Source organism: Hypanus sabinus, chromosome 15, assembly GCF_030144855.1.
Source record: "Hypanus sabinus isolate sHypSab1 chromosome 15, sHypSab1.hap1, whole genome shotgun sequence".
NCBI lineage: Eukaryota > Metazoa > Chordata > Chondrichthyes > Myliobatiformes > Dasyatidae > Hypanus > Hypanus sabinus.
This window is the reverse complement of record NC_082720.1, coordinates 87,732,845-87,804,933: the sequence shown is the minus strand read 5'-3', so window position 1 is coordinate 87,804,933 and position 72,089 is coordinate 87,732,845. Positions and strand designations below refer to the sequence as shown.

General features: G+C 46.8%; 1 protein-coding gene across 1 annotated transcript; it reads right to left on the bottom strand.

Annotated features, from left to right (window-relative positions):
* Positions 1-12,720: 12,720 nt before the first annotated feature.
* LOC132405677 (arylsulfatase I-like) lies at positions 12,721-42,787 on the bottom strand. The gene is made up of 2 exons (XM_059990684.1): positions 42,187-42,787; positions 12,721-14,370 (listed from the first exon to the last, which is right to left on the bottom strand). The coding sequence occupies exons 1-2, from the start codon at positions 42,486-42,488 to the stop codon at positions 12,969-12,971; spliced, it is 1,704 nt and encodes a 567-aa protein (XP_059846667.1). The 5' UTR covers positions 42,489-42,787; the 3' UTR covers positions 12,721-12,968.
* Positions 42,788-72,089: the final 29,302 nt, after the last annotated feature.

Below are 72,089 nucleotides of genomic sequence, written 5' to 3'. Positions count from 1 at the left end.
TGAAGTTAGACACTGGAGGTGATAGGTGAGACCGGGTGGGGGGGAAGTCAGGTGTGTGGGGGAGGGGATGAAGTGAGACACTGGGAGGTGATAGGTGAGACCAGTTGAGGGGGAAGGTGGGTGGGTGGGGAGGGGGATGAAATGAGACACTGGGAGGTGATAGGTGAGACCAGGTGAGGGGGAAGTTGGGTGGGTGGGGAGGGGGATGAAGTGAGACACTGGAGGTGAGGGTTGAGACCAGGTGAGGGGGAAGGTGGGTGGGTGGGGAGGGGGATGAAGTGAGACACTGGGAGGTGAGGGGTGAGACCAGGTGAGGGGAAGGTGGGTGGGATGAAGTGAGACACTGGGAGGTGATAGGTGAGACCAGGTGAGGGGGAAGGTGGGTGGGTGGGGAGGGGGATGAAGTGAGACACTGGGAGGTGATAGGTGAGACCAGGTGAGGGGGAAGGTGGGTGGGTGGGGAGGAGGATGATGAAGTGAGACACTGGGAGGTGATAGATGAGACCAGGTGAGGGGGAAGGTGGGTGGGTGAGGGAGGAGGATGAAGTGAGACACTGGGAGGTGATAGATGAGACCAGGTGAGGGGGAAGGTGGGTGGGTGAGGGAAGAGGATGAAGTGAGACACTGGGAGGTGATAGGTGAGACCAGGTGGGGGGGAAGGTGGGTGGGTGGGGGATGGGATGAAGTTAGACACTGGGAGGTGATAGGTGAGACCGGGTGGGGGGGAAGTCAGGTGTGTGGGGGAGGGGATGAAGTGAGACACTGGGAGGTGATAGGTGAGACCAGTTGAGGGGGAAGGTGGGTGGGTGGGGAGGGGGATGAAATGAGACACTGGGAGGTGATAGGTGAGACCAGGTGAGGGGGAAGGTGGGTGGGTTGGGGAGGGGTATGAAGTGAGACACTGGGAGGTGATAGGTGAGACCAGGTGAGGGGGAAGGTGGGTGGGTTGGGGAGGGGGATGAAGTGAGACACTGGGAGGTGATAGGTGAGACCAGGTGAGGGGAAAAGTGGGTGGGTGGGGAGGGGGATGAAGTGAGACACTGGGAGGTGATAGGTGAGACCAGGTGAGGGGAAAAGTGGGTGGGTGGGGAGGGGAATGAAGTGAGACACTGAGAGGAGATAGGTGAGACCAGGTGAGGGGGAAGGTGGGTAGGTGAGGGAGGGGATGAAGTGAGACACTGGAAGTGATAGGTGAGACCAGTTGAGGGGGAAGGTGGGTGGGTGGGGAGGGGATGAAGTGAGACACTGGGAGGTGATAGGTGAGACCAGGTGAGGGGGAAGGTGGGTGGGTGGGGAGGGGGATGAAGTGAGACACTGGGAGGTGATAGGTGAGTCCAGGTGAGGGGGGAAGGTGGGTGGGGAGGGGATGAAGTGAGACACTGGGAGGTGATAGGTGAGACCAGGTGAGGGGGAAGGTGGGTGGGTGAGGGAGGAGGAGGATGAAGTGAGACACTGGGAGGTGACAGGTGAGACCAGGTGAGGGGGAAGGTGGGTGGGTGGGGAGGGGGATGAAGTGAGACACTGGGAGGTGATAGGTGAGACCAGGTGAGGGGGAAGGTGGGTGGGTGAGGGAGGAGGAGGATGAAGTGAGACACTGGGAGGTGACAGGTGAGACCAGGTGAGGGGGAAGGTGGGTGGGTGGGGAGGGGGATGAAGTGAGACACTGGGAGGTGATAGATGAGACCAGGTGAGGGGGAAGGTGGTGTGGGTGAGGGAGGAGGATGAAGTGAGACACTGGGAGGTGATAGGTGAGACCGGGTGGGGGGGGAAGTCGGGTGTGTGGGGGAGGGGATGAAGTTAGACACTGGGAGGTGATAGGTGAGACCGGGTGGGGGGGAAGTCAGGTGTGTGGGGGAGGGGATGAAGTGAGACACTGGGAGGTGATAGGTGAGACCAGGTGAGGGGGAAGGTGGGTGCGTGGGGGAGGGGATGAAGTGAGACACTGGGAGGTGATAGGTGAGACCAGGTGTGGGAAGGTGGGTGGGTGGGGGCGGGGATGAAGAGAGACAGTGGGAGGTGATAGGTGAGACCACGTGAAGGAGAAGGTGGGTGGGTGGGGAGGGGGATGAAGTGAGACACTGGGAGGTGAGGGGTGAGACCAGGTGAGGGGAAGGTGGGTGGGATGAAGTGAGACACTGGGAGGTGATAGGTGAGACCAGGTGAGGGGGAAGGTGGGTGGGTGGGGAGGGGGATGAAGTGAGACACTGGGAGGTGATAGGTGAGACCAGGTGAGGGGGAAGGTGGGTGGGTGGGGAGGAGGATGATGAAGTGAGACACTGGGAGGTGATAGATGAGACCAGGTGAGGGGGAAGGTGGGTGGGTGAGGGAGGAGGATGAAGTGAGACACTGGGAGGTGATAGATGAGACCAGGTGAGGGGGAAGGTGGGTGGGTGAGGGAAGAGGATGAAGTGAGACACTGGGAGGTGATAGGTGAGACCAGGTGGGGGGGAAGGTGGGTGGGTGGGGGATGGGATGAAGTTAGACACTGGGAGGTGATAGGTGAGACCGGGTGGGGGGGAAGTCAGGTGTGTGGGGGAGGGGATGAAGTGAGACACTGGGAGGTGATAGGTGAGACCAGTTGAGGGGGAAGGTGGGTGGGTGGGGAGGGGGATGAAATGAGACACTGGGAGGTGATAGGTGAGACCAGGTGAGGGGGAAGTTGGGTGGGTGGGGAGGGGGATGAAGTGAGACACTGGGAGGTGAGGGTTGAGACCAGGTGAGGGGGAAGGTGGGTGGGTGGGGAGGGGGATGAAGTGAGACACTGGGAGGTGAGAGGTGAGACCAGGTGAGGGGGAAGGTGGGTGGGAGGGGAGGGGGATGAAGTGAGACACTGGGAGGTGAGAGGTGAGACCAGGTGAGGGGGAAGGTGGGTGGGTGGGGAGGAGGATGATGAAGTGAGACACTGGGAGTTGATAGATGAGACCAGGTGAGGGGGAAGGTGGGTGGGTGAGGGAGGAGGATGAAGTGAGACACTGGGAGGTGATAGGTGAGACCGGGTGGGGGGAAGTCAGGTGTGTGGGGGAGGGGATGAAGTGAGACACTGGGAGGTGATAGGTGAGACCAGGTGAGGGGGAAGGTGGGTGGGTGGGGAGGAGGATGATGAAGTGAGACACTGGGAGGTGATAGATGAGACCAGGTGAGGGGGAAGGTGGGTGGGTGAGGGAAGAGGATGAAGTGAGACACTGGGAGGTGATAGGTGAGACCAGGTGAGGGGGAAGTTGGGTGGGTGGGGAGGGGGATGAAGTGAGACACTGGGAGGTGAGGGGTGAGACCAGGTGAGGGGTAAGGTGGGTGGGTGGGGAGGGGGATGAAGTGAGACACTGGGAGGTGAGAGGTGAGACCAGGTGAGGGGGAAGGTGGGTGGGAGGGGAGGGGGATGAAGTGAGACACTGGGAGGTGAGAGGTGAGACCAGGTGAGGGGGAAGGTGGGCGGGTGGGGAGGGGGATGAAGTGAGACACTGGGAGATGATAGATGAGACCAGGTGAGGGGGAAGGTGGGTGTGATGAAGTGAGACACTGGGAGGTGATAGGTGAGATCAGGTGAGGGGGAAGGTGGGTGGGTGGGTGAGGGGATGAAGTGAGACACTGGGAGGTGATAGGTGAGACCAGGTGAGGGGGAAGGTGGGTGGGTGGGGAGGAGGATGATGAAGTGAGACACTGGGAGTTGATAGATGAGACCAGGTGAGGGGGAAGGTGGGTGGGTGAGGGAGGAGGATGAAGTGAGACACTGGGAGGTGATAGGTGAGACCGGGTGGGGGGAAGTCAGGTGTGTGGGGGAGGGGATGAAGTGAGACACTGGGAGGTGATAGGTGAGACCAGGTGAGGGGGAAGGTGGGTGGGTGAGGGAGGAGGAGGATGAAGTGAGACACTGGGAGGTGACAGGTGAGACCAGGTGAGGGGGAAGGTGGGTGGGTGGGGAGGAGGATGATGAAGTGAGACACTGGGAGGTGATAGATGAGACCAGGTGAGGGGGAAGGTGGGTGGGTGAGGGAGGAGGATGAAGTGAGACACTGGGAGGTGATAGATGAGACCAGGTGAGGGGGAAGGTGGGTGGGTGAGGGAGGAGGATGAAGTGAGACACTGGGAGGTGATAGGTGAGACCGGGTGGGGGGGAAGTCGGGTGTGTGGGGGAGGGGATGAAGTTAGACACTGGGAGGTGATAGGTGAGACCGGGTGGGGGGGAAGTCGGGTGTGTGGGGGAGTGGATGAAGTTAGACACTGGGAGGTGATAGGTGAGACCAGGTGAGGGGGAAGGTGGGTGGGTGGGGAGGGGGATGAAGTGAGACACTGGGAGGTGAGGGGTGAGACCAGGTGAGGGGGAAGGTGGGTGGGTGGGGAGGGGGATGAAGTGAGACACTGGGAGGTGACAGGTGAGACCAGGTGAGGGGGAAGGTGGGTGGGTGAGGGAGGAGGATGAAGTGAGACACTGGGAGGTGATAGGTGAGACCAGGTGAGGGGGATGGTGGACAGGAATGGGGATGAAGTGAGACACTGGGAGGTGAGAGGTGAGACCAGGTGAGGGGGAAGGTGGGTGGGTGGGGGAGGGGATGAAGTGAGACACTGGGAGGTGATAGGTGAGACCAGGTGAGGGGGAAGGTGGGTGGGGAGGGGGATGAAGTGAGACACTGGGAGGTGATAGGTGAGACCAGGTGAGGGGGAAGGTGGGTGGGGAGGGGGATGAAGTGAGACACTGGGAGGTGATAGGTGAGACCAGGTGAGGGGGAAGCTGGGTGAGTGGGGGAGGGCATTGAAATACGAAGCTGGGATGTGACAGGGAGAAAAGGTAAAGAACTGAAGAGGGAATCTGATAGGAAATGAGGTTGTACCATGGGAGAAATGGAACAAGGAGGGGAACTGGGGGAGGTGCAGAGACCAGTTAAGAGGCCAGAGTGGGGAATTGGAGAGGGGAGGTGGGGGGGGGGGGGGGGGGAGAGGAATAAATTCCCACCAAACTTGGAGAAATCATTATTTATGCCATCAGGTTGGAGGCTACGCAGACAGAATATGAGGCATTGCTGAGAGTGGCCTCATCATGGCAGAAGAGGAGGCCATAAGCCAATGTTCGAACAGGAATGAAGATAACAAACTTCCATGTTTCTTTAACGTCTTAACCTTTGGAATAATTAAGTTTCAGATTGGGATCCTGATGCCTTGAATAAACTAGTCTAATCTACAGAGGTGCCAGTTGGATTGAAGGTCACTTCCACCCAATAAATCCCTGGACATCAGGATAGGGATGCTGGGGACAACTATGTGAAGATAGCACAAAGATGGTGTTGTGGTTAGTGTAGGAATTCGTCATAGGTTGCAATGGGACATTAAAGGTGAAAAGGAGATGATAAGAGCGTACAACCAAAGACTTTCTCCCTATGTGGAATTGACTAATACCAGTGGACTCCATGAAAGGTTGTTGTAGGCTGCAATGGGACATTGATAGCGGGAAGAGCTGGGCAGAGGAGTGGCATATGCAGTTCAATTGGAAAGCTTCGGCATGATTCACTTTGGAAGGTTGAATCTGAAGGCAGAGTACAGGGTTACTGGCAAGACCCCTAGCAGTATGGTATCCTGGGGTCCACAACCACTACCCCTCAATTTACCACACAACTTAATAGAATACTTAACAAGATGCGTGGTATTTTGTACTTCATTAGTGAGGGGACTGAGTTCATTAGCCGCAAAGTAATGTTGCAGTTCTATAACACCCTGGTCAGACCACACTTGGAATATTGTGTTCATTTCTGGTTGCCTCCTTATAGGAAGGATGAGGAAGGTTTCGAAAGGGTGCAGAGGAGATTCACCAGGATGCTGCTGGGATTAGAGAGGGGGCAGAGGAGATTCACCAGGATGCTGCCTGGATTAGAGAGGGGGCAGAGGAGATTTACCAGGATGCTGCCTGGATTAGAGAGGGTGCAGAGGAGATTTACCAGGATGCTGCCGGGATTAGAGAGGGTGCAGTGGAGATTTACCAGGATGCTGTCTGGATTAGAGAGGGTGCAGAGGAGATTCACCAGGATGCTGCCGGGATTAGAGAGGGAGCAGAGGAGATTCACCAGGATGCTGTTTGGATTAGAGAGGGTGCAGAGGAGATTCACCAGGATGCTGCCTGGATTAGAGAGGGGGCAGAGGAGATTCACCAGGATGCTGCCTGGATTAGAGAGGGTGCAAAGGAGATTCACCAGGATGCTGCCTGGACTAGAGAGGGTGCAGAGGAGATTCACCAGGATGCTGCCTGGATTAGAGAGGGTGCAGAGGAGATTTACCAGGATGCTTCCTGGATTAGAGAGGGTGCAGAGGAGATTCACCAGGATGCTGCCTGGATTAGAGAGGGTGCAGACGAGATTCACCAGGATGCTGCCTGGACTAGAGAGGGTGCAGAGGAGATTCACCAGGATGCTGCCTGGATTAGAGAGGGTGCAGAGGAGATTTACCAGGATGCTGCCTGGATTAGAGAGGGTGCAGAGGAGATTCACCAGGATGCTGCCTGGATTAGAGAGGGTGCAGACGAGATTCACCAGGATGCTGCCTGGATTAGAGAGGGTGCAGAGGGGATTCACCAGGATGCTGCCTGGATTAGAGAGGGTGCAGACGAGATTCACCAGGATGCTGCCTGGATTAGAGAGTGTGCAGAGGGGATTCACCAGGATGCTGCCTGGATTAGAGAGGGTGCAGAGGGGATTCACCAGGATGCTGCCTGGATTAGAGAGGGTGCAGAGGGGATTCACCAGGATGCTGCCTGGATTAGAGAGGGTGCAGAGGAGATTTACCAGGATGCTGCCTGGATTAGAGAGGGTGCAGAGGAGATTTACCAGGATGCTGCCTGGATTAGAGAGGGTGCAGAGGGGATTCACCAGGATGCTGCCTGGATTAGAGAGGGTGCAGACGAGATTCACCAGGATGCTGCCTGGATTAGAGAGGGTGCAGAGGGGATTCACCAGGATGCTGCCTGGATTAGAGAGGGTGCAGACGAGATTCACCAGGATGCTGCCTGGATTAGAGAGGGTGCAGAGGGGATTCACCAGGATGCTGCCTGGATTAGAGAGGGTGCAGAGGGGATTCACCAGGATGCTGTCTGGATTAGAGAGGGTGCAGAGGAGATTCACCAGGATGCTGTCTGGATTAGAGAGGGTGCAGAGGGGATTCACCAGGATGCTGTCTGGATTAGAGAGGGTGCAGAGGAGATTCACCAGGATGCTGTCTGGATTAGAGAGGGTGCAGAGGAGATTTACCAGGATGCTGCCTGGATTAGAGAGGGTGCAGAGGGGATTCACCAGGATGCTGCCTGGATTAGAGAGGGTGCAGAGGGGATTCACCAGGATGCTGTCTGGATTAGAGAGGGTGCAGAGGAGATTCACCAGGATGCTGCCTGGATTAGAGACCATGTCTTATGAGGATAGGTTGAGTGATCTAGGGTTCTCTCTGGAGTGGAGGAGGATTAGAGGTGACTTGATAGAGGAGTACAAGATGATATGACAGGATGATTGGAGGAAGGTACAGGGGGATTTGAGAGGAAGGTTTTTTTTTTACAGTCATGGGTGTGTGAAACATATTGCTGGGGTGGTGCTAGAGGCCGATACGTCAGAGGCATTAAGAAACTCTTTGTTAGGCACATGGAGGGCTGTGTGGGAGGGAAGTGTTAGATTTATCTTAGAGTAGATTAAAAGGTTAGCATAACATTGTGGGCTGAAGGGCCTGTACTGCGCTATTGACTAACTAGGTGCCTTGTTTGAGTGACTTTTGTTGAGGGTGTATTACTGTGGCACAGGACAGGAGTCACATATAGGGAGAGAACAGTGAACTAGCTGGGCACATCAGAGGAGATACTTCCAAAGCCATGGTCCCCTGCCATCACTCCCAACTACGTTACTGAGAAGTATCCGCCTCTTCCATTCTGCTGACATTTCACTGAAACAAAGATTTAACAGGAAAACAGTGAACACAATCATTTTCCCTCCTGCTTCCCATTCTCACACATCTGTCCATGGCCATCTCTACTGCCACAATAAGACCAAACATAGATTGGAAAAGCAACCCCATATTCTCTCTGGGTAGCCTCCAACCTGATGGCATAAACATTGATTTCTCCAGCTTCTGGTAGTTTCTTCCCACTTCCCATTCTCTCTTTTTCCATTCCCTATCCTGGCTCCCATTTGACCTCTTCTCTCCTCGTCTGCCCATCACTTTCCCCTGGTGCCCTCCTCCTTCCCTTTCTCCCATGTTCCACTCTCCTTTATCAGATTCCTCCTCCTTCAGCTCCTTTCCTCTTTCACCTATCACCTGCCAGCTTGTACTTTTTCCCCTCCCTCCCTCCCTCCCACCAATCTCCCACCTCACCTGGTTTCACCTATCACCTGCCAGCTTGTACTTTTTCCCTTCCTGCCACCTTCTTATTCTGGCATCTGCCCCTTCCTTTCCAGTCCTGAAGGAGGGTCTCGGCCCAAAATATTGACTGTTAATTCCCCTGCATAGCTGCCACCTGACCTGCTGAGTTCCTCCAGCATTCTGTGTGTTGTTCTGGATTTCCAGCATCTGCAGAATCTCGTGTGTTTACGAATGCAGTCCCAGTTCACCAGGGTCAGGGAATCATGAACTAGAGGGCATCAGTTACGGTGAGAGGGAAAAGATTTAGCAGAAACCTGAGTGGTTGTGTCTACATAGAATGACTGCCAGAGGAAGTGGTCGAGGCAGGTACTTTAACAACATTAAACCTATAAAATTTTATGTTATTGGCCAAGGCCAAGAACACTCACCAACACCTCTACTTCCTCAGGAGGCTAGAGAAACTTGGCTTGCCTCCATCAACCCTGGCCAACTTTGATGAAAGTAACACCCATACTAATCAAGGACTTTTCAAAGTCCACTTTAAACACGCCAAACAATCTGGCCATCAAAGCAGTTTGTGGCAATGAATTCCACAGATTCACCACCCTCTGGCTAAAGAAATACCTCCTCATCTGTTCTAAATGGACATCCCGCTATTCTGAGGCTGTGCCCTCTGGTCCTAGACACCCCACTATAGGAAACGTCCTCTGCACATCTACTCTGTCTAGACCTTTCAGTATTTGATAGGTTTCAATTCTTTTAAACTCCAGTACAGTGTTCTTCCTACATTAACCCTTTCAGTCCCAGAATCATTCCCATGAACCTCCCCGGACCCTCTCCAAGGTATTGGAGATAAGGGCCCAAAACTGCTCACAATATTCCTGATGCTCTGACTAATGCTTTATAAAGACTCAGCAACTGCGCAGGTCATATTTGACAGCTTTATCTATCACATGTACATCAAAACATACAGTGAAATGCGCCATTTGCGTGAATAGCCAACATACCCAAGGATGAGCTGGGGGAGGCCCACAAGTGCGGCCACAACGTTCAGCAGAACAACACTGAACACAAGCAGCAACAAAGCAAGCCCTGTTCCTCCCTCCCATCCACGCACACAGGCCTCTAACCCTGGGACAGGCCTGCAGGGGGTTCACAGTGATTCGCAGACCCAGCTTCCAGCCATCGGACCTCACACAACCTCAGCATTGGGAAAAGACCTTACACTTTGTGACCCTCTTACTACAGTGCCCAGAAAAGTAATCACCCCACCCCCTTGCAAGTTCTCATGTTTTATCATTTTACAACACAATCACAGTGGATTTAATTTGGCTTTTTTGACACCAATCAACAGAAAAAAGATTTTTGTGTCAATGTGAAAACAGATCTCCACAAAATGATCGAAATTAATTACAAATGTAAAACACAAAATAATTGCATAAGTATTCACCCCCTTTAATAAGTCACACCAAATCATCACTGGTGCAGCAAACTGGTTTCAGAATTCACATAATAAGTTGAATTCAGATCACCGTGTGCAGTTGAGGTGTTTCAATTGATTGCAGTAAAAATACTCCTGTACCTGGAAGGTCCAACTGTTGGTGAGTCAGTATCCTGGCAAAAACTACACCATGAAGACAAAGGAACACCCCAAGAAACTCTGAAAATGTTATTCAAAAGCACAGGTCAGGATACAAGAAAATTTCCAAGTCGCTGAATATCACTTGGAGCACATTTAAATCAATCATTGAGAAATGGAGAGAATATGGCACAGCTGTAGATCTGCCTGGAGCAGGCCATCCTCAAAAACTGAGTGACCGTGCAAGAAGGGGATTAGTGAGGGAGGCCACCAAGAGACCTATGACAATTCTGAAGGAGTTACAAGCTTCAGTGGCTGAGATGGGAGAGACTGCGCATACAACAACTGTTACCCGGGAGCTTCACCAGTCACAGCTTTATGGAGGAGTGGCAAAGAGAAAGCCACTGTTGAAATAAACTCTCATGAAATCTCAGCTAAAGTTTGCTAGAAGGCATGTGGGAGACTCTGAAGCCAGCTGGAAGAAGATTCTACGGTCTGCTGAAACCAAAATTGAGCTTTTTGGCCATTAGACTAAACGCCATAGCGTTTATCATTGCGTCATCAAAAACACACCATCCCTACCGTGAAGCACGGTGATGGCTGCATCATGCTGTGGGGATGCTTCACTGCAGCAGGCCCTGGAAGGCTTGTGAAGGCAGAGGGTAAAATGAATGCAGCAAAATACAGGGAAATCCTGGAGGAAAACCTGATGAACCCCAGGCATAAAGCCAAAGCTACCCAGGAATGGCTTAAAAAAAACAAAGTTAATGTCCTGGAGTGGCCAAGTCAGAGTCCAGACCTCAATCCAATTGAGAATTTGTGGCTGGACTTGAAAAGGGCTGTTCACTCACAATCCCCGTGCAATCTGACAGAGCTTGAGCAGTTTTGCAAAGAATGGGGAAAAACTGCAGTGTCCAGATGTGCAAAGCTGATAGAGACCTATCCACAGACTCAAGCCTCTAATTGTTGCCGAAGGTGCATCGACTAAATACTGAAAACAGATCTCTACAAAGTGATCTCAATTAATTACAAATATAAAACACAAAATAATTGATGGTATAATTACTCAACCTCTTCAAGAGATCTGTTTTCACTTTGACACAACAGTCTTTTTCTGTTGATAAGTATCAAAAAAGCCAAATTAAATCCACTGTGATTCAATGTTGTAAAACAATAAAACATGAAAACTCCTAAGGGGGTGAATATTTTTTATAGGCACTGTAGGTATAGGAGTGGAACCTGGTGTGCTTTTCTGCTGCTGTAGCCCAGCCACTTCAAGGTCTAACCTAGTGGTCGCCAACCTGTCGATCGTGATCGACTGGTCGATCTTTGAGATTTTCCCAGTCGATCCCGAAAAAAAAAGAAAAATAAATACACAAATACTGTTGAGAGATTCTTTCCGGGTGCAGTGTTTTCGTTCCATTCTTTCTGTGCAGTGTGCATGCGTGAGGCTCCCCCGCACTACACAGTGTACTTCAGTGGTCCCCAACCACCGGGCCGTGAGGAAACAATAGGAGTCAATTGCACCCTTCCTCATTCCCTGTCATGGCCACTGTTGAACTTGAACCCACGTGAGGTCATCAGTCGCCTAAATGCAGTGACACACCCTCGCGCCAGTGTTCACCTCGCGCAGCTGGCGAGAACCGCCGTTGCTACTGGACGGAGCGCGGCTGGTGAGAACCGCCGATGCTGCTGGCCTGGAGCGCGGACAGATGGGCACCGCCTCTAAACCTGTTTAGCACACCGAATGTTTGTGGGGAACCCGGTGCTAAAATATTCGCAGATGACCTAATTCGGGCTCAAGGTTTCATAAGTATCAGAGCAGCTACCTCACTGCGAGCTGCTGAAACAAACTTTTGTCGGCTGATAGATCCTACGGGGGGGGGGGGGGGTGCGTCCTGTCGCTCTCCTCGCTCGGTCGGTTGCTCTCTCCGGACTGCGACCACCGCGGCCCTGACTTTGTCCTCTCACCCCACCCATGACCAGCCAGACCTGGCCAAGACGTCTGGTGGGCGAGCGGGAGGCAGGCGTTCAGGCCAGGAGGCTGTCTAATGAGGCAATGAAGCCCTCAAAACTGCTTCCGTACCGAGTCCAAGCACCCTGCACTTAAAGACGGACCCGTTGAGTTTTTTCAGCGGAAAAAAACGTGAGCGGCGCGGGACAGCAGCTAAGTGCCGAGTGCTGCGAAAACTAAATTGCGGAATAGACTGGACATAAGGAACCTGCTTCAAGTTTCACCGTATTCACCCCCCTCACCCCGTCGGCCAGTCCGCAAGAATATTGTCAATATTAAACTAGTCCGCAGTGCAAAAAACGGTGGGCACCCCTGGTGTTTATGCAATATTTCTACTTCCAGGTTGCGGGGTTTTACTTCCTGTCTTTTCTGCCCGGTGCGCATGCGTGTGACTAACCAGTTTAGGGTTGATCTTGCCTTTCACTAAGCCCGAGGTAGGGGACCTTGGGCTTAAAAAAGTTGGTGAACACTAGTCTAACATGTGCATTCAGAGATGCTCTTCTGCACACCACCACTGTAACATGTGGTTTTTGAGTTACTGTCACCGTCCTGTCAGCTTGAACCAGTCTGGCCATTCTCCTCCGACCTCTCTCATTAACAACGCTCACTGGATTTTTGTTTGTATTTTTCACCCTGTTCTCTGTAAACTCTAGTGACTGTTGTGCGTGAAAATCCCAGGAGATCAGCAGTTTCTGAGATACTCAAACCACCCCATCTGGCACCAACAATCATTCCACGGTCAAAGTCACTTAAATCACATTTCCTCCCCATTCTGATGTTTGGTCTGAACAACAATTGAACCTCTTGACCATGTCTGCATGCTTTTATGCATTCAGTTTCTGCCACAAGATTGGCCAATTACAGATTTATGTTAACCAGCAGTATACCTAGTAAAATGGTCTCTGAGTGCATAAGGGACTCAGATTTAGAAGGGGCTTCAGAGGGTCTCAGGAGTAGGGGAGGCAGATGTTGCTAATGTCTGTGTGCTGGTACATCCAGGCATGGTTCACAGTTCATGCTGCCTCTGGGCCCATGGTCTACAGACCACAGCCCTCCCTAGATCCGATTCGACATTATCCTCCTGTTGAGCTTCTTGAAGAAAGACTTCAGCTTGCAAATCTTGCACGACTTCCGCTTCTTCTTTCCCGCTCTGCTGACCGCGTCTCCCTGCGGCTCCCCCTCGTCCTCCCCAGCCCAGGGCATCCAGGCACCGCCGTGGAGCTCAGGGTTAGCCCGGGGGTCGTCGGCTGGGTAGCGCACAGGGAGCGAAGTCCTGTGGTAGTGGGCCAGGCGAGCCAGCAACCTGCGGACCACGGCGGGGTGGCGGGCAGACACTTCCTCCCTCTCGTAGGGGTCGGCCGTGATGTTGAAGAGCCAGACGGTCTGCCGGTGCCCCATCCTCTGCCGCTCCAGGTTCCACCAAGTGCCGGGCAGGCTGGGGTGAGTCTGAGGGGGTATCCAGTCCCCGTAGCCAGGGTCTCCTGTCAGCAGCTTCCAGTCTCCTTGCCGGATGGCAGCCTGGATTGCAGTATTCCAGAGGCCCTGCCCCTCTTCCCAGGAGCCGGACCTAGCCGGGGTGTGCAGGGGGTCGATGTTGTGCAATATCTCTCTCCGAGGAGACTTCTTGCCCCTGCTAATGGTGGGCCAGAGGTTGTGCCCGTCCAGGGGAGGACTCACCCCACTCAGATTACCGCCCGCCAACGAGACCAGGGTGGGGTACCAGTCGGTGATGTGGGCCAGCGACCTGCTCACCCTCCCTTTCTTCTCGATCAGGGGGCTGTGGACGAAGCCTACCCCTCGGATGCCCCCCTCCCAGTACGTCCCCTTACGGCCCCGCAGCGGCCAGTTGCTGCCCCCTGTGAAGGGCTGGGCCCCGTTGTCCGTCGAGTAGATGAGTATGCTGTTGTCATAGTAACCGTACCGCTTGAGGGCCAGGGTGATGTTTCTGACAGCCTCGTCCAAGCAGGTGACCATGGCGGCATACTTGCGGCGTGCCACGTTGCCGTAGGAACGGTACTGGTAGATGTACTCCTTGGGCGACTGCAGGGGCGTGTGGACGGCCTGAAAGGCCACGTAGATGAAGATGGGCTCGGCAGGGCTCCGCGACGCCAGGATCTTGGCCACCTTCTGGGCGTAGAGGGTGGTGGAGTACTTGCCACTGTACTCCCAGGCCACGTTCTCACCATCGTGCAGGTCAAAGCCGCACACCCCGGGGCCGTCGCAGTTGTCATACGTGTAGTAGTCCGTGCTGCCCGTCAGAGTGCCAAAGAACGTGTCAAAGCCCCTCCTGGTGGGCAGGCATTCCTTCTTATAGAAGCCTAGGTGCCACTTGCCGACCATGTGCGTGGAGTAGCCCACCTCCTGCAGTTTCTGGGGCAGCGTTACCTGGTCCAGGGGCAGGCAGTTCGGCTGTCTAGGCCGAATGATGGAGTGCTGGAGGCCCGTGTGTATCTGGTACCTGAAAGAGACACACAAAACATTACTCACAGGGGTAACGTACAACAAACCACCCAAAGACTTTGCGGCGCAAGGGGCCTTTGAAAGGGGCGCCTAACGCAACATCTTACAGCGCCAGCCATCGCGGTTCAATTCCCACCACTGCCCGTAAGGAGTTTGCACGTTCTCCCCGTAACTGAACGGGTTTCCTCCAAGCGCACTGGGTTCCTCGCACGGTCCAAAGTCGTACGGATTAGGTGCTGGTAGATTGTGGACATGTTACGTTGGTGATTGACACTTGCGGGTTGCCCCCAGTGGGTTTGCTTGGTAGCACAAAACCTTACACCATCCACTGTAAGAATATCTGCCACTGCCCATAAGGTGTCTGCACATCTTACCGATGACCACGTGGGTTTCTTCCAGGTGCTCTGCTTCCAAAGACATGCGGGTTAGGGTTAACAAGTTGCTATGTTTGAACCAGAATCATGGCAACATTTACAGACCGACCCAGTAAATCCCTGGACTGTGCCAGTCATTGATGCAAAGGATGCATTTCACTGCAGGTTTCGATGCACACCTGACAAATAATGCACAGCTTTCTTTAGCAAACACGAGGAAATCTGCAGATGCTGGGAATTCATGCAACACACACAAAATGCTGGTGGAACGCAGCAGGCCAGGCAGCGTCGATAGGGAGAAGCGCTGTCGACGTTTCGGGCCGAGACCCTTCATCAGGACTAACTGAAAGGAAAGATAGTTACTTCTCTTACTAGCTTTCCTTTCAGTTAGTCCTGAAGGATCTCGGCCCGAAACGTCGACAGTGCTTCTCCCTATCGATGCTGCCTGGTCTGCTGCGTTCCACCAGCATTTTGTGTGTGTTGTTTGAATTTCCAGCATCTGTGGATTTCCTCTTTTTCAATTCCCACCGTTGTCTGTAAGAAGTCTGTTCGTTCCTCCCTATGACCACATGGGTTTCCTCCCATATTCTAAAGACATGGGTTGATTGTCCTGTGATTAGACTAGGATTAAATCGGGGCATTACTGTGTGGCACGGTCGAAGGCCGGAAGCCTGTTCTGCTGTGTATTGCATTATCCCTTGCTGCACCCCATCACAAGCTCATCAGCTCTGACCGTGACACTAGAGGAAGGACGTTGAACCTTTGGGGAGGGTGCGGTTGAGGTTTGCTGCACTCCATCACAAGCTCATCAGAGGAAAGTGTTTAAGAATTGTGTGGGGCAAGTTTTTTGGAAACACACACACAATTTGGTGGGTGCCTGGAAAGCACTGCCAGGGGAGGTGGGGGGGGGGGCAAACATGAATGAAATATTTAATAGGCTCTTTGACAGAGTCCTACAACACAGAAAAGGACCTTCAGCCCATCTAGTCCATGCTGTACCATCCCAGTCCCATTGACCTGCACCTGGCCCAAAGCCCCCCATACCCCTCTCATCCATGTACCTGTCAAACCTGTGCCTACCACTTGTTCCTCACTCTCACCATCCTCTGAGTGAAGATCCCTCTGTTTCCCTAAATATTTCATCTTTCACCCTTAACCCATGACTTCTATCTAGTCTCACTCAAACTCAGTAGAAAAACAAACACCATATCTAATGAGATGTCCTCCTTCTTCAAGAAAAGGACATCTTCCTCCACCATCAACACTGCCCTCACCCTCACCTCTTCCATTCCACGCACATCTGCCCTCACCCCATCTTCCCGCCACCCCACCAGTGATAGGGCTCCTATTGTCCTCACCTACCATACCACTGGCCTCCATGTCCAACACATAATTTTCCTAGACCCACTCTCCAATGGGTTCTCACCACAAACCACCTTTCCCTCCCCCCCCCCCCCACTTTCTGCTTTCCATAGGGATCGCTCCCTACGCGACTCCCTTGTCCATTCATAACTTTCACTGATCTCCTTCCTGGCACCCATCCTTGCGACTGTCCCTACACCCCCCTCACTACCATTCAGGGCCACAAACAGTCCTTCCAGGTGAAGTGACACTTCAACCCGTCGGTCTGTAGTGCTCTCCAACCTTTGTAAGCCCAAAATCCCCTACCTCGGCCTTAGTGAAAGGCAAGATCGACCCCACATCAATTAGTCACATGCATGCGCACCAGGGCAGAAAAGCCCGGAAGTAAAACCCCGCAACCCAGAAGTAGAAATAATATATAAACACCGGGGGTACCCATCGTTTTGTTTTTGCACCGCGGACCAGTTTAATATTGATAATATTCTTGCGGACCGGCCAACGGGGGTGCGGGGTGGGGGGAGGGGGGGGGGTGTTAAACACGACCGGAATACAACGATGTCCAGTCTATTCTAGTTTTCGTGGCTCTCGGTTTCTCTCCCGCTTGCTCACGTTTTCCACTGAGAAATCTCAGCGGGTTCGTTTTTAAGTGCTGGGTGCTTGGATTCTGGGTACTGAAGCAGTTTTGAGACATTGCCTCATTAGACAGCCTCCCGCCCCCCCCCCCCCCTGCCGCCAGGTGCAGCTGGTCGTGGGTGGGGTGAGAGGACAAGGTCAGGGCCGAGGTTCCCGTGCCGGGGCCGCGGCGGTCACAGCGACCCACCGAGCGAGGAGTGCGATAGAGCGCCCGCCCGCCCGCCTCCCGTAGGATCTATTAGCCGACAAACGTTTGTTTCAGTAGATCACAGCGAGGTAGCTGCTCTGATACTTACGAAACGCTGAATCTGAATTAGGTCATCAGCGAATATTTTAGCACCGGGTTCCCCACGAACATCTGGTGTGGTGAACAGGTTCAGAGGCAGCTCTCCAGCCCAATAGCAATGGCACTTCCCACCGGCCGCCAGAGGCCAACCGGTGATCCCTGGCGCGAGGGTATCACTGCGTTTAGTCACCTGATGATCTCGTGTGGGTTCAAGTTCAACAGTCGGCTGACAGGGAATGAGGAAGGGTGCAGCTGACTGACATTGTTTCCTCCCGGCCCGGTGGTTGGGGACCACTGAAGTACACTGTGTAGTGCGGGGGAGCCTCACGCATGCGCACTGGGCAGAAAGAACGGAACTAAAACCCCGCAACCCGGAAACAATCTCTCAACAGTATTTGTGTATTTATTTTTCTTTTTTTTTTCAAGATCAACTGGGAAAGTCTCAAAGATCGACCAGTCGATCGCGATCGAGGGGTTGGCAACCACTAATCTACTGTATCCTATGCTCCCAGTGGTCTCCTGAATGTCAGTGAGACCCAACATAGATTGGGAGAATGCTTCACCGAGCACCTACGCTCTGTCCGCCAGAAAAAAGAATGGGATCTCCTGATGGTTACTCATTTCAATTCTACTTCCCATTCCTGTTCTGACATGCCAGTCCATGGCCTCCTCTACCGGCACGATGAGGCCACTCTCAGGTCGGAAGATCAATACCTTACGTTCTGTCCAATGGCATGAACGTCCCTTTCTTGAACTTCCGGTAATTGCCCCCACCCCCCATCTTCACAATTCCCCCATTCCCCTCTCTCACCTCATCTCCCTACCTGCCCATCAGCTCCCTGTGGTGCTCCTCCCCTTTCCCTTTCGTCCATGGTCTTCTACCCTCTGTTAGAGACCCCCTTCTCCAGCCCTGTATCTCTTTCACCAATCAAGTTCCCAGCTCTTTACTTCACCCCTCCCCCTTCCGATTTCACCCATCACCCACCACTTCCTCCTCCCCCACCCCACCCGCTTACTCTGACTTCTCATCCTATTTTCAGTCCTGCCGAAGGGTCTCGGCCTGAAACTTCGACTGTTTACTCTTTTCCATCGACGCAGCCTAACCCGCTGAGTTTCTCCAGCACTGCGTGTGTGGGTCACTCAGTGGAAAGAGCCCTGCTGTACCCCTCCATAGTGTAGGCACAGGAATGTGCAGAGAACCGAGGGATGTGCACTGGTAGGCAGAAGGAATTCGTTTAGTTCAGCATTTAATTACTAATTTAATCAGTTTGGTGAGCTGTGGGCTGAGGTGCCTGTCCCTGCTCCATGTTTAATGCTTTATGTATATTTCTCTTTGGGATAGGTGATTAGAACTGCACTGACCCGGCTGTGAAAGGAGGCCAAGCAACCCCATCCTGTAAAAACCCAGCAACAGAAACTCCAAAAACTTCATCCCTGGGAGAGGAAGGACCATCAATGGCGTACACCCTGAAGAACTGAGAGACGGACCCAGGGCAGAGGACTGCTGGTGGCCTGTGACCCAGGAGGGGTGATGGCTTAAGGAGGAGAAAATGTGATCAGACCTGTTCACAGTTCTCCAGACGTGGTTTCACAAGAACCCGACATTGTTGTAGCAAGACTTGTTTACCGAAACCCTTTCTCACTGAAGGCTACTCTACTGTCTTAGAGAGGTGGTCTTATGAGGAGATGCTGAGCTAGTCAGAGCTTTTCTCTTTGGAGTGAAGGAGGACGAGAGGTGCACAAGATGATACATAGCATGGATCAAGTGTCAGACAGGCACATTTACCCTGGGTGGAAATGGGGGCTTTCCTTGAGGGGAAATCTGGTCCGACAAATCTGTTGGAATTATTTGAGGAAATAACAAGTAGGATAGACAAAGGAGAGTCAGTGGATGTTGCTTCCAAGGATTTGAAGAAGGCTTTTGACAACATGCCGCACGTGAGGCTGCTTAACACAATAAGGGCCCATGGTATTTCAGAAAAGATAGAAACGTAGATAGAAAGTTGGTTCACTGGCAGGAGGCAAAGAGTGGAAATAAAGGGGGCCTATTCTGGTTGGCTGCCAGTGACTAGAGGTGTGCCACAGGGGGCAGTGGTGGGACAATTTCTTTTCCTGTTATAATAATCTGGATGACAGAATTGATGGTTTTGTGGCCAAGTTTGCAGACAATACGAAGACAGGTAGTTTTGAGGAAGTAGAGAGGTCACTGAAGGATTTAGACAGATTGAGAGATTGGGCAAATAGAATACAGTGTCGGGAAGTGTCTGGCCATACACTCCGGTACAGGGGATAAAGACATTGACTTTTTTTCTAAATGGGGAGAAAATTCAGAAATCAAAGATGCAGGATTCCCTTAAGGAGAATTTGCAGGTTGAGTCAGTGGTGAGGAAGGCAAATGTGATGTTAACATTCATTTCAAGAGGACGAGAATATAACAGCAAGGATGTAAAGCTGAGGCTTTGTAAGGCATTGGTCAGACCACACTTGGAGTATTGTGAGCAGTTTTGGGCCCCTTATCTAGGAAAAGGTGTGCTGGCATTGGAGAGAGTTCAGAGGAAGTTCATGAGTACGATTCCAGGAATGAAGGGTTAACGTACGGGGAGCATTTGATGGCTCTGGGCCTGTACTCACTTAAGTTTAGAAGAATGGTGCGAGTGGGGTGGGCGAGTCTCATTGAAACCTATCAAATATTGAAAGGTCTGGAGAGTGGAATCTGTGAACTTCATTGCCACAGATGGCTATGGAGGCCAATGTATAGGTATATTAAAAGTGGAGATGGATAGAATGTCAAAGGTTACAGGAAGAAGGCAGGGGAATGGAAAATGGGGTTGAGGGGGATATTTTAAGGTGATTGGAGGAATGAAGCACAAACAAGAGGAAATCTGCAGATGCTGGAAATCCAATCAACACACATAAAATGCTGGAGGAACCCAGCAGGCCAGGCAGCATCTGTGGTAAAGAGTACTGTTGACGTTTTGGGCAGGTCTGGAGGGAAAAAAAAAGATGAGTAGATTTAAAAGGTGGTGGGTGTGTGGAACACCCTGCCAGGGTTAGTGATAGAGGCAGATACATTAGGGATATTAAAGAGACTCGTAGATAGGCACATGGATGATAGGAAATGGAGGCCATGTGGGAGGGAAGGGTTCGATTGATCTTGGAGTAGGTTAAAAGATCAGCACAACATAGTGGGCCAAAGGGTCTCTATTGTGCTGTACTGTTCTGTGTTTAGTATTACTACAGATTTTATTATTGAAGGGGTTAGATCCCTCCGGGGTCTGCTTTGGGTAAAATGATTGAAGCCAAGGGCAAGAACCTGAATCAACTACTTGGCATTTCATTCTCTGGGGATTGTTTAAGACCATAAGATAACTTCCATAGCTCCAAGTAACTGGTCCTGCAGCAAGAAGACAGGCTTAACCTGCAACATTATCTGACTGCAAGTTTACTGTCATAGAAATATAGAAAATAGGTGTAGGAGTAGGTCATTCGGCCCTTCGAGCCTGCACCACCATTCAGTATGATCATGGCTGATCATCCAACTCAGAACCCTGTACCTGCTTTCTCTCCATACCCCCTGATCCCTTTAGCCACAAGGGCCATATCTCACTTCCTCTTAAATATAGCCAATGAACAGCCTCAACTGTTTCCTGTGGCAGAGAATTCCACAGATTCACCACTCTCTGTGTGAAGAAGTTTTTCCTCATCTCGGTCCTAAAAAGCTTCCCCTTTATCCTTAAACTGTGACCCATCATTCTGGACTTCCCCAACATCGGAAACAATCTTCCTGCATCTAGCCTGTCCAATCCCTTTAGAATTTTATACATTTCAATTAGATCCCCCCTCAATCTTCTACATTCCAGTGAGTATAAGCCTAGTCGATCCAGTCTTTCTTCATATGAAAGTCCTACCATCCCAGGAATCAATCTGGTGAACCTTCTCTGTACTCCCTCTATGGCAAGAATGTCTTTCCTCAGATTAGGGGACCAAAACTGCACACAATATTCTAGGTGCGGTCTCACCAAGGCCTTGTACAACTGCAGTAGAACCTCCCTGCTCCTGTACTCAAATCCTTTTGCTATGAATGCCAACATACCATTTGCCTTTTTCACCGCCTGCTGTACCTACATGCCCACCTTCAATGACTGGTGTACAATGACACCCAGGTCTCATTGCATCTCCCCTTTTCCTAATCGGCCACCGTTCAGTTAGTAATCTGTTTTCCTGTTCTTGCAACCAAAGTGGATAACCTCACATTTATCCACATTAAATTGCACCTGCCATGAATTTGCCCACACACCTAACCTATCCAAGTCACCCTGTATCCTCTTAGCATCCTCCTCACAGCTAACACCACCGCCCAGCTTCGTGTCATCTACAAACTTGGAGATGCTGCGTTTAATTCCCTTGTCTAAATCATTAATATATATTGTAAACAACTGGGGTCCCAGCACTGAGCCTTGCGGTACCCCACTAGTCACTGCCTGCCATTCTGAAAAGGTCCCGTTTACTCCCACTCTTTGCTTCCTGTATGCCAACCAATTCTCTATCCACATCAATACCATACTCCCAACACCGTGTGCTTTAAGTTTGTACACTAATCTCCTGTTTGGGCCCTTGTCAAAAGCCTTTTGAAAATCTAAATATACCACATCCACTGGCTCTCCCCTATCCACTCTACCAGTTACATCTTCAAAAAATTCTATAAGATTCGTCAGACATGATTTTCCTTTCACAAATCCATGCTGACTTTGTCCGATGATTTCACCTCTTTCCAAATGTGCTGTTATCACATCTTTGATAATCGACTCTAGCATTTTCCCCACCACCGATGTCAGACTAACCAGTCTATAATTCCCCGGTTTTTCTCTCCCTCCTTTTTTAAAAAGTGGGGTTACATTAGTCACCCTCCAATCCTCAGGAACTAATCCAGAATCTAAGGAGTTTTGAAAAATTATCACTAATGCATCCACTATTTCTTGGGCTACTTCCTTAAGCACTCTGGGATGCAGACCATCTGGCCCTGGGGATTTATCTGCCTTTAATCCCTTCAATTTACCTAACACCACTTCCCTACCAACATGTATTTCCCTCAGTTCCTCCATCTCACTGGACCCTCGGTCCCTTACTATTTCCGGAAGATTATTTATGTTCTCCTTAGTGAAGACAGAACCAAAGTAGTTATTCAATTGGTCTGCCATGTCTTTGTTCCCTATGATCAATTCACCTGTTTCTGACTGTAAAGGACCTACATTTGGCTTGACCAATCTTTTTCTTTTCACGTACCTATAAAAGCTTTTACAGTCAGTTTTTATGTTCCCTGCCAGCTTTCTCTCATAATCTTTTTTCCCTTTCCTAATTAAGCCCTTTGTCCTCCTCTGCTGGTCTCTGAATTTCTCCCAGTCCTCAGGTGTGCCGCTTTTTTTTTGCTAGTTTATATGTTTCTTCTTTGGACTTGATACTATCCTTAATTTCCCTTGTCAGCCACAGGTGCACTACCTTCCCTGGTTTATTCTTTTGCCAAACTGGGATGAACAATTGTAGTTTATCCATGCGATCTTTAAATGCTTGCCATTGCATATCCACCGTCAACCCTTTAAGTATCATTTGCCAGTCTATCTTAGCTAATTCATGTCTCATACCTTCAAAGTTACCCTTCTTTAAGTTCAGAACCTTTGTTTCTGAATTAACTACGTCACTCTCCATCTTAATGAAGAATTCCACCATATTATGGTCACTCTTACCCAAGGGGCCTCACACGACAAGATTGCTAACTAACCCTTCCTCATTGCTCAATACCTAATCTAGAATGGTCTGCTCTCTAGTTGGTTCCTCGACATGTTGGTTCAGAAAACCATCCAGCATACATTCCAAGAAATCCTCTTCCTCAGCACCCTTACCAATTTGGTTCACCCAATCTATATGTAGATTGAAGTCACCCATTATAACTACCGTTCCTTTATTGCATGCATTTCTAATTTCCTGTTTAATGCCATCCCCAACCTCACGACTACTGTTAGGTGACCTGTACACAACTCCCACCAGCGTTTTCTGCCCCTTAGTGTTATGCAGTTCTACCCATATCGATTCCACATCCTCCAAGCTAATGTCCTTCCTTTCTATTGTGTTAATCTTCTCTCTAACCAGCAATGCTACCCCACCTCCTTTTCTTTCCTGTCTATCCCTCCTGAATATTGAACATCCCTGGATGTTGAGCTCCCATCCTTGGTCACCCTGGAGCCATGTCTCTGTGATCCCAACTATATCATATTCATGAATAACTATCTGCACATTCAATTCATCCACCTTGTTACGAATGCTCCTCACATTGACACACAAAGCCTTCAGGCTTGTTTTTACAGCATTCTTAACCCTTATACAATTATGTTGAAAAGTGGCTCTTTTTGCTTTTTGCCCTGGATTTGCCTGCCTGCCACTTTTACTTTTCACCTTACTACTTTTTGCTTCTACCCTCATTTGGCACATTGTTTTGTTTGTGGTGTATATACGTACAGTCAGGTGCCTCTAGACCACGGTGCACCCACAAGACATATCACACACAGCACATAAAACAAAATATTACCACAAAATTCATGTACAGCACAGCACAGGTAAACAGTAAACAGCCCGTTGTGTTGCAGACCTCGGTGGTGACAGGGTATTCATTGGTCCCACAGCCAGGGGGAAGAAGCCGTTACCCAGACTGGCAGTCCAAATCTTGATGCTCCTGTATGCCCCTCCTGATGAATGGGTCAAAGAGATTGTGGGACGGGTGGTCCGGATCCTCAATGATGCTTTGGGCCCTTCATCTGCCACACAGCCAGTAAATGTCACAAACGGGGGAGGTGGACTCCGGTGATCCTCTCCGCAGTCTTGACTACCCTCTGTAGGGTCACGTGATCCAATGACAAGGGACTCTGTGCATGAGTAATTAGAATAGGCCAATTACCCCTCAAACTTGCCCCACCATCAGTCAGGAACATGGTTGACCTTCCATTGCTTGCATTATGCTCACATCTCACAGCAGGAGACTCTAAAACTAGAGGGCCTGGGTTTAAGGTGAGAGGGGAAAGATTTCAAAAGGACTTGCAGGGCAACCTAAATACACAATGAGCTGCCAGACCAGGTGATTGAGATGGGTACACTTCCAATGCTTAAAGAACATTGGACAGATATATAGATATACAGCTCAGAAACAGGCCCTTCAGCCCAACTCATTCCTGCTGACCAAAGTGTCCAGAGGAAAGGTTTATTAGGTCTTAAACTAGTTTAGAGTGTGGAATGAGCTACCAGCGAAAGCAGTGGACATTATAACATTTAAGAGCTCTGGATAGGGATGGAAATGGGAAGGAGGGATGTGGGACAATGGGATTAGGTTGAGTAACAGTTTGGCATGGACTAGATGGGACAAAGGGACAGTTTCTGTACTGTAGTGCTCTAAGAGTCTATAGAAGTGTTTCAACAGGTACATGAAGGGGCAGTGGGCTGGTGGGATAGGGGTCCAAAGCAGGAAATTGGGACCAACCAAGTGGCCAAGTCAGCCAGCATGGACCGGTTGGACTGAGGGTCGTGATTTGTGTCGTATTGTCTTGAGTGACAATGAAGGAATGGGATACGTATTCAGACTGGGGTGTAATGTAACCTAGAGGGTAATTTCCAGGTGATAACCCTCCCTGTGTCACTGACCCTATCCTCTTCGGTGGGCAAGGTGACGTATCAGAGGAACCTGTGCGAATAATTCAGAGCATTTTGTAGGCATTCACACCACAGAGACTGAAGGTGCAATAAGCAAGCTTTTAGGGCAGCAGAGAGAAAGCTAATTAGATGGACAGTTTGTCAAATATTCATGTCTGAAATGCTTCCTTGGTAACTATTACCATGGAAACGGTTTCCAATTGCAGAAGGGTGGTAGCTAGAATGATTGAAATGTGCAAGCTCAGAGGGACTCGGTGTCCAGGTACAACAATCTTTGAAGGTTAGCTCACAGATTCGGGAAACAATTGGGAAGACAAACAGACTATAGCAAATAGAACACTATACACGATGTGCCGACCTTATAACCTACAAGATCAATCCAACTCTTCCCTCCCACATAGCCTCCAATTTTCTATCATCCATGTGTCTATCTAAGAGTCTGCTAAACGTCCCTAATGTACCTGCCTCTACCACCATCCCTGTCAGAGTATTCCCCACACCCACCACACTCTGACATCCCCCCATATACTGTCCTCCAATCATCTTAAATGGATGTTTCCTCATATTAGCCACTGCCACCCTGGGAAAAGGGCACTGGCTGTCCACTCTATCCGTGGCTCTTTGACCACAAGACGTAGGAACAGAATTAGGCCATTCAGAACCATCAGGTCTGTTCCGCCATTCCATCACGGCTGATTTATTATCCCTCTCAACCGCATTCTCCAGCCTTCTCCCCATAACCTTTGATGCCCTGAATAATCAGAAACCTATCAATCTCCGCTATAAATATACCCAATGACTTGGCCTCCACAGCTGTCTGTGGCAATGAATTCCACAGATTCATCACCGTCTGATTAAAGAATTCCTCAAGTATGTTCTTAAGGGAAATCTTTCTATTCTGAGGCTGTGCCCTCTGGTCTTAGACTCCCCCGCCATATGAAATATGCTCTCCATATCCACTCTATCTAGGCCTTTCAATATTCAGTAGATTTCAATGTAATTCCCCCCACCCATTCTTCTAGATCCCAGGAGTACAGACCCAGAGCCATCAAATGCTCCTGATACATTAACCCTTTCATTCCTGGGATCACTCTTGTGAAACATCTCTGGCTCTCTCCAATGTCAACATATCTTGGACGTGTACAATCTCACTGGCTCTGCACTTGGCTTTGGAGCACCTGGACAATGGTAATACCTACATCAGGCTGTTGGTTATTGACTACAGCTCAGCTTTCAATGCAATTATACCCTCAGTTCTAATCAACAGGATCCAAAACCTGGGCCTCTGTACTTCGCTCTGCAACTGGATCCTCAACAGAGACCCCAGAAATAACATCCCCCTCGCTGACAATCAACCCTGGCGCACCTCAAGGATGCGTGCTTGGCCCACTGCTCGACTTCCTCTACGCCAATGACTGTGTGGCTAGCCACAACTCAAACACCACCTTTAAATTTGCTAATGATACAACTATTGTTGGCAGAATTTCATATGGTGACAAGATGGTGTACAGGAGTGAGATACATCAGCTGGTTGAGTGGTGTCACAACAACCTTCTCTAGGCGGTACTTCGAGAAGGTGACATCCATCACTAAGGATTCTCACCACCCAGGACATGCCCTCTTCTCTTTACTGCCATTGGAGAGGAGGTACAGGAGCGTGAAGACGCACCCAATATTTTCAGAACAGCTTCTTCCCCTCTGCCATCAGGTTTCACAGATAAGCTCTCATTACTGACTCTTTGGCACCGCTACCAAAGTGCATCCCCAACCCACCTGGCTTCACCTAACACCATCTACTTTGTACTCCTTCCCCTCCCTCATCTTCTTGTTCTGGAATCATCCCCCTCCCAGTCCAGTGCTGATGAAGAGCCTCAGCCTGAATATCAACTATCTACTCATTTCCTTAGACGCTGCCTGACCTGCCGAGTTCACCCAGCACTTTGTGCGCGCTATTCTGGATTTCCAGCATCTGCAGAATCTCTTGTGTGCACCAGAGTGTATTCAGCCTGATACATAATTAGAGAAAACAAGGACAAAGATTCTGACAAAAATACGAAAGGAGAACAGAAGTATGATTTCAAATTGATGTCTAAAAATATAAAATAATGGTTCTGCTTGAGTTCAAAACACGGGGGTGTCATGGCAGCATCTCTGTTAGTGTGATGCTATACCTGCACCAGCAATCCAGGTTCAATTCCTGCCACTGTCCGTAAAGAGTTCGGACATTCTCCCTGTGATCACCGGCTGCTGGTTTAGGAGGTTAATTGGTCACCTGGATGTAACATAGGAACTTAATTCCCTAGATCGTGGAAGTCCAAGAGGAGATTTATACAAAATTATGAGGGCTATAGATAGGGTAAAGGCAAGAAGACTTTTATCCCCACTGAGGTTGGGTGACACTACATCTAGAGGGTTAAGGGTGAAAGGTGAAATGTTTAAATGGAAGCTGAGGGGGAACTGCTTCACTCAGAGGGTGGTGAGAGTGCGGAACTGCCAGTGGAAATGGTGGATGTGGGGATGATTTCAATATTTAAGAGAAATTTGGTTAGGTACGTGGGTGGTCTCAGTGCAGATTAATGGCTTGGCATGGATTGATGGGCTGAAGGACCGGTCTCTGTGTTGTCGTGCTCTATGACTTTAACTGGGTGACGTGGGTTCGTTAGACCAGAAGGAACTGTTACCATACTGTAACTATAAATAAAAGGTCAAACAGTCCGTTCCAGCAATAAATCCATTATCATTTGCTACAACCCACATCAGGTCTGATTGCCCCATTAGAGGAAAAATGTTGAGGCTTTACAGAGGGTGCAAGCATATTTACCAGGATGCTGCCTGGATTAGAGGGCATGAGCTAAGGAGAGGTTAGACAAATATCAGCTGGTGGACTCCAGTTAATTGGGGCAGCTACTTATTTGGGACAATATTTAAAGATCAAATATTTACAGAGAAAAAAAGCTGAGATTGCCTTCATTTACTTGGCACGGAATTGGGCGGCAGACTGTTGCTGAACAGGTTCTACCTGGCGCCAGTTGCCTGGCCATTAGATACTGCACCGTGCTTACAGCAAAGTCTTAAATAGCATCATCTACATGTGTTTGTGTTTAAAAAGACATGGCTTTTATCATTGACAGCTGGCAAGAAATGAGCAGTAAGACAATACACAAGTCTCGCTCACTGCGGTTTCAGAATCAGAATCCGGTTTATTATCACCAGCACCTGACGTGAAATTTGTTAACTTAGCAGCAGCTGTTCAATGCAATACATTATAGAAGGAAAAATACAAAATAAAATAATAAGTAAATCAATTACAGTATATATTGAACAGATTAAAAATCATGCAAAAACAGAAATAATATCTATTAAAAAGTGAGGTAGTGTCCAAGAGGGGAAGAAGCTGTTCCTGAGTTGCTGAGTGTGTGCCTTCAGGCTTCTGTACCTCCTACCTGATGGTAACAGAGAGAAAAGGACATGCCCTGGGTGCCAGAGGTCCTTAATAATGGACGCTGCCTTTCTGAGACACCACTCCTTAAAGATGTCTTGGGTACTTTGTAGGCTAGTACCCAAGATGCTGACTAGATTTACAACCCTCTGCAGCTTCTTTCAGTCCTGTGCAGTAGCCCCTCCATACCAGACAGTGATGCAGTCTGTCAGAATGCTCTCCACGGTACAACTATAAAAGTTTTTGAGTGTATCTGTTGACATGCCAAATCTCTTCAAACTCCTAATAAAGTATAGCCGCTGTCTTGCCTTCTTTATAACTACATCAGTATGTTGGGACCAGGTTAGATCCTCAGAAATCTTGACACCGAGGAACTTGAAGCTGCTCACTTTCTCCACTTCTGATCCCTCTGTGAGGATTGGTATGTGTTCCTTCGTCTTATCCTTTTGGGTCCAGGTGTTTGCTGAGGCAGGAGTTCAGTCTAGTCATGACCAACCTCTCGAAACATTTCATCACTGTCGATGTGAGTGCTACTGGGTGATAGTCATTAAGGCAGCCCACATTATTCTTCTTAGGCACTGGTATAATTGTTTTCTTTTTGAAGCAAGTGGGAACTTTTGCCCATAGCAGTGAGAAGTTGAAAATGTCCTTGAATCCTTCTGCTAGTTGGTTGGCACAGTTTTTTGGAACCTTACCAGGTACTCCATCGGGACCTTCCGCCTTGCAAGGGTTCACTCTCTTTAAAGACAGAGTAACATCGGCCTCTGAGATGGAGATCACAGGGTCATCAGGTGCAGCAGGGATCTTCACAGCTGTAGTTGTGTTCTCCCTTTCAAAGCGGGCATAGAAGGTGTTGAGTTCATCTGGTAATGAAGCATTACCGCCATTCATGCTATTGAATTTCTCTTTGTAGGAAGTACTGTCTTGCATACCCTGCCAGAGTTGCCGTGCATCTGATGTCACCTCCAGCCTCACTCAGAATTGTCTCTACACCCTTGGAATCATCCTCCGCAAATCATACCTGGTTTTCTGGTACAGGCCTGGGCTGCCAGACTCGAATGCCACAGATTCGAGTCTTACACCTGAACTGGAGCGGTACTAACATTCTTGCAGGGAAGTTTGCTAGTGCTTCTTGGGGGGGGGGGGGGGTTTAAACTAAATTTGCAGGGGGCGGGGATCCAGAATGTGAGGGAGGATAGCGAGAGGAAGAATAAAGGACAGGTGGGGACTACACGGTTCCAGAATATTAAATGTGTAGTAGAGGAAGGTGGGGCAGAACAAGTGATAAGGAGGACTCGTGTACAGAGGGTTGGTCTGACGGAACATGGAGTTAAATGTGTTGAAAGAATAAGTAAATTTAGGAAGGACAACAAAATTCTAAGGGCGCATAGCCTGTTGGGAGTTCAGGGAGCTGGGTTAAGCACAATAGGCAGCGATTCAAACAGAGAGAGGAGAAATGGGTTAAAAATTCTATATCTGAATGCACGAAGTGTCAGAAATAAGGCGGATGAGCTTGAAGCCCAAGTGCGAATGGGTAACTATGATGTTGTTGGGATAACGGAGACATGGCTGCAGGGAGATCAGACCTGGGAAATGAATGTACAAGGGTATACGTGCTATCGTAGGGACAGAAATGTGGGCAGAGGGGGTGGGGTGGCCCTGTTGGTGAGGAATGAGATTCAGTCCTTTGCAAGGGGGAACATAGGGTCAGGAGAAGTAGAGTCTGTGTGGATAGAACTGAGGAACAGTAAGGGCAAAAGGACTCAAATGGGTGTTGTCTACAGGCCACCAAACAGTAGCATGGATATTGGGTGCAAGTTGAATAGGGAGTTAACATTGGCATGTGGCAAAGGTAGTGTCGAAGTAGTTATGGGGGATTTCGACATGCAGGTGAACTGGGAGAATCAGGTTGGTGCTGGACCCCAGGATAGGGAGTTTGTAGAGTGCCTATGGGATGCATTCTTGGAACAGCTTGTACAAGAGCCGACCAGGGACAAGACTATTCTGGATTTAGTGTTATGTAATGAACAGGATTTGATAAGTGATCTTGCAGTAAAGGAGCCATTAGGAGGTAGTGATCATAATATGATAAGTTTTTATTTGCAATTTGAGAAGGATAAGGGCAGCTCGGAGGTGTCAGTGTTGCAGATGAACAGGGGAAACTATGGAGCCATGAGGGAGGAGCTGGCCAAAGTTGACTGGACGGATAGCCTGGCAGAAAAGACAGTGGAACAACAATGGCAGGTATTCTTGGGAATAATGCACAAGATGCAAAATCCGTTCATCCCCCAGAGAAGGAAGGATTCAAAGGGGGGAAAGGGGCCACAGTGGTTGACAAAGGAAGTCAAAGATTGCATAGCATTAAAAAAAAGGAAATATGACAGAGCTAAGGTGAGTGGGAGGACAGATGATTGGGAAGTTTTTAAGGAACCAGAGAACTTAACTAAAAAGACAATACGGGGAGAAAAAATGAGGTACGAATGCAAGCTAGCCAGAAATATAAAGGAAAATAGCAAAAGCTTTTTTTAGGTATGTGAAGAGAAAGAAGATAGTTAAGAACAATGTTGGGCCCTTGAAGAATGAATTGGGTGAAATTATTATGGGAAACAGAGAAATGGCAGAAGAATTTAATGAGTATTTTAGATCTGTTTTCACTAAGGAAGACACAAGCAATCTCCCAGATGGATGGGCCAAGGACATAGGATAACAGAGGAAATGAAACAGATTGACATTTGGAAGGAAACGGTGATGAGAAGACTGATGGGACTGAAGGCTGACAAATCCTCAGGTCCAGATGGTCTGCACCCTAGGGTATTAAAGGAGGTGGCTCTGGAAATTGTGGATGCATTGGTAATCATTTTCCAATGTTCCTTAGATTCAGGATCAGTTCCTGAGGATTGGAAAATGGCTAATGTTATCCCACTTTTTAAAAAAGGAGGAGGGAGAAAACAGAGAACTATCGACCTGTCAGCCTGACATCGGTGGTGGGAAAGATGCTAGAGTCCATCATTAAGGATGAAATAGTGGCATATCTAGATAGCAGTGATAGGATTGGGCCGAGCCAGCATGGATTTACCAAGGGTAAATCATGCTTGACTAATCTATTGGAGTTTTTCGAGGATGTAAACAGGAAGTTAGACAAGGTAGATCCAGTGGATGTAGTGTACCTCGATTTTCAGAAGGCATTTGATAAGGTCCCACATAGAAGATTGGTGGGTAAAATCAAAGCTCAGGGCATCGGGGGGAAGGCATTGACATGGATAGAAAACTGGTTGGCAGATAGAAAGCAAAGGATAGCGGTGAATGGGTGTTTCTCGGAATGGCAGGTGGTGACTAGTGGGGTACCACAGGGCTCGGTATTGGGACCACAGCTGTTTACCATTTACATTAATGGTTTGGATGAAGGCATAAAAAATAACATCAGCAAATTTGCTGATGATACTAAGCTGGGTGGCATTGTGACATGTGATGAGGATGTTAGGAGAATTCAGGGTGACTTGGATAGGCTGGGTGAGTGGGCAGATACTTGGCAGATGACGTTTAATGTGAATAAGTGTGAGGTTATCCACTTTGGGAGTAAGGACAGGAAGGCAGATTATCTGAACGGTGTAGAGTTGGGTAGGGGAGAAATACAAAGAGATCTCGGAGTCCTTGTTCATCTGTCACTGAAGGTGAATGAGCAAGTGCACCAGGCAGTGAAGAAGGCTAATGGAATGTTGGCCTTTATTACAAAGGGAATTGAGTTCAAGAGCAAGGAAATCCTCTTGCATTTATACAGGGCCCTGGTGAGACCACACCTGGAGTATTGTGTACAGTTTTGGTCTCCAGGGTTAAGGAAGGACATCCTGGCTGTAGAGGAAGTGCAGCGTAGACTCACAAGGTTAATTCCTGGGATGTCTGGACTGTCTTACGCAGAGAGGTTAGAGAGACTGGGCTTGTACACGCTGGAATTAAGGAGATTGAGAGGGGATCTGATTGAAACATATAAGATTATTAAGGGATTGGACAAGATAGAGGCAGGAAATATGTTCCAGATGCTGGGAGAGTCCAGTACCAGAGGGCATGGCTTGAGAATAAGGGGTAGGTCATTTAGGACAGAGTTAAGGAAAAACTTCTTCTCCCAGAGAGTTGTGGGGGTCTGGAATGCACTGCCTTGGAAGGTAGTGGAGGCCAATTCTCTGGATGCTTTCAAGAAGGAGCTAGATAGGTATATTATGGATAGGGGAATCAAGGGATATGGGGACAAGGCAGGAACAGGGTATTGATAGTAATTGATCAGCCATGATCTCAAAATGGCAGTGCAGGCTCGAAGGGCCGAGTGGTCTACTTCTGCACCTATTGTCTATCGAGCCTTCAGCAAATGACGTACCTCCTGGTTCATCCACGGCTTTTGGTTTGGGAATTCGGTGTCCTCAAGCATTTGGGCTTGAGGATGCCAGACACAGTTCGGAGTGACAGTGAAATGATTTCACTACTTCAACAACTTCAGAACGACAAAGAATTAACATATCAACATTCATGCTGTTAAAATAAGTACTTGGAGGAGGCAATCATTGAAAGCATTGTATGAAGACGGTCTATTACCTGCACTGGATGTCTTTGCTGATTTTGATCATTTACTGTCAATCAAAAGAACACAGCAGTGTACTCTGTCGCATTCCCCTGCTGATAACTATTCGGAACTAATACAGTACTATTGGTAGTGTTCTAATTTGTTCTGTATTTCATTTAAATACATAATGTTACTCAGTTAAATGGTACTTTGTCTTTCTTATATTTTTTTTTAAACTATTTCCATGAAACTTCAGCTAACTGGGGCAGCAACTTAATTGGGCCAAAATGTACTGGTGCCGATGATTAACTGGAATCCAGTGCACATCCTACAGTAATTTTTTTTTGATGTATTGAACTGCACTTCTGCCTTCAAATTTCATGACATGTCAGAGATCATAAATGAGATTCCGATTCTGGGGTGCTCGCCAAACTAACGGTACGTCACTGTGGCGAAGCAGTTAGTGGAATGCTTTACAGCACTAGCAACTGCGGCTCAGTTCCCGCTGTTGTCTGCAAGGAGTTTGCACATCCTCCGTGTAAGCACATAGGTTTCCTCCGGGTGCTCTGGTTTCCTCCCACAGTCCAAAGACACAAGGTTAATTGGTCACATGGGTGTAATTGGGCAGCCAGGCTCGTTAGGCCAAAAGGGCCCGTTACCATGCGACATCTCCAAGTAAATGAAAAGTCAAACAATCTGCCCCAGGAAGCAATCCCACCACCCTTTGCTACAACCCATCACAAGCACGTCTGTCCTGGTCACCCCATCAGAGAGGGGCTTTTAGAGAGGGGTTTTGGAGGCTTTGGAGACAGTGCAAAAGAGGTTCGCCAGAATGCTGCTAGGATTACAGGGTATGAGCAGTAAGGAGAGGTTGGACAAATTTCAGCTGTTTTAAAAAAATAATACATTTCTAACAGTAAGTTATAGTAATTTTTTAATAAATTGCATTGTACGGCTGCCACAAAAGGACAAAAAAGTTGCCATGGTAGTGTAAGGGTTAGAGTGACGTGTAAACAGCTCGGGGCGTCAGAGTTCGGAGTTCAATTCCTGTGTCCTCTGTAAGCAAGTTTCCTTCCTAGACAGTGTGGGTTTCCTTCAGGTGCTCCAGTTTCCTCCCACAGTCCTAAGACGTACCGGTTAGCAGGTTAATCGGTCATTGTTAAATTGCTAGGGTTAAATCAGTGGGTTGCTCAAAGAGCCACTTTATCTCTAAATAAATATTTAAAAGTCTGGGTGTTTACCCTATTAATGGACATTTTTGTTGACAGTCCATTTTGGGATGTTGTGAGTTCTCCAGATGGGAAGTTACTGCCAACTATTCATTCTCCAAACCCAGTGGATCCACAGACAGGAATCATGACGAGGGAATTCAGACCCAATGACTCACCGGCCTCTCACAGACTGAGTCTCTCAAACACTCTCCCTTAAAAGGGCAGAGGGGAAACATCAATTGTATTTCAGCTGGTGACACCCAAGATCCTGAAGAGCAGATCTAAATTTGTACATAATTTACTACATAATGTCTTCAGTTGGGTGTCAGGGTGTCTCTACCAAAGGAGGTGTACGACGCTCCTTCCTCCCCCGGCCTGCAGGTCACTTTTGCTTAGCCCTTTGGTCAGGGTCACGTGAAGCCATGGGTTCAGGTGGTGGGTGGTCGTATGAGCAGCCAGTGCAGATCACAGGTCCAGGTTACGGGACCCCCGACACCAGGCAGACAATCTCTGAAGAGTGTTGATCATGTCCGGGGTCACCTGCCGCGTAGAGACACTGCCCAGAAGGCAATGGCAAACCTCTTCTGTAGAAAAATTTGCCAAGAACAGCTATGGTCGTGGAAAGACCATGATCACCCACGTCATATGACATGGCACATAACGAATGAATTCAGTTCATGTGACAATAATAAACCAATTTATTTAACAATTTAAACAAAATCTCTGTGTACGTGGACCATATCCCTCCAGCTTGAAGGCACAGAGTCAGTGTTTCAGGAATAGCTTTGCCCTTGCTGCCAACAGATTTCTGAATGAACAATAAACCCATGAACACCCCCTCACTATTTTCTTTTCTGCCCCCCCCCCTTGTTTTTGCACTACGGTCTGATCGCGACAAATCTGGAATGATTGAGACCTGCACAGAACTGGATTGCTGAATCACAGATGGTTAGGTTAGTTTTAAATAAACACCTCTAACTCACTTGACAATCACCTCACCTTTGGATAATTAAAAAAAAAACAAAGACAACATTCACAAATTCCTGTACTGGTCTGCCAGAGTCAACTGCACTCAGTAGCTGCTTCATAAACCGGGAATGATATTTACCTTTCAAAGGGTGTAATAAGCCATTGTCCAGGGGTTGAATTAATGATGTACAGGTAGATACTGTAAACATTACTCTTTACCAAGACTTCTGCTTTTGGATGCAGTTATCCCAAGATCAGCATGATCTTACAATTTTTGTCCAGTCGCAGTGAGCTCTCGCTTCTAGAACAAAGTAATGTTCAAACTTTTCCAATGCGATGTCAGTTGCAATTCATTCCTTTTTTGTTAGACAGTAAATTGCTGGAAACAGCTTCACACTTTTGAAAGCTCTGGGACGTAAACTTTTGCCGATGACTAACAGCTTACACCTGTGGGTTCCTGCAGCATCAGAGCAGAGTGACACGAAGTTTCGGTGCTTTCTAACCAGTTGCTGACTCTGCACCCTCTGTAGTCAGTGTTCCTCTTGGAACGTAATGCCAATATAAACGGTTTTGGCCCCACTGTAGACCTGTTTGGGACTTACATTTTCATCAGAAACTAACTTGGCAAACTGAACAACAAACTGGGCAGCTGCTGCCCTGTCTGCTGACCGTTTTTCACCACACACAGCACGAAATGTTGTGCCATGTCACTGCTGGAAACACTGAAGCCACCCTTCATGGTAATCACTCATAATCCGATCCTAATTCTTCATGAAATAATTTCACTCATCTCTCCTGACAGTTCTACAACTTCGCTGACAGAGTTTGAACCACTTCATGTAGTTGTGAACATCTTCCTCTTTCATTGTTTTCCTAATGCACATCTGCATTTTTTGTTTGCGGTCAACAAAGAACTGGAGCAACTTTTTTTTGTTTCATTGTTTCATAATCTGTGGCAAAGCCAACGTTATCCAAGTCACATATGCTCTTCACAGATACACCACTGTCGAGTTTTTTTCAGAACTTCCACCCTATCTTGTATAGATAACGTATGGTGTTTGCACTTTCCATCTTGAGAAACACGTTATGCAGTGAAGACATGCGTGAGGCTCAGTAAGCACAGGTTACAAATATCACAGAGGATATTCGTTTAAAGACTGTGCCAACAGCTGATTCTGATCATGGTCACATCAAAGTTGTGTAGCAGTTCATCATGTCAACACGGGAAATTTGAGATTAGGCTGGTAAAAATTAGTTCCAAGATGGTGGTGGAACTAGATTACCAATGCTGGATTCAAAGTGGTCGTACTGTACTTACTTAATTTAAATTCATAACCATATAACAATCACAGCACGGAAACAGGCCATCTCGGCCCTCCTAGTCCGTGCCGAACCCTTAATCTCACCTAGTCCCACCTACCCGCACTCAGCCCATAACCCTCCACTCCTTTCCTGTCCATATACCTATCCAATTTTACCTTAAATGACACAACTGAAATGGCCTCTACTACTTCTACAGGAAGCTCATTCCACACAGCTATCACTCTCTGAGTAAAGAAATACCCCCTCGTGTTTCCCTTAAACTTTTGCCCCCTAACTCTCAAATCATGTCCTCTCGTTTGAATCTCCCCTACTCTCAATGGAAACAGCCTATTCACGTCAACTCTATCTATCCCTCTCAAAATTTCAAATACCTCGATCAAATCCCCCCTCAACCTTCTACGCTCCAATGAATAGAGACCTAACTTGTTCAACCTTTCTCTGTAACTTAAGTGCTGAAACCCAGGTAACATCCTAGTAAATCGTCTCTGCACTCCCTCTAATTTATTGATATCTTTCCTATAATTCGGTAACCAGAACTGTACACAATATTCCAAATTTGGCCTTACCAATGCCTTGTACAATTTTAACATTACATCCCAACTTCTGTACTCAATGCTCTGATTTATAAAGGCCAGCATTCCAAAAGCCTTCTTCACCACCCTATCTACACGAGACTCCACCTTCAGGGAACTATGCACTGTTATTCCTAGATCTCTCTGTTCCTCTGCATTCCTCAATGCCCTACCATTTACCCTGTATGTTCTATTTGGATTATTCCTGCCAAAATGTAGAACCTCACACTTCTCAGCATTAAACTCCATCTGCCAACGTTCAGCCCATTCTTCTAACCGGCATAAATCTCCCTGCAAGCTTTGAAAACCCACCTCATTATCCACAACACCTCCTACCTTAGTATCATCAGCATACTTACTAATCCAATTTACCACCCATCATCCAGATCATTTATGTATATTACAAACAACATTGGGCCCAAAACAGATCCCTGAGGCACCCCGCTAGTCACCGGCCTCCATCCCGATAAACAATTATCCACCACTACTCTCTGGCATCTCCCATCTAGCCACTGTTGAATCCATTTTATTACTCCAGCATTAATACCTAACGACTGAACCTTCTTAACTAACCTTCCGTGTGGAACTTTGTCAAAGGCCTTGCTGAAGTCCATATAGACTACATCCACTGCCTTACCCTCATCAACATTCCTCGTAACTTCTTCAAAAAATTCAATAAGGTTTGTCAAACATGACCTTCCACGCACAAATCCATGCTGGCTACTCCTAATCAGATCCTGTCTATCCAGATAATTATAAATACTATCTCTAAGAATACTTTCCATTAATTTACCCACCACTGATGTCAAACTGACAGGTCTATAATTGCTAGGCTTCCTTCTAAAACCCTTTTTAAACAATGGAACCACATGAGCAATACGCCAATCCTCCGGCACAATCCCCATTTCTAATGACATCTGAAAGATCTCAGTCAGAGCTCCTGCTATCTCTACACAAACTTCCCTCAAGGTCCTGGGGAATATCCTGTCAGGACCCAGAGATTTATCCACTTTTAAATTTCTTAAAAGCGCCAGTACTTCCACCTCTTTAATTGTCATCGGTTCCATAACTTCCTTACTTGTTTCACACACCTTACACAATTCAATATCCTTCTCCTTAGTGAATACCGAAGAGAAGAAATCGTTCAAAATCTCTCCCATCTCCTTCGGTTCCACACATAGCTGACCACTCGGATTCTCTAAGGGGCCACTATCCTCTTGCTTTTAATATAACTGTAGAAACCTTTCGGATTTACTTTCACCTTATTTGCCAAACCAACCTTGTATCTTCTTTTAGTTTTTCTAATCTCTTTCTTAAGATTCCTTTTACATTCTTTATATTCCTCGAGCAATTCCTTTACTCCATGCTGCCTATATCTATTGTAGACATCCCTCTTTTTCCGAACCAAGTTTCTAATATCCCTTGAAAACCATGGTGCTCTCAAACCTTTAACCTTTCCTTTCAACCTAACAGGAACATAAAGATTCTGTACCCTCATAATTTCACCCTTAAATGACCTCCATTTCTCTATTACATCCTTGCCATAAAACAATTTACTGTATAATTATTTACAAATAATTTACTGTATAATATTTTCAAGATGGCACCAGAGACCAATGGCGACATCCTGCAGACAGTTTACAAAACTATTTCCTCTTCTTTTAAATATGTTTCTACTACTAAACTGTGTGATTAGACCCTGTAATTTACATCTTGGAATTATGTTTTTGGACTGACTGAGTGAACCAATCATTCGCTCCATTACTCCTCAATTAAAGCAGAAACAAGACTGAAATCGACACGGATGAGAGCGGAAAGCCAGTGGGTGTTCAACTCCGTCCGCCTGCGTTTAACTGCTCTCCCTTTCCCACTCGCTCAATGCTGCGGGAGGAACATGCAGTATTCTCGGGTTACACATCGCAACGTTTGATCGGCACAGCTGATGACTGAGGACTCTGCAGTTTGCATTATGCATTTCTATTTTGCATGATTTGATCGGGGGGCTTTGGCGTGGACTAGTTCTGCAGTCAACACACAGCACAGTGATAGACTGAACGTGCCTAGACGTGACAAGGACTCGGCAGTTTTATGTTAATATTCTGGGTGTTATTCGCTCATTTTTTTGCTCTTTGCACAATTTTGTTACTTTTTTCCTGCACTGAGTGGTTGATGTTTTTTTCGAAGGGTCTCCTGATTTACAGGAGGCAACACCTGAGCACCGGATACAGTAGATAACACTCACAGGTGAAGTGTTGCCTCATCCGGTAGGACTGTTTGGGAGGAGGTGTAGGGACTAATTTTCCGTAACTTCCATAACAGGATCTGATCATCAAACACATCTTTCCCTCGCCCCCACTTTCTGCTTTCCGGCAGAGAACACTCCCCTGGTGACTCTCTTGTCCATTCGTCCCTCCCCACTGATTGCCCTTCTCGGACTTACCCTTGCAAATAGAACAAGTGCCACACCTCCTCCCTCACTACCACTCAGACTGGCCTTGCGGGTGAGGCGACACTTCACCTGAGAGTCTGTTCAGGTCATCTACCGTATCGGGTGTTCCTGCTGAGATCCCTCGGGAGACGCTCCATCCACCAGGATCTCCCAGTGGCCACCCAGCACTTCCCATTCCCAAATGTCAATCCATGGCCTCCTCTACTGTTACAAAGAGGCCACACTCGAGCTGGAAGAGCAACATCTTATATTCCATCTGGGTCGCCTCCATACATTGATTTCTCAAACTTCCGGTAATGGCTCCCCCTCTCGTTCACTATTTCCCTCAACTCTTTACCAGCCCATCACCTCCCTCTGGTGCTCCTCCCCCTTCCCTTTCTTCCATGGCCCTTTGCCCTCTCTCATCAAATTCTCCCTTCTTCAGGCTTTCTCTCTTTCACCAATCAACCTGCCAGCTCTTTACTTCACTCCTTCCCTCCCTTGGTTTCACCTACCACCTTGTACCTCTTCCTCCCCTGCTCCACCTTCTTACTCTGACTTCTCATCTTTTTTCTGCAATCCTGATGAAAGGTTTCAGCCTGGAACACCAACTGTACTCTTTTCCATGGACGCTGCCTGGCCTGCTGAGTTCATCTGGCACCTTGTGTGTGCTTTGAGGTTTGAGAGCTGCCAACCATGGCTGATGAGGCCCATCTACCCAAAGCAACTGGTTTTAAGGTGCCAGTAGCCTGCCTTTGCCCTTTCTCCTGTCAGTAGAAATGTTTCTGTCAGGTTTAGTGGCTAAGCCACACGTGAAGGCCAGGAGCTGGACTTGGTTGTCAGAGGCTGTTTGAGTAGCACACCACTGGGGGCATTTAATAGATAGTGGGAGCTTGTCTCCACCACCAGCCCCGGCTACGAAAACCCACAAGGAAAGTTTTTTCTATTATTAAGTGTTGCACTGTACTGCTGCTATAAAACAACAAATTTCACACACATGCCAGTGATATTAAACCTGATTCGGATTTGAAATCATTCCCTGCCTATTTCTGGGCCTTGTTTTGGTGTTCCTATTGTGTTCTGTGTTTTTCTGCTGAGCATTCTGGGATACTACATTGGTTAGGAATGTGTTGCAACTCTCCTATGCTGCCCCCCCCCCCCCCAGCAAATCCCTAGGCGTGTTGTTTGTTGACACAAATGGCACTTTTCAACGTACTTGAGATATAAAACATTCAAATTGGAACCTGAGTCTGAAAGCCTCTTAAGCATCATCATACCTGCCTCCCCATCCCCTCTGGAAGCCTTTTGGAGTCACTTTTTGTGGGAGTTTTGCCCCACTCCTCTTCCATAAACTTACCTCTCTCTTACACTAATGGGCCTTTTGGCCCACAACGTTGTACCTAACAATTAGTAATCTAATGGCCTACTAAACTATTCCCCCTGCCTACACAATGTCCATATCCTTCCAGTTCCCTCACATTCATCTGCCTATCTAAACAAATTTCAAAAGTTTGATGTTGTGAAGCTTGACAACTAGCTAGCAGCCGTTTCCTCACCAGTCCAGGTGACATCCTCAGCGTGCAATTGTTGAAACGCCTGTTAGCTAATTGCCAAGTTCGGCGAACACAACCTCTCAAAATTCACCACCATCCTAAATCTGTTAAAAGTCTCTAATGTATCTGCCTCTAACACCACCCCAGGCAGCATATTCCAGGCACCCACTGTGCAAAAAGAACTCACATCTCCTTTGAAATTACCCCCTCACACCTTAAATGCATGCCCTCCGGTATTAGACATTTCAACCCTGGGAGAAAGATACCGTCTGTATACTCTATCTATGCCTGCCATTATCTTCTAAACCTCTGTCCAATCCCCCCTCAGCCTCTGCTGCTCCACAGCAAACAACCCTAGTTTGTCCAACCTCTCGTTATAGCCCATGACCTCTAATCCAGGCCACTTGCTGGTGAACCTCCCTCCCCCGTACCCTCTGCACAGCGGGTGACCAGAATGACACACTAAAGACCATAAGAGCAAGGATGCAATGCTGGGGCTTTAGAAGGCACTGGCGGGACTGAACTTGGGGTATTGTGGGCAGTTTGGGGCCACCTGTCTAAGAAAAGATGTGCTGGCATTGGAGGGGGTCAAAAGGTTTGTGAGAATGTTTCCCTGAATGAAAGGGTTAATGTACGAGGAGTGTTTGTCTGGGCCTGTACTCACTGGAGTTTAGAAGAATGAGGGGAATCTCATTGGAACCTATCGAATATGGAAAAGCCTAGACAAGATGGATGTGAACAGGATGTTTCCTACAGTGAGGGAGTCTAGGACCAGAGGACACAGATAGAGTGGATGTGGAGAGGATGTTTCCTATACTGGGGGAGTCTAGGACCAGAGGGCACAGATAGAGTGGATGCGGAGAGGATATTTTCTATAGTGGGGGAGTCTAGGGCCAGAGGACACAGATAGAGTGGATGCGGAGAGGATATTTCCTACAGTGAGGAGTCTAGGACCAGAGGGCACAGATAGAGTGGATGCGGAGAGGATATTTCCTATAGTGGGGGAGTCTAGGGCCAGAGGACACAGATAGAGTGGATGCGGAGAGGATATTTCCTACAGTGAGGAGTCTAGGACCAGAGGGCACAGCCTCAAAATAAAAGAATGTCCATTTAGTACAGAAATGAGGAGGAATTTCTTTAGCCAGAGGGTGGTAAATCTGTAGGGGTCAGGTCATTGGGCATATTTAAAGCAGAGGTTGATAAGTTCTTGATTAGTCAGGGCGTAAAACGTTACAGGGAGGAGGCAGGAGACTGCAGCTGAGAGGGATAATGAATCAGCCATGGTAGAATAGCGGAACAGACTCGATGGGCCAAATGGCCTAATTCTGCTCCTATGTCTGATGGTCTTGTAGACAACATCTGCCACCCTACCTTCGCCGTTCAGAGTTTGGATAACTGTTTATTTCCAAGTGCCTCTCACCTTCCCGTTATCAGCTGACTCCTGGAAGGGGTACAGATGGGTTGGATGTAATAGTTCTCCAGTTTAACCCCTTTCGCCGCCAGCCTGTCCATCGTAGGGGTGTGGATCTCCGGGTTGTGGTACCCTATGTCGTGAAAGCCTTGGTCATCCGCCAGGATGAAGATGATGTGGGGCTTGCCCGCGGAGCCGTCCACCCCTGTCGCCTTCTTCCCGCTCGGCTCAGGTTTCATCCACTCCCAAGACAAATATCCGAACGACAACAGACTTAACAAGGAAAAACTAGTCAAGGTATAAACAGCCATGTCTGCTGCACACTATCCAAACAATTTTCAAACTTTTTCCCCAAAAGGCTTCTTTTAAGGAACTTTACAAAGTTGTTCCAAAACTTTTTCAACGTCTGCAAACTTTTTCCCCTCAAATACTGTTTTTCAAAATTTCCTCTTTGAAAGGTTGCTACAAGTCTTCCCAAATCTTTTTTTTTCTTTGTTGCTTGTCTAAGATGTTCTCGGCAGCAAAGGACTTGGGAAGGTTTAATTCAGCGCAGCCATAATTCCGCTAGTTCTAGCCTCCCAGCGATGAAACCGACACAACCCTCGACACTAACAGCCCGGCTTGTACCAGTTCTGCTGTCGGGACGCCCCTCTCTGCTCTGATTGGTAGGGGTGTGCCCAATGCCCAATTTCTGAATGGATAACAAGAGCTGCCAGTCATTTTCCGCCCATTCATTCGCTCACATGATCGGTGTGCAGGGAATTTTAAGTTCAGCTGTGCAAATAGGAGTCTCGCATCTGCGAGGTATGCGCCACGGGTGTCGGTGTACCCCCACACCGGGATGTCTATGGAGGCATGCTGCCGACGGCTACGCCCCAGGCTGAGGAACCAGAGGGGATAACTTTACTCGCCCCAACACTGAACTGTTCCAACAAACTGTGGACTCACTTTCAAGCACGCTTTATCTCATGTTCTCAATATTTATTGTTTATTTATTTATTTATGCCCTCAAGAAAATGAATCTCATGATTGTATATGGTGACATATATGTACTTGGATAATAAATTCACTTTAAACTTTGTATTTTGTACGTCCCATTGGGTGCGGTCTGACACTGATCCTGAACAAACAGTTGATGTTTCCAGCCGAGACCCTTCATCACGACCAGGGTCTCAGCCCAAAACGTTTGCAGTACTGCCTCTTCATTTCCACTGATGCTGCCTGACCTGCTGTGTTCCTCCAGTATCTTGTGTGTGTTGCTCTGGATGAAAATGAATCTCCAGGTTGCTTATGGTGATATATATGTATTTTGATAATAAATTTACTTTGAGCTTGAACGTACAGAAAGCAGTTTCAGGGACAGCTCTGCCATCAGATTTCCAAATTAACACTGCCTCACTTTTTTATCTATATGTATTGTAATTTGTGGTTTTGATTATCAAGTATTGCAAAATAGCGCTGTTGCAAAACAACAAATTTCACAACGTATGCCAGCGATATTAAACCTGCTGCTGATTCTGATGCAGAAGGGTTCGATGGGGAAGGGCCACAATAAATGTTTCTCTGCTGCCGGAGAGGGAGGGGCTGACGGGGTGAGGCGGCCCTTCAATCAGTGTGGTAGTGGGCCTCCCCTTGGGGGCCAGCGGTCCAGGAGTCTGATGGCACTGTGCTGAGGAACAGATGAGGGGGAATTTTCTTAGCCAGGGGGTGGTGAATCTGTGGAATTCATTGCCACAGATGGCTTGTGGAGGCCTGGTCACTGCCAACATTTAAAGTGGAGGTTGATAGGTTCCAGATTAGTCCGGGTGTCAAGCGCTATGGTGAGAAGGAACGTTCCATCTATTCCTTTTTTACAGCGGTGTGGGCTCACCGTTGCTCAGGGCAGGGCAGTTTTTTATGGACTGAAAACTGTGTGGCACATTCAATAAAGGAAAATTCCAGCAGCGCGGTTACCAAGGCTACGTGTGCGTGAGCATTTCAATCACTGCGCAGTCGCGCCCCCACGCAGCTCAGAGGGAACAGTGGGGTGACAGAGATAATAAATCACTGGGCCGAATGGCCTATTTCTTCTCCTAGGGCTTCAAAGCTTTGATGATGAATCTAACAATGAAAAGACATTACACTTTTATTCTTGTAAGTATTTTTTATCATGAATAATGTTTATTTTGATCTATAAAAAATCATCCCTCTTCCAACAAGGAAGGCGTTCTATCAGGGAAGATTAAAAAAAAGGGGAGGGCTAGTCAGGAGTATGGGGCCCAGCTTTGGTCATCTACCTGCAGGAAAGGTATAGAAACACAGAAAACCTACAGCACCATACAGCCCCTTCAGCCCACAAAGCTGTGCCAAACACATATTTACTTTAGAAATTACCTAGGGTTACCTATAACCCTCTATTTTTCTAAGCTCCATGTACCTATCCAAAAGTCTCTTAAAAGACCCTATTGTATCCACCTCCACCACCTCCACCACGCACTCACCACTCTCTGAGTAAAAAATTTACCACTGACATCTCCTCTGTAACTGCTTCCAAGCACCTTAAACCTGTGCCCTCTCGTGCTAGCCATTTCAGCCCTGGGAAAAAGCCTCTGACTATCCACACGATCAATGCCTCAATTATCAATAATAGTGTAGAGAAAATTTACAAGGGTGTTTCCAGGACTTGAGGACCTGAGTTATAGAGAAAGATTGAATAAGTTTGGACTTTATTCCCATGAGCATAGGAGAATGAGGGGAGATTTGATAGAGGTATGTATAGATTGGGAGGTGGGGTGGGATACCTCTCTACAAAAGGAGGTGCAAGGTGCTCCTTCCCTCCACTAGCCTGCAGGTCACTCTTGGGCAAGGTGTAGCACCTGCTTAGCCCCTGATCAGGGTCACATGAATCCATGGGAGCAGGTGGTGGATGGTTGTATGAGCAGCCGGTGCAGATCACCAGTCCTGGTTATGGGACCACTGATGCCAGGCAGACAATCTCTGACCACAAAAATACAACTGCAGATGCTGTGGATCAAAGAATACGTACACAACGCTGGAAGAACTCAGCAGGTCAGGCAGCATCCGTGAGAAAAGAGCAGCCAACCTTTCGGGCTGAGACCCTTCATCAGGAAGGGAAAATAAAAAACTGAATAGAATCGAAGAGAAGTTACACACAGAAGCTGGACAACCAGTGTGCAAATGGAGACAAGCTATGGCACAAAAAATAAGTAAGTAAAGATCTCAGTAAATTTATTATCCAAGTACATATCAGAATTAGGTTATTATCCCCGGCGTGTGACGTGAAATTTGTTAACTTAGCAGCAGCAGTTCAACATAATACATAATCTAGCAAGAAAAAAAATAATAAATAAAATAAAAATAATAATAATAAACAAACAAGTAAATCAATTACGTATATTGAATAGATTTTTTAAATGTGCAAAAAACAGAAATTCTGTATATTTTAAAAAAGTAAGGTAGTGTCCAAAGATTCAAAGTCCATTTAGGAATCAGATGGCAGAGGGGAAGAAGCTGTTCCTGAATCGCTGAGTGTGTGCCTTCAGGCTTCTGTACCTCCTACCTGATGGTAACAGTGAGAAAAGGGCATGCCCTGGGTGCTGGAGGTCCTTAATAATGGACTCTGCCTTTCTGACCCACCGCTCCTTAAAGATGTCCTGGGTACTTTGTAGGCTCGTACCCAAGATGGAGCTGACTAGATTTACAACCTTCTGCAGCTTCTTTCGGTCCTGTGCAGCAGCCCCTCCGTACCAGACAGTGATGCAGCCTGTCAGAATGCTCTCCACAGTACAACTATAGAAGTTTTTGAGTGTATTTGTTGACATGCCAAATCTCTTCAAACTCCTAATGAAGTATAGCCTCTGTCTTGCCTTCTTTATAACTACATCGATATGTTGGGACCAGGTTAGATCCTCAGAAATCTTGACACCCAGGAACTTGAAGCTGCTCACTCTCTCCACTTCTGATCCCTCTATGAGGATTGGTATGTGTTCCTTCGTCTTACCCTTCCTGAAGTCCACAATCAGCTCTTTCGTCTTACTGACGTTGAGTGCCAGGTTGTTGCTGTGGCTCCATTCCACTAGTTGGCATATCTCTCCTGTACGCCCTCTCGTCACCACCTGAGATTCTACCAACAATGGTTGTATCGTCAGCAAATTTGTAGATGGTATTTGAGCTATGCCTAGCCACACAGTCATGGGTATATAGAGAGTAGAGTAGTGGGCTAAGCACACACCCCTGAGGTGCGCCAGTGTTGATCGTCACCAATCTGCACAGACTGTAATCTTTCAGTAAGGAAGTCGAGGATGCAATTGCAGAGGGAGGTACAGAGGCCCAGAGTTGTATATGTCACCATATACAACTCTGAGATTCACTTTCTTGTGGGCATACTCAAAACTCTACAGAATAATAGCCATAACAGAATCAATGAAAGACAACACCAACTTGGGCATTCAACCAGAGTGCAGAAGCCAGCAAACTGTGCAAATACAAAAAGAAAGAAATAATAATAATAAATAAATATCAAGACCAAGAGATAGAGAGTCCTTGAAATTGAGTTGATAGGTTGTGGGAACATTTCAGTGATGGGGTGAGTGAAATTCAGTGATGTTCTCCTCTCTGGTACAGGAGCCTGATGGCTGAGGCGTAATAACTGTTCCTGAACCTGTGGTGTGAGTCCTGATGCTCCTGCACCTTCTTCCTGATGGCAGCAACAAGAAGAGAGTATGTGGTAGGGTTCTCTGATGAATGCAGCTTTCTTGCAACAGTGCTCCACGTAGATGTCCTCAGTGGTGGGGAGGGCTTTACCTGTGATGGGCTGGGCCGTATCCACTACTTTTTGTATGATTTTCTATTCAAGGGCAGTGGTGTTTCCATACCAGGCTGTGAGGCGGCCAGTCGGTATCCTCACCACTACACATCTGCAGAAGTTTGTCAGTATTGAGAACATAAGTCACAGAGACACAGATAAGCACAGAAACAGGACCTTTGGCCCATCTAGTCTGTGCCAGTCCTTGAAAGTGAGTCCAAAGGTTGTAAAATCAGTTCAAAGTTGAGCTGAGTTCAGGAGGTCAGTCAGCATCTGTGGAGAGAGACAAACTGTTAATGTTTCAGGTGCATGATATTTTGTCAGAGTTGGGAAAGACATAACCCTGACTGATGAGGAAAGACTGAGCGAGCTAGGGTTTTTATATTTGGAGTGACGGAGGATGAAAGGCGGCTTGATGAGGTAAGCAAGGTTATGAGTGATAGGGAGAGTGGACAGGCAGCATCTTTTTCTCAGGATGGCAGGGGCCGATACCAGAGGACATCCATTGAACTATCGTTTGGGGGGATATCAGAGGCAGGTTTTGTTTTAAACACTGTGGGGGGGGGGGTTCCTCAACCACACTGCTAAGTCTGGTGAAACATAATAATAAAATAGGGATATTTTAGCGACTCTTAGGTAGTCACAAGAGATTCTGCAGATGGTCAGGTTGTCAAACCGGCTATGTGATAAAATACGTTTCTGGAGCAGCACACAACGTGCTGGAGGAACTCAGCAGGTCAGGCAGCCTCTATGGAGAGGAACAAATAGTTGGCAGTTCCGTCTGAGACCCTTCATCAGAGCCTGGTCCCAGGATACGTCCCCGATCCATCCTTCTCTGCAATAGAATGTACAACATAGAGCCCCCTCCTGATGACGGGCCTCGATCCAAAATGTCGACTGTTCTTTCCTCTCCATAGATGCTGCCTGGCCTGCTGAGTTTCCTGCTAACGAAGGAAAGGAGCATCTCACAGCCTCCACTCTGTGTAAAAAAATTACCTCTGACATCATCCTTATACTTTGCTCCAATCACCTTATCATTATGCCCCCTGGTATTAGTCATTTCCACCTTGGGGAAAAGTCTCTGGCTGTCCACTCGATCTGTGCCTCTTGTCATCTTGTACACCTCCACCAATTCACCTCTCATCCTCCTTCCCTACAAAGAGAAAAGCCCCAGCTCAATCAACCGTTCCTCATAAGACATGCTCTCTAATCCAGGCATAGACAGAGTGAGCTCATAGTATTTTTTCCTTAAGAGAGGGTATTAAACACAAAGGGCATAGGTTTGAGGTAAGAGATTTAAAAGGTACCTCGCGGTTGGGGTGCCACGGAAGTGTAGTGGTTAGCGCTACACTATTACTGCCCAGGGTGTCCTGAGTTCGGAGTTCAGAGTTCATTTCTGCTGCTGTTCTGTAAGGAATTTTTACGTTTTCCATGTGACCATGTACATTTCCTCCGGGTGCTCTGGATTCATCCCACAGTCCAATGACATAGTGGTTAGTAGGTTGCCAAGATGAGGCCTAATTCAGGTTGGAGGAGCAACATCTCATCTACCGTCTGGGTAGCCTCCAACCTGGTGGTATGAACATTGGATTCTCCAATTTCCGGTAATTCCCTCCCCCTCCCCCTTTCCCTATCCCAGGTCCCTCTCTGCCTCTCTCCCCTTTCAATTTTCTGCTTCTTTATCTCTACAGTTCTTTCATGCTTATCCCCTCCCCCCCTTTATCTATCCTCTGATTGGTTTTCCACCTGGCTCCTCTAGGCCCTACTCCCTCCCCTCTCTCTATTACTGGGCTTCGGCCCTCTTTCCCCCCCCCCAATTCCTGATGAAGGGTCTTGGCCCGAAAAGTTGGCTACTCTTTTCTCACGGATGCTGCCTGACCTGCTGAGTTCTTCCAGCATTGTGTACGTATTCTTTGATCCACAGCTTCTGCAGTTGCATTTTTGTGGTTAGTAGGTTAATTGGTCATTGTAAGCTGTCCTGTGATCGGGCCAGGGTTAAATTGGTGGGTTACCAGGCAGTGCAGCTCATTGTGCTGGAAAGGTCTGTTCTGTCCTGTACCTGACGTAGCTTCTTCACACAAAGAGTGATGAGTATTTCTGATGAACTGTCCGACATAGTGGTTGAGGTGGACACATAAACGTTTAAAAGCCATCTACGTAAGTACGTGATAGGAGAGGCTTGTTTGTTTGCGTGTTTATTCATTCACAGTGTGGAACTGTGGAAATGGCCCTTTGGGCATGCCACCCGGCCACCCTCAGAACAACATACAACAGACTGTGGGAGGAAACCGGAGCACCCGGATGAAACCCCCACACTGACAGGGAGGACATGCAAACTCCCGACACAGCACGTGGGGATTGAACTCCAAACTCTGGAACACCCTGAGCTGTAACGGTGTCGCAGAAGCCATTACGTTACTGAGGCACCCGTCGCAGGTCAGCACAAGACAGCGTGGACGATTCGCACCACAGGACCTGCCTGGAACAATCATTTCCTCCCTGTGAATCTCTGACGCACCAACAATGAAAAGCAGGTTAGAACATCCACCAGCACAGCGTTGAGGGCCAGCTCCGGTTTCAGAGCTCACGCTCTGCACAGCCTCACTGAGGCACACCAACACGCCGCAGGCTGCAATACAACAAATCGCACTCCATCAACGTCAGAGCAGACAGCTAGGTAAATATTTAATGAATGATCTATCTATAAAAGAACCCGACTTTGGGAATATCTTTAATTAAAGTAAGCTGAAGCCTTAATTTTTCAGGAGAACAGGCCATCTCTAGGTAGAGTTCAGCCAGGGATTTACTGTAAAGTGTTTTTCCTACATTACTATGGGAACAGGGAGTACAAACGCAGCAGGATCTCACAGTGCTATGCTATCTCCAGTACCTAATAAAGTGGCCACTGGTCTTCTGTTGCTGGAGCCCGTCACTTCAGGGTTCCATGTGTCGTGCATTCGGAGATGCTCTTCTGCAGATCACTGTTGTAACACGTGGTTATGAGAGTTACTGTCATCCTCCTATCAGCTTGAACCAGTCTGGCCATACTCTGATCTCTCTCAGTAACAAGACTTTTTTGGTCACAGAACTGGATGTTTTTTGCTTTTCACACTATCCTCTGTAAACTGGAGACTGCTGTGTGTGAAAATCCCAGGAGATCAGCAGTTTCTGAGAAATTCAAACCACCCTGCCTGGCACCAGCAATCATTCTAAAGGGGAGGGGGAGCAGACAGAAGTCTTGGTACATACTGGCACAAATGACGTAGGTAGGAAAGGTGAGGTGGTCCTGAAGAGAGATTTTAGGGTGCTGGGTAGAAAGCTGAAAAGGAGGACGTCCAAGGCAGTAATCTCTAGATTGCTGACTGTGCCAAGAATAGAATGATTTGGCAGGTGAATGTGTGGCTGAGGAACTGGTGCAGGGGGCAGGGGGTTGGATTTATGGACCACTGGGGCCTCTGCTGGGGAAGGTGTGACCCGTACAAAAGGGATAAGTTATACCTGAACATGAAGGGGACCAATATCCTTGTGGGCATTATTCCCAGAGCTCACCAGGAGAGTTTAAACTAACATGGCAGGGGGATGGGAGCCGGAGTGATAGTGCTGAGGATAGGGTAGCTGGTTTACAACAGACAGTGCGTAGTGAGACTGCTGGCAAAGAAAGGCTGACAGAGCAAAACTGTAGTCAACAGGGTGATTTGCAAAGTAAAAAGCGGACAAAACCGAAGGTGGTGTATTTGAATGCACTCAATATATGTAAATGAACTTGTAACACAGTTACAGATTGCCATGTATGACGTTGTGGGAATCAGTGAATCATATCCGAAAGAAGATTATACCTGGGAGCGTAATGTCCAAGGATACACATTGTAGTGAAAGGACAGGCAGGTAGGCAGAGGGGGTGACATTTCCCTGTTGGTAAGAAATTAAATGAAATCATTAGAAAGAGGTGACGTAGGGTCGGAAGGTGTTGAATCAACGTGGATAGAGCTAAGGAGCTGCAAGAGTAAAAAGACCCTGATGAGAGGTGTATACAGACCCCAAACAGCAGTAACAATGTGGTCTACAAATTACAATGAGAGATAGAAAATGCATGGCAGAAGGACACTGTTATGATAGACGGGGCTTTCAATATGCAGGTAGATTAGGAAAATTAGGTTGGTGCTGGATCTCAAGAGGGAGAATTACTAGAATGCCTGTGAGATGGCTTGTTAGAGCAGCTTGTGGTTGAGCCCACTAGGGGATTGGCTATTCTGGATTGGGAGTTATGCAATGAACCGGAATTGATCAGAGAGCTTAAGGTGAAAGAATCCTTAGAGACAAGTGATCATAATATAACAGAATTCACCCTGAAATTTGAGAAGGAGAAGCTAAGGTCAGATGTATCAGTATTATGTGGAGTAACGGGAATTACAGAGGCATGAGAGGGGAGTTGGTTAAAACTGACTGGAAAAGGATGCTGTCAGGGATGACGTCAAAGACAAAGAGAGCAAAAATTAGTGGGAACTTAGTGGATTGGGATGGTTTTAAAAAGCAGCAGGATGCAACTAAACAAGACGTTATGAAGTAAACTAGCCAATAATATTAAAGAGGATACCGAAGGTTCCTTCAGATAAATGAAGTTTAAAATAAAGGCAAGAGTGGATATCAGTCCAGTAGAAAATAATGTGGAAAGGTAGTAATGGGGACAAGGAAATGGTGGATAAGTATTTTGTGGAAGACAGAAGCAGTATGGTATAATTTCAAGAGTGTCAGGGGGCTGAATAGTGTGAAGTTGCCACTGCTAGGGAGAAGGTTCTAGGGAAACTGAACAGTCTGAAGGTAGGTAAGTCACGTAGACAAGATGGTGTACACCCCAGGGTTTTGAAAGAGATGGCTGAAGAGATTGTTGAAGCATTAGTAATGATCTTTCAATAATCATTGGAGTCTGGAATGTTTTCGGAAGACAGGAAAATTGCAAATGTCACTCCACTCGTCTAGAAGGAGAGAGGCAGAAGAAAGGAAACTATAAACCAGTTAGTCTGACCTCAGTGGCTGGGAAGATGTTGGAGTTGATTGTTAAGGACGAGGTCTCAAGGTACTTGGAGGCAAATCTTGGAGGGAAAATCTAACCTGACAAATCTGTTAGATTTTTTTGAAGAAATAACAAGCAGGATAGACAAAGGAGAATCGGTTGATGTTGTGTACTTGGATTTTCAAAAGGCTTTTGACAAGGTGCCACACATGAGGCTGCTTAACAGGTTAAGAACCCATGGTAATACAGGAAAGATTCTAGCATGGATAAAGCAGTGGCTGATTGGCAGGAGGCAAAGAGTGGGAATAAAGGGAGTGTTTTCTGGTTGGCTTCTGGTGACTAGTGGTGTTCTACAGGGGTCTGTGTTGGGACCGAAACATTTTATGTTATATGTCAATGACGGATGTCAATGTCAATATGTCAATGAATGACGGAGTTGATGGCTTTGTTGGAAAGTTTGCAGACGATATGAAGATAGGTGAAGGGTCAGGCAGTTTTGAGGAAGTAGATAGGCTACAGAAGGACTTAGACAGATTAGGAGAATGGGCAAAGAAATAGCAGATGGAGTACAGTGTTGGGAAGTGTATGGTCATGCAATAAAGGGGTAGACTATTGGATCTACCATTAGTCATCCACTATACACTTACATCCACTATAAAGGGGTGGATGAAATAAAGGGGTAGACTATTTTCTAAATGGAGAGAAAATACAAAAATATGAGGTGGAAAGAGACGTGGGAGTCCTTGTGCAGGATTCCCTAAAGGTTAATTTGCAGGTTGAGTTGGTGGTGAGGAAGGCAAATGCATGGTTAGCATTCATTTCAAGAAGACTAGAATATAAAAGCAAGGATGTGATGCTGAGGTTTTATAAAGTACTGGTGAGTCCTCACCTTGAGTATTGTGAGCAGTTTTGAGGCCTCTATTTAAGAAAGGGTGTGCTGACTTTAAAAAGGGTTCAGAGAGATTCACAGAAATTATTCTGGCATTCCACGCACCTACCACTCTGTGAAAAAAGCTTACCTCTGACATCCCCCTTGACCCCACTTCCAAGCACCTTAGAACTGTGCCTCCTCATGTTGGCCATTTCAGCACTGAGAAAAAGCCTCTGACTATCCACACAATCAATGCCTCTCCTCACCTTATACACCTCTATCAGGTCACCTCTCATCCTCTGTCACTCCAAGGAGAAAAGGCCGAGTTCACTCAACCTATTCTCATAAGGCATGCTCCCCAATCCAGGCAACGTCCTTGTAAATCTCCTCTGCACTTTCTCTATAGTGGATTGGAAGATAAAAGAGTCTGTCTTATGGTGTAAGAGTTTCTCACAGCAGGATACTGGTTGTCCTCGACTCTGGTTATGTGTCTTCAGGCTTTTGTACGGTACCTTCTGCCCAGCGGCAGAGGGGAGAATATGGAGTGTCTGAGGTAGGTGGTGTCTTGCTCACTTTGGCTGCATCCCTAAGGCTACAAGAAAGTATCTCTTTAATAATGCTTACATTAATATAGAATAATTATATCTCATCCTATACGCCTTAGTGCCCTACTGCTCACCATGTAAGCCCTATCTGGCTTGGTCCTCCCAAATTGCAACACCTCACACTGGTTTGCATTAAATTCCATCTGATGCTTTCAGCCCATGTTTACAGCTAGTCAATCCCGCTCTTCGATGTCCACTGCTGTTGTGAAATTTGCTGTTTTGTCATTGCAATACATAATCATTTAAAAAGCTATAAATTACAGTAAGTATATCTGTGTGTATATTAAATTAAATTAACTTAGTAGTGCAAAAATAGTGTGCTGGGGTTCATTGTCTGTCCAGACGTCCGTTCAATGGGCATGTGTTGAATTCAGTTCTGCACAAAGCTGGCAGTCGAACATCTGCCTCCCAGAATCAGTGCAGTCCTCTACATTTCCCCTTAAGTTGTTGCTCTGTTGAAGTTGTGCAAAAACTCTGAATCATGTTTATTATCCTGACGTATGTTGAGAAATTTGGTGCTTTTATGGCTGGAGAACAGTTCAAAGACATAAAAATTACTATGAATTACAAAAACAAATAATGAGGTAGTGTTCCTAGACTGTCCAGTCAGAGGGAAAGATGGTGTTCATAAAATGAGTTGTCAGGCTCATGACCAAAAGACCATGAGAGATAGAAGCTGAATTAGGCTTCCCCACCATTCCATCACGGCTGATTTATAATCCCTCTCAACCCCATTCTCCTGCCTTCTCTCCGTAACCATTGACACCCTGACTAATCAAGAACCCAGCAGCCTCCACTTTAAATATACCCAAAGGCTTGACCTCCACACCATCTGTGGCAATGAATTTTCCCAGATCCACCACCCTCTGGCTAAAGAAGTTCCTCCGAGTTTCTCCTCCCTGTTGATAGTAAAGAGAAGAGAGCATGTCCTGGATGGAGGTGGACACAGTAGAAAATGAATTAATAGTGCAATAGCTGAATACTGTTCATGGGTTCAGAAATCTGGTAGCAGAGGAGAAGAAGCTGTTCCTGGAACTTTGGGTGTGTGTCTTCAGGGAAAATTGCTACAGTGCTTTATAGATGAGCCAGAAAGATCAAAGTTCAAAGTAAAATTTATTGTCTAATTACATAAATGTTAGTATATGCAACCCTGAGATTCATTTTCTTGTGGACACACTCAGTAATTCCAAGAAATATAATACAATCAGTGAAGGATCACACCCAACCGGACGGACACAACCAATGGGCAAAAAACAATGAACTGTGTGAATACAAAAAGAAAAAAACCCAAAATAAGAATAAATAATTAAATAAGCAATAAATAGAACCATAGAACTAAAGAGCACTACAGAACAGTAAACAGGCCATTTGGCCCTTCTAGTCTGTGCCGAAATTTTATTCTGCTAGTCCCATTGACCTGCACCCAGTCCATAACCCTCCAGGACATCTCATGTATCTATCCAATTTATTCTAAAAACTTAAGAGAGATTTACCACATCACCACTCTCTGAGTGAAGAAGTTCCCCCTAATGTTCCCCCAAACCTTTCCCCTTTCACCCCAAAGCCATGTCCTCTCATATTTATCCCTCCTAATCTAAGTGGAAAGAGCCTACTCGCATTTACTCCGTCTATACCTCAATTTTGTAAACCTCTATCAAATCCCCCCTCATGCTTCTACGCTCCAAGGAATAAAGTCCTAACCTGTTCAATCTTTTCCTATAACTCAACTCCTGAAGACCCAGCAACATCCTCGTAAATCTTCTCTGCACTCTTTCAATCTTACCGATATCCTTCCTATAGGTAGGTGACCAGAACTGCACACAATACTCCAGATATGGCCTCACCAATGTCTTATACAACCTCACCATAACATCCCAACTCCTATACTCAATACTTTGATTTATGAATGCCAGGATGCCAAAGGCCTTCTTTACAACCCTGTCTCCCTGTGATGCCACTTTCAGGGAATTATGTATCTGAACTCCCAGATCCCTTTGTTCCTCCGCACTCCTCAGTGCCCTACTATTTACTGTGTATGACCAACCTTGACTTGTCCTTCCAAAATGCAACACCTCACACCTGTCTGCATTAAATTCCATCTGCTATTTTCTGGCCCATTTTTCCAGTTGGTCCTGATCCCTCTGCAGGCTTTGAAGGCCTTCCTCACAGTCCACAACATCTCCAATCTTAGTGTCATCAGCAAACTTGCTGATCCGATTTACCACTTTATCATCTAAATCATTCATATAGACAACAAACAACAATGGTCCCAGCACAGATCCCTGAGGCACACCACTAGTCACAGGTCTCCAGTCTGGGAAGCAATCATCCTGTCTTCTCCCACACAGACAATTTTGAATCCAGTTTACAACCTCTCCATGGATACTTAGTGTCTGAACCTTCTGAACTAACCTCCCATGTGGGACCTTGTCAAAGGCCTTACTAAAGTCCATGTAGACAACAACCACAGCCTTTCCTTCATCTACTTTCTTGGTTACCTCCTCGAAAAACTCTACAAGATTCGTTAAACACGATCTACTACGCACAAAGCCATGCTGACTATCCTTAATCAGTCTTTGGCTGTCCAAATACTTGCATATCTGATCTCTCAGAATACCTTCCAATAATTTACCTGCTACTGATGTCAGTCTCACTGGCCTGGTTTACTTTTGGAGCCTTTTCTGAACAACGGAATGACATGAGCAACCTTCCATTCCTCCGGTACCACACCCAGGGCTGAGGACTTTTTAAATATTTCTGCCAGGGCCCCTGCAGTTTCTACACTAGTCTCTCTCAAGGTCCGAGGAAATATCATGTCAGGCCCGGTGAATTTATCTACCTTTATTGGCTGAAAGGCAGCAAGCACCTCCTCCTCTTTAATCTCTATATGTTCCATGACACTACTGCTTGTTTCCCTTCCTTCCACATACACTATGCCAGTTTCCTGAGTAAATACTGATGCAAAAAAAAAACTGTTTAAGATCTCCCCATGTCGTGAAGCTCCACACATAGACAACCAGTCTGATCTTCCAGAGGACCAATTTTGTACCTTACTACCCTTTTACTCTTAATATACTTGTAGAAACCCTTCGGGTTTACCTTCACATTATCTACCAAAGCAACCTCATGTCTTCTTTATGCCCTCTTGATTTCCTTCTTTAGTATTTTCTTACATTTTCTATACCCTTCAAGTACCTCATTTGTTCCTTGTTGCCTATACCTGCTATACACCTCTCTCTTTTTCTTAACCAGATCGCCGATATCCCTCGAAAACCAAGGTTCCCTGTGCCTGTTAATTTTGCCTTTAATCCTGGCAGGAACATGCAAACTCTGCACTCTCAACCTTTTTCCCTTGAAGTCCTTCCACTTACTGGACACATCCTTGCCAGAAAACAACTTATCCCAATCCACTCTTCCTAGATCCTCTCTTATTTCCACAAAATTGGCCCTTCTCCAATTTAGAACCTCAACTCGAGGACCAGACCCATCCTTATCCATAATTAACTTGAAACTAATGACATTATGGCCACTGGACCCAAAATGTTCACCTACACATAATTCTGTCACCTGACCCGTCTAGTTCCCTAATAGGAGATCAAGTATTGCATCCTCTCTCGTAGGTACCTCTATATATTGATTTAGAAAACTTTACTGAACAAATTTGACAAACACCTTTCACAGTGTGGGAGTCCCAGTTAATATGTGGAAAGTTAAAATCCCCTACTATTACAACTTCCTATTTCTTACATCGTTCTGATAACTCTCTACAGATTTGCTCCTCCAATTCTCTTTGACAATTGGGCGGTCTATAATACAACCCTATTAGTGTGGTCATACCTTTCCCATTCCTCAGCTCCACCCATATGGCATCTGTACACCTTCTCTGGAACAAAGCCCAGTTGTCCAGAAACATGAAGCCCTCCCTCCTGCACCATCTCCATTGCGTATTTGGCTGCATTATCTTCCTATTTCTAGCCTCACTAGCATGTGGCACAGGTAGCAGTCCTGAGATTGCAACCCTGGAGGTCCTGTCCTTCAACATTGCACCTAACTCCCTAAATTCTCTTTGCAGGACCTTCTCCTTCCTATCCACATCATTAGTCCCTACATGGACCACAACATCTGGTTGCTCACCCTCCCTCTTGAGAATACTGAGAACTCGATCCAAGATATCGCGGACCCTGGCACCAGGGAGGCAACAGACCATCCGGGATTCTCGATCTCTCCCACAGATCCTCTTATTTGTCCTCCTAACTATCGAATCCCCTATCACTACTGCTGTCCTCTTTTCCCTCCTTCCCTTCTGAGCTGAGGGTTCAGTCTTGGTGCCAGAGATGCAGCCACTACAGCTTGTCCCTGGTAGGTCGTCCCCACCAACAGTATCCAAAACGGGATACTTATTGTTGATGGGAATAGCCACAGGGGTGCTCTGCTCTTCCCATCTATTCCCCTTCCCTCTCCTGACAGACACCCAGCTACCTGCCTCCTGACTTTTAGGGGTGACTATCTCCCTGAAACTCCTGTCTATTTCTGCCCCTGCCTCACGAATGATCCAAAGTTCATCCAGCTCCAGCTCCAGTTCCCTAACACGGTTTGTCAGGAGCTGCAGCTGGATGCACCTTTTGCAGGTGTAGTCATCCCACATACTGCAATCGGAGCACTGGACTGCCCTATCTACTGCCTCCATTACCAACTCCTAAGTTAATTAAATTAATTAAAGAAATTTACCCGGGCTTACCTCACTGGGAGCAAGCTCGTCCTCAGTCTCTGCTCACCGAAGCCTCTTGAGCCAAAGCCTCAAAGCTCCATCCCTACCCTGAGCCACTCACACACTGGCCACTCCTCTTCAGCTACCCCTCCTTTTATTTGAACCTGACAATTACCTCAAGCATTCACTAATCAGCGCTCTGTTTAACCTTTCAGTTGCCCTCCGTGCTCCTTTTGCATCACACTCACCTCAGTTCCTCAGCTGCTTCCCAGCACTCAGCACTCTCCCGAGCCCCTCGCTCCTCCTCCTGCTGCGACGGTTCAGCGATCACACTGCGATTCAAATATTAAGAGCATGAAATGAAGAGTTCTTGAAAGTGAGTCCAAATGTTGCATGGTCTATGTTCTATGTTTTATGTTCTATGTTCTATATTCTATGCTCTATGTTGCATGTTCTATGTTCAATGTTGTATGTTCTGTGTTCTACATTCTATGTTCTATGCTCTATGTTCTACATTGTATGTTGTTTGTTCTATGCTCTATGTTGCATGTTCTATGTTCTATTTTGTATGTTGTATGTTCTATGCTCTATGTTGCATGTTCTATGTTCTACATTGTATGTTGTATGTTCTATGCTCTATGTTGCATGTTCTATGTTCTACATTGTATGTTGTATGTTCTATGCTCTATGTTGCATGTTCTATGTTCTATTTTGTATGTTGTATGTTCTATGCTCTATGTTCTACTTACACAAAACCTGACAGATCTGTCAGCTTCACCAGACACAGCAAAATTCAGTTTGCAAATGAACAACTTTCAATTTTTTTATCTCACAGTCTGTTTTCATGAATATTTATTTGCAGACCCATTGTGGCTTATTAATATGCAAAAAGCTATGTGCCCATCTCTGCATTGATAGATTAGAATAGTTAAAATCACAGAAGTTGTTGATATTAGTTACGTGGGAGCTCCGAGCTGAGCTGGCATCGATCATATATCTGGCAAGATGTGCCGGCAGCAATACCATCTATTTGTATTCATGCACCACCTTCCAAACAGCCCAGTGTCGGTCACTGCCTACAGGGGCTGTTCTTCCTCAGATTTAAGCTGCGGTTTAATTTCCCCCCCAGTGGAATAGAACATTACAGTACAGAGCAGTCCCTTTGGCCCACGATATTGTGCCGACCGTTTAGAAACATAGAAACATAGAAAATCTACAGCACGATACAGGCCCTTCGGCCCACAAAGTTATGCCTAACATGCCCCTACCTTAGAAGTTACTAGGCTTACCTATAGCCCTCTATTTTTCTAAGCTCCATTTACCTATCTAAAAGTCTCTTAAAAGACCCTGTCGTATCCACCTCCACCATCATTGCTGGCAGCCCATTCCACACACTCACCACTCTCTTTGTAAAACCTTACCCCGAGCTGAAATGGCTAACACGAGAGGGCATAGTTTTAAGGTGCTTGGAAGTAGGTACAGAGGAGATGTCAGGGGTACGTTTTTTTACTCAGAGAGTGGTGAGTGCGTGGAATGGGCTGTCAGCAACGGTGGTGGAGGCGGATACATAGAAACATAGAAAACCTACAGCACAATACAGGCCCTTCGGCCCACAAAGTTGTGCCAAACATGTCCCTACCCTAGAAATTACTAGGCTTACCCATAGCCCTCTATTTTTCTAAGCCCCATGTGCCTATCCAAAAGTCCCTTAAGAGACCCTATTGTATCTGCCGGCAATGGTACTGGAGGCGGATATGATAGAGTCTTTTAAGGGACTGTCTTTCACTGCTCCCTGGTAAACTGTTGGATAATGAAGTACTATCTTGGAAATGACAGGGAGTTCATGGTCTATCTTCCATCCAAGTTGCTTCCTGTAGATAAGACCAACGCCTTGCACACTGCTGCTCCTGATAATGTCCTAATGCCTCTGGTAAAATGAAGCTGTTGGCGGGACTCAAAAGCCAAATACATAATGTTGAGGCTTCATGAGTATTCACTTGGGGTATTGCGAGCAGTTTTTGGCCTCTTATCTGAGAAAGGACATGTTGACATTGGAGAGGGTTCAAAGGAGGTTCACAAAAACGACTCTGGGATTGAAAGTCTTGTCATACAAGGAGCGTTTGATGGCTCAGGGCCTGTACTGGCTGGAATTCAGCAGAATGAGGAGTGAATCTCATTGAAATCTATTGAACGTTGAAAAGCTTCGACAGAGTGGATGTGGAGAGGATATTTTCTGTAGTGAGGGAGTATAAGAACAGAGGACACAGCCTCAGAATGCAGCCACATTCATTTAGAACAGACATGAGAAGGAATTTCTTTAACCGGAAGGTGGTGAATCTGTGGAATTCATTACCACAGGCAGCTGTGGAGGCCGAGTCACTGGGTATGTTTGAAGCAGAGGTAGACAGGGTACGAAAGAAAGGCAGAAGATTGGGGCTGAGAAGGAAGTGGATCAGCCATGATGAAATGGCAGAGCAGACTGGATGGGCCAAATGGCCTAATACTGATCCTATATCTTATGGTCTTAAGGTCAGTGCTGGAGTCGGTCTGTCAACAGCAAGGCAGTTTATTTCAGATCCAGTTTATATCAGGACATATCGGGAAATTGACTCAGAAAGTTTCATGGCCCATAAGACGTAGGAGCAGAGTTAGACCATTCAGCCCATTGAGTCTGCTCAGCTATTCCATCGCAATTGATTTATTACCCCTCTCAAACCCATTCTCCTTCCTTCTCCCCATATCCTTCAACACACTGACTGGTCGGGAACCCATCAACCTCCACATTAAGCATACTCAGATTCACCATCCTCTGGCTAAAGAAATTCCTCCTCGCCTCTGGGCAAATGGATGTCCCTCAAAAGCAAGGATTCAGATTTCTGGATAATTGAGACCTCTTCTGGGGCAGGTGAGACCTGTACAAAAGGGACCGGTTGCAATTGAATCGGAGGGGGACCAATATTCGTGTGGGCAGGTTTAATAGAACTGCTGGGAGTAGTTTAAATTAATTTGGTAGGGGGATGGGAACCAGTACAATCGAGCTGAGGATGATCCAACGGGTTTACAAGTAGATGTTGAATGTAAGGAAGGACAAGCCAATGACTGGGTACAAATGCAGACAGAGCAAAGAGTTCAATTGTACCACAGAGGCAAAATTCAAAAGGGCAAAGAATGCAGGACTGAAGGTGTTGTATTTAAATACGCGTAGCATTCAGAATAAGGTTGACAAATGTGGTGAACTACATATACCTGTCTGGAGCCCCCCCCCCCCCCCCCCGCTGACTGCTCCTGTGGCTCCTCCCACAGACCCTAATATAAAGGCGATTGGGGCCTGAGCCCAGCCCTCAGTCTCCAGGATGTAGTGTGGTGGTCAATTGCTGCTTGTTCCTTCTTCCAGTCAATAAAAGCCAATATCTCGCCTCACGTCTCAGAGAGTTATTGATGTTGCTTCAGTTGGTAAGAGATGGAATTACACCTTTAGAAAGAGGTGACATAGGGTCAGAGAATGTTGAATCTTTGTGGGTGAGTTTAAGAAACAGCAAGGATAAAAAAAAAACATCATGGGTATCATTTATAGGCCTCCAAATAGTAACCAAGGGGAGTTCAGATTGCAAAGGGGGCTGGAAAAAGCATGTAATAAGGGTAATGACACAATTGTAACAGAGGACTTCAATATGCAAGGGGATTGGGAAAATCAGGTTGGTGTCAGATCGCAAGAGAGGGAATTTGTTCTATGCCTATGGGATGGCTTGGGAGCAGCTTGTGCTCAAGCCCACTCAGGGAAAGACTATCTTAGATTGGATGTTGTGTAATAACCCAGATCCTGTTAGGGATCTGAACGTAAAGGAACCGTAAGGAGGCAGTGATCATAATATGATTGAATTCATACTGAAATTTGAGAGGGAGAAGCCCAAGTCACAGGTATCAGTATCACAATGGAATAAAGGGAATTACAGAGGCATGAGAGAGGAGCTTGTCCAGGTGGAGTGGAGGAGGATCCTGGTGGGGATGACAGCAGAACAGAGGTGGCTGAAATTTCTGGGAATAGTTCACAAGGTGCAGGATAGATATGTCCCAGAGAGGAAGTAGTTCTCAAATGGCAGGGCTAGGCACCCTTGGCTGACAAGGGAAGTTAAGGACTGCAAAATAAACAAGGAAAGGGCATATAAGGTAGCAAAAGTAAGTGAGAATTTGGATGATTGGGAAGCTTTTGAAATCCAACAAAAGGGAACTAAAAAAGCTACAAGAAGGGAAGAGATGAAATATCAGGACAGACTAGCCAGTAATATAAAGCAGGATACCAGAAGTTTTTTTCAATTATATAAAAAGTAAAAGGGAGGTGAGAGTTGATATTGGATCACTGGAAAATGATGTTGGTGAGGTAGTAATGGGGGATGAAGAAATGGCGGATTAACTTAATGGGTACTTTGATTCAGTCTTCACTTTGGAAGTCACAAGCAGTGTGCCAGAGGTCCATGAGCGTCAGGGAGCAGGAGCGAGTGCCATTGCTATTACAAAGGAAAGTGTGCTAGGCAAACTCAAAGGTCTAAGGTGGATAAGTCACCTGGATCAGATGGACTACAACCCAGAGTCCTGAGAGAGGTTGCTGAAGAGATAACGGATCCATTAGCCATGATTTTGCAGGATTCACTTTATTCTGGCATGGTCACAGAAATTGCAAATGCCACACCCAGGAACCAAATAAAGAAAATTATAGGGCAGTTAACCTAGTCGAAGTGGTTGTGAAAGTATTGGAGTCTGTTATTAAGGATGAGGTTTTGGGGTACTTGGAGACTAATGATAAAATAAGTCAAAGTCAGCATGGTTTCTGTAAAACAGAAATCTTGCCTGATAAATCTGTTAGAATTCTTTGAGGAAGTAACCAGCAAGGTGGACAAAGGAGAGGCAGTGGATGTCATTTACTTGGATTTTCAGAAAGCATTTGATAAGGTGCTGCACATGAGGCTGCTTAATAAGATAAAATCCCATGGCATTACAGGAAAGATACTGGCATGGATAGAGGAATGGCTGACAGGTAGAAGACAGTTATTGGGGATAAAAGAGGCCATTTCTGGTTGGCTGTCAGTGACTAGTGGTGTTCCTCAGGGGTCAGTACTGGGACCACTACTTTTCACATTGTTTGTCAGTGATTTGAATAATGGAATTGATGGCTTTGTGGCAAAGTTTGCGGATGATACAAGAATAGATGGAGGGGTAGGTAGTGCTGAGGAAGCAATGTGATTGCAGCAGGACTTAGACAAATTGGAAGAACGGGCAAAAAAGTGTCAGATGGAATACAGTGTTGGGAAAGGTATGGTAATGCATTTTGGTAAAAGAACAATACTATGGACTATTATCTAAATGAGGAGAAGATTCAAATGAGGAGAGTGCATAGGGGTTTTATTGAAACCTACCAAATGTTGAAAGGACTAGATAGGGCGGATGTGGAGAGGACATTTCCTATGGTGGGGTGTCCAGAACTAGAGGGCACAGCCTCAAAATTGAGGGGTGACCTTTTAGAACAGAGGTAAGGAGGAATGGTTTAGCCAGAGAGTAGTGAATCTGTGGAATGCTCTGCCACAGACTGCGGTGGAGGCCAAGCTTGTGGGTATATTTAAGGTGGAGTGTATCTAATTTGTGGTATCCCTGTCCTGGGACAGTGTGTGAGAGGACACTGTACAGTGAGTCTGCATGTATCCACCCTGTGGTATCCCTGTCCTGGGACAGTGTGTGAGAGGACACTGTACAGTGAGTCTGCATGTATCCACCCTGTGGTATCCCTGTCCTGGGACAGTGTGTGAGAGGACACTGTACAGTGAGTCTGCATGTATCCACCCTGTGGTATCCCTGTCCTGGGACAGTGTGTGAGAGGACACTGTACAGTGAGTCTGCATGTATCCACCCTGTGGTATCCCTGTCCTGGGACAGTGTGTGAGAGGACACTGTACAGTGAGTCTGCATGTATCCACCCTGTGGTATCCTTGCCCTGGGACAGTGTGGAGGGGGACACCCTGCAGTGAGTTTTTCTTTGCATCTGGCGGGGCTCGTCCCTATCCTGGAGCTGTGTACAGAGGCAATTTCACTCGGTATCTGACACCTCCCAGAGTGGCTGAGAGTGAAAATCCCATTAGAATCCAAATTTTCTCTGATCTGCAAGTCTCCAACAGATAGTTAAGTTCCTAAGTCTCATACAAAACCAATCGTATTGCCAGATGCAACTTAGACACCATAAAGAGTTATAAAACAAATAGTTTACCAGTCTCCTGGGGACATGGGAGATTATATTATCACCTTCTACCGACAAATAGAAAAATAGAAGCAATGACCTCAGAATATTTCCTAAAGAGATTCTGCAGACACTGGAATTCCAGAGCAACACACACTGAACGCTGGGGGAGCTCAGCAGGTCAGGCAGCATCCAGGGAAATGAATAAACAGTCGATGTTTCAGGCTGAGAACCTTCCTCAGAACAGGAAAGGAAAGGGAGAAAAAGTCAGAATAAAAAGGTTCTTGTGAACATGCTGCCACACAGGGAAATATTGGCATCTCTGTGCCCCAAGGGATGCCGAATTTTATTTTGAGATGCAGACGGTTTGCGTAGCCCGATAAGCCCATGCCCCCAAAATTACACCCATATGAAAAATTACCTACCCCTACGTCTTCAGACTGTGGGAGAAAACCAGAGCACCGGGAGGAAACCCACATGGTAATGGGGAATATGTACAGACTCCTTGGAGAAAGCAGCAGCAATTGAACCCAGGTTGCTGGCATTGTAATAAGGTCACACTAATCACTGTAATATCATCGCGTCAACATCTGGAATAGCATTATGCCAACCTCTGTAATAGTGTCGCGCCAACTGCTGTAATCATATCAGTCTAATCTCTGTCATAGTGTCACGCAAACCTCTGTAACAGATACGTTGACGTACCACCCTTATTGTAAACCCTTCAATTAGTTATTCAGGAACACAAGATCGGAGAGCAGGCCATTCACCATAAGACAGAAGATTCAGGAGGAGGGTTAGGCCATTTGGCCTCGCGAGTCAGCTCCACCATTTCATCATGCTGGATCCAATTTTCCTCTCAGCCCCAATCTCCTGCCTCCTCCCTGTATCCCTTCATGCCCTGACTAATCAAGAATCTATCAACCTCTACGTTAAATGTACATAAAGACTTGGCCTCCACAGCTGCGTGGCAAAGAATTCCACAGATTCACCACTCACTGGCTAAAGAAATTCCTCCTCTTCTCCATTCTAAAAGGATGCCCCTCTATTCTGAGTCTGTATGCTCTGGTCTTAGACTGCCCCACCAGAGGAAGCATCCTCTCCACATCCACTCTATCAAGGCCTTTCACCATTCAATAGGTTTCAATGTGGTCACCTCTCATTCTTCAGAATTCCAGCAAATACTGGTCCAGAGCCACAAACACTCTTCATATGACAAGCTATTCAAACCTGGAATCATTTTTGTGAATCTCCTTTGAACCCTCTCCAGTTACAGCACATCCTTTCTCAGGTAAGGAGCCCAAATCTGCTCACAATACTCCAAGTGAGGCCTCACCAGTGCTTAATAAAGCTTCATCATACATCCTTGCTTTTATATTCTAGTCCTCTGGAAATGAATGCTAACATTGCATTTGCCTTCCTCACCACAGACTCAACATGAAAATTAACCTTTAGGGTATCCTGCACAAGGGCTCCCACGTCCCTTTGCACCTCAGTTGTTTTGTATTTTCTTTCCGTTTAGAAAATAGTCAACTCTTTCGTTTCTTCTACCAAAGTGCACGGCCATACACTTCCCAACACTGTATTTCCCAGGGCTGAAATGGCTAACATGAGAGGGCACAGTTTTAATGTGCATGGAAATAGGTACAGAGGAGATGTCAGGGGTAAGTTTTTTATGCAAAGTGCGTGGAATGGGCTGCCAGCGACAATGGTGGAGGCGGATATGATAGGATCTTTTAAGAGACTCCTGGAAGGCTACATGGAGCTTAGAAAAATAGAGGCCTATGGGTAAAGCCTAGGTAGTTCTAAGGTAGGGACATGTTTGGCGCAGCTTTGTGGGCTGAAGGGCCTACATTGTGCTGTAGGTTATCAATGTTTCTATGTTTCTAGATACATGAAGCTGAGAAAAATAGAGGGCTATGCAGTAGGAAAAGCAGTTTCTAGAGTAGGTTACATGGTTGGCACGACATTGTGGGCCGAAGGGTCTGTAATGTGCTGTAGATTTCTATGATTCTATGAATCTACCTCATAGTTTTTACTCAGAGAGTGGTGAGTGTGTGAAATGGGCTGCCAGCAAAGGTGGTGGAGGCAGATGCGATAGGATCTTTTAAGAGACTCCTGGACAGAAATATGGAGCTCAGAGAGGGCTATAGGTACCCCTAGGTAATTTCTCAGGTAAGGACATGTTCGGCACAGCTTTGTGGGCCAAAGGGCCTGTATTGTACTATAGGTTTTCTATGTTTCTATGTTTTTAATAATGCAAAAAGAATCAGTCCCAACATAGACCCCTGTGAAACACCACTAGTCACCGGCAGCCAACCAGAAAAGGCTCCCTTTGTTCCCACTCTTTGCCTCCTGCCAATCAGCCACTGCTTTACCCATGCTAGAATCTTTCCTGTATTACCATGGGCTCGTAGCTTGTTAAGCAGCCTCTTATGTAGCATCTTGGCAAAGGCCTTCTGAAAATCCAAGTACACAACATCCATCGACTCTCCTTTGTCTGTCCAGCTTGCTACTTGTTCAAAGAATTCCAAAAGATCTGTCAGGCAAGATTTTCCCTTAAGGAAACCATGCTGACTATGGTCTATTTTATCATGTGCTTCCAAGCGCCCCAAAACCACATCCTAAACAATCAACTCCACCATCTTCCCAACCACTGAAGTCAGGCCAACTGGCCTATAATTTCCTTTCTTCTGTCTCTCTCCCTTCTTGAAGAGTGAGTGGACTGACATTTGCAATTTTCCAGTCTTCCGAAACTATTCCAAAATCTAGTGTTTCCTGAAAGATCATGACTAATGCCTCCACAATCTCTTCAGCTTCCTCTTTCAGAATCCTGGGATGTACACCACCTGGTCCATAGAACATAGAACACTACAGCACAGTACAGGCCCTTCAGCCCTCCATGTTGTGCTGACCCATATAATCCCTAAAAAAAAAAGTACTAAACCCACACTACCCCATAACCCTCCATTTTTCTAGTCCAGGTGACTTATTTACCTTCAGACCTTTCAGTTTCCAAGAACCTTCTCTCTAATAATGGCAACTTCACTTGCTTCAGCCCCCTGACACTATTGAACATCCTACACACTGCTGGTGTCTTCCACAGTGAAGACTGATGTTAAATACTTATTCAGTTCATCCACCATTTCCTCGTCCCCCCATTACTACCCCTCCAGCAGTCCAATGTCCTCTCTCACCTTTCTCTTACATTTTTTTTTCCGAAGGAATTTTTGGTATCCGCTTTAATATTATTGGCTAATTTATTTTTCTATTCCATCTTTACCTTCATAATGACTTTCTTAGTTGCCTCCTGTTGGTTTTTAAAAAACTTCCCAATTTTCTAACTTCCTGCTGATTTTGCTCTATTATATGCCCTCTCTTTATGCTGGTTTTGACTTCTCGTGTCAGCCACAGTTATGTCATTTTTCCTTTAGAATGCTTCTTCCTCTTTGGGATGTATGTATCCTGCACCTTCCGAATTGCTCCCAGAAATTCCAGCCATTGCTGCTCTGCCGTCATCCCTGCCAGTGTTCTTTTCTAGTCAGTTTTAGCCAGCTCCTCTCTTGTGTTCCATAATTCCTTTTATTCCACCGTGGCACTGATACATCTGACTTCAGATTTTCCTTCTCAAACTTCAGGGTGAATTCGGTCATATTATGATCACTTGCCCATAAGGGTTCTTTCACCTTGAGCTCTCTAATCAATTCCAGTTCATTGCACAACACCCAATTCAGAATAGCCGATCCTGTAGTGGGCTCAACCACGAGCTGCTCTAAAAAGCCCTCATAGGCACTCTAGAAACTCCCCCTCCTGGAATCCAGCACCAACCTGATTCTTCCAATCTACCTGCATATTGAAATCCCCATGACTATTGTAACATTGCCCTTTTGTCATGCATTTTCTATTTCCCATTGTAATTTGTAGGCCTCATCCTTTCTACTGTTTGGTGGGGGGTGTTTGTATATAACTTCTATCAGAGTCTCTTCACCCTTGCAGATCCTCAGCTCTAACCACGATGATTCAACAGCTCCTGCCACTATGTCATCTCTTTCTAATTATTATTGACAGTGGAAAAGTGTGTATGGAACCGGAGGAAATGGGGGGGGGGGGGTACTTAATGAATACTTTACTTCAGTATTTGCTATGGAAAAGGATCTTGGCGATTGTAGAGATGACTTGCAGTAGATTGATAAGCTTGAGAATGTAGGTATTAAGGAAGGGGATGTGCTGAAGGTTTTGGAAAGCATCAAGTTGGATAAGTCACTGGGACCAGACAGGGTGACCCCAGCCTACTGTGGGAAGTGAGGGAGGAGACTGCTGAGCCTCTGGCAATGATCTTTGCATCATCAATGGGGATGGGAGAGGTTCCAGAGGATTGGAGGGTTGCAGATGTTGTTCCCGTATTCAAGAAAGGGAGTAGAGATAGCCCAGGAAATTATAGACCAGTGAGTCTTACTTCAGTGGTTGGTAAGTTGATGGAGAAGATCCTGAGAGGCAGGATTTATGAACATTTGGAGAGGTATAATATGACTAGGAATAGTCAGCATGGCTTTGTCAAGGGCAGGTCATGCCTTACGAGCCTGATTGAATTTTTTGAGGATGTGACTAAACACATTGATGAAGGTAGAGCAGTAAATGTAGTGTATACAGATTTTAGCAAGGCATTTGATAAGGTACCCCATGCAAGACTTATTGAGAAAGTAAGGAGGCATGGGAACTAAGGGGACATTGCTTTGTGGATCCAGAACTGGCTTGCCCACAGAAGGCAAAGAGTGGTTGTAGACGGGTCATATTCTGCATGGAGGCCAGTGACCAGTGGTGTGCCTCAGGGATCTTTTCTGGGACCCTTACTCTTTGTGATTTTTATAAATGACCTGGATGAGGAAGTGGAGAGATGGATTAGTAAGTTTACTGATGACACTAAGGTTGGGGGTGTTGTGGATAGTGTGGAGGGCTGTCAGAAGTCACAACAGGACATTGATAAGATGCAAAACTGGGCTGAGAAGTGGCAGATGGAGTTCAACCCAGATAAGTGTGAGGTGGTTCACTTTGGTAGGTCAAATATGATGGCAGAATATGGTATTAATATGGTAAGACTCGTGGCAGTGTGGAGGATCAGAGGGATCTCGGGGTCTGAGTCCATAGGACACTCAAAGCTGCTGTGCATGTTGATTAAGAAGGCGTACAGTGCATCAATTGTGGGATTGAGTTTAAGAGCCAAGAGGTAATGTTGCAGCTATATAGGACCCTGGTCAGACCCCACTTGGAGTACTGTGCTCAGTTCTGGTCACCTCACTACAGGAAGGACGTGGAAACCATAGAAAGGGTTCAGAGGAGATTTACAAGGATGTTGCCTGGATTGGGGAGCATGCCTTATGAGAATAGGTTGAGTGAACTCGGCCTTTTCTCCTTGGAGCGATGGAGGATGAGATGTGACCTGATAGAGGTGTATAAGATGATGAGAGACATTGATCGTGTGGATAGTCAAAGACTTTTTCCCAGGGCTGAAATGGCTAACATGAGAGACCACAGTTTTAAGGTGCTTGGAAGTAGGTACTGAGGAGATGTCAGGGGTAAGGTTTTTTACACGGAGAGTGGTGAGTGTGTGGAATGGGCTGCCGGTGGAGGCGGAAACGATAGGTCTTTTAAGAGACTCCTGGATGGGTACTGGATAGGGGGCTAAGGGTAACCCCAGGTAGTTCTAAGCTTCAGCACAACTTTGTGGGCCGAAGGGCCTGCATTGTGCTGTGGTTTTCTATGTTTCTATGTTTCTATTTGCTTTCATTTTTGACCAACAGAGCCATGCCATCTCCTCTGCCCTCCTGCCTATCATTTCAATACAATGTGTATCCTTCATTAAGCACCCAGCTATAATTTTCTTTCAGCCATGGTTCAGTAATGCCCACAACATCATTCCTGCCAATCCGCAACTGTGCTACAAGTTCATCTACCTTATTCTGCAACACCTTTAATTCTATATTCATCCTTTTCAATTCTGTCCACCTTTTACGTTGCAACTCATCCTGTTGGCTGTAATTTTGTCCCATCATTAGCCTCTCCTTGCCAGGAGTTTCACTACACATTGCCTCCGTTTGTAATTCAATTACTTCATCTTCAATGCTATCACTCCAGTTCCCATCTCCCTGCCAAATTATTTAAACCCACCCGAACAACCTGCCCGCAAGGATATTGGATGCCCTCTGGTTCAGGCATAACCCATCCCCTTCGTACAGATCATACCTTCCGCAGAAGAGATCCCAATGATCCGTAAATCTGAACCCCTGCCCCCTGGTTCCATATTTTACCACGCTGTGAGGCCAAATATGTGTCAGATGCCAGAAACCTTGAGCAACACACACAAAAGGCTGGAGGAACTCAGCAGATCAGGCAGCATCTATGGAAATGAATACACAGTCAATGTTTTGGACCGAGACCTTTCACCAGGACTGGAAAGGAAGAGGAAAGAATCCAGAATGAGAAGGTGGGGGTGAGGGGGAAGATTACAAGCTGGCAGATGATAGATGAAACCAGGTGAGGGAGAAGGTGGGGGAGCCAGCATGGATGAAGTAAGAAGGTGGGAGGTGATAGGTGGAAGAGGACTGAAGAAGGAGGAATCTGATAGGAGAGGAGAGTGGACCATGGGAGAAAGGGAAGGAGGACAGAACCAGAGGGAGGTGACAGGGCAGGTGAGGAGAAGTGGTAAGAGAAGAACCAAAATGGGGAATAGAAAAAAAGAAATGGAAGGAAGGGAGGGTATTAATGGAAGTCAGAGAACTCAGTGTTCATGCCATCAGGTTGGAGGCCACCCAGATGGAGTATAAGGCTTTGCTCTTTCAACCTGAGTGTGGCCTCATCGTGGCAGAAGAGGAGGCCATGGACCAACATGTCGGAAGGGCAGAAATCTCTTGTGCCTGTGTTGGTAATTTTTATATCTTGCACTGTACTGTTGTCAAAATACAATCAATTTCACAACATATGACAGTGATAATAAACCTGACTCTGATTCCGATTCTGGTGGTGGTGGCTGAGAGAAAGGTGTTGGGTGATAGGACATGGACCACAGGATAAAAGGAAAAGGCCGGTGTAATTAGACTCAACAGATTCAAAGTAAATTTATTATCAAAGTACGCACATATACATCACCATATACTACCCTAAGATACACTTACTTGCGGGTGTTCACAGTTGCCTCCTCAAGTCCAACGCCATGTCTCCGTCATGAGAGGTGGAAACGGGTAAGGCCCCCCAACAGGGTTCTGGTGAATCTATGTAGGCCAATCCCGTGTACAGTGGACACAATGGATTACAGAAACATTGATCAACTCCAACCAGACCATCGACCTCAGAGGACGATGGAGACGGGGGTTATAGACGGCCAACGCCCACTGAGAGGTAAGCGCTCAAGTGAACGAGTGAGCCTCATTGCTGTATAACCAGCAGTAAGTATTCACAGTAATTATAAAGAAACACAATAGAAGAGATGAAAGACCACACCCGACGGGACAGAGATTAAAAACCAATGTGCAAAAGACAACAAATTTTGCAAATACAAAATAAAATCATAATAAATAAATAAATAGATAGATAGATAGATAGATAGATAGATAGATAGATAGATAGATAGATAAATAAATAGATAGGTAAATAAATAAATAGATAGATAAATAGATGAGCTTTAAATAACAAGAGC

What these genes read in the sequence shown, in the direction of transcription:
- LOC132405677 (XM_059990684.1), bottom strand. Translation starts at nt 42,488, where the DNA reads ATGGCTGTTTATACCTTGACTAGTTTTTCCTTGTTAAGTCTGTTGTCG. An exon ending in AGTCAGCTGATAACGGGAAG is followed by an intron (nt 14,371 to 42,186) that starts GTGAGAGGCACT and finishes TGTCTCTTTCAG; the next exon opens with GTACCAGATACACACGGGCC.